Source organism: Pristiophorus japonicus, chromosome 11, assembly GCF_044704955.1.
Source record: "Pristiophorus japonicus isolate sPriJap1 chromosome 11, sPriJap1.hap1, whole genome shotgun sequence".
NCBI classification, from domain to species: Eukaryota; Metazoa; Chordata; class Chondrichthyes; family Pristiophoridae; genus Pristiophorus; species Pristiophorus japonicus.
In genome coordinates, this window is record NC_091987.1 from 17,758,923 (window position 1) to 17,831,011 (window position 72,089).

The following is a 72,089-nucleotide window of genomic DNA, read 5'->3' on the forward strand; positions in this document are numbered from 1 at the left end:
CAGTGCTACTCTGCTCTGTTGCCTCCTGCCTTTTGCATTCTTTCTTGGGTCCTGTTCATCTGAGCTCTCACCCACTCTAACTATCTTAGAGCCCTCTCCTGGGTTCCGAATACTCCTCACATTGAGGCACCGAGCTTTCAGGCTTGCCTTTTTATTACACTTTGACCCTTAGAATTTTGCTGTACAGTGGCCCTTTTTGTTTTTTGCCTTGGGTTTCTCTGCCCTCCACTTTTACTCATCTCCTTTCTGTCTTTTGCTTCAGTCTCCATTTTGTTTCCCTCTGTCTCCCTGCATTGGTTCCCATCCCCCTGCCATATTAGTTTAACTCCTCCCCAACAGCACTAGCAAACACTCCCCTGAGGTCATTGGTTCCGGTCCTGCCTAGGTGCAGACCGTCCTGTTTGTACTGGTCCCACCTCCCCCAGAACCGGTTCCAATGCCCCAGGAATTTGAATCCCTCCCTGCTGCACCACTGCTCAAGCCACGTATTCATCTGAGCTATCCTGCGATTCCTACTCTGACTAGCACGTGGCACTGATAGCAATCCCAAGATTACTACTTTTGAGGTCCTATTTTTTAATTTAGTTCCTATCTCCTTTAATTCGTCTCGTAGGACCTCATCCCTTTTTTTACCTATATCGTTGGTACCAATGTGCACAACGACAACTGGCTGTTCACCCTCCCTTTTCAGAATGTCCTGCACCCGCTCCGAGACATCCTTGACCCCTGTACCAGGGAAGCAACATACCATCCTGGAGTCTCGGTTGCGGCCGCAGAAACACCTATCTATTCCCCTTACAATTGAATCCCCTTTCACTATCGCTCTCCCAATCTTTTTCCTGCCCTCCTGTGCAGCAGAGCCAGCTACGGTGCCATGAACTTGGCTGCTGCTGCCCTCCCCTGATGAGTCATCCCCCTCAACAGTACTCAAAGCGGTGTATCTGTTTTGCAGGGGGATGACTGCAGGGGACCCCTACACTACCTTCCTTGCACTGCTCTTCTTGCTGGTCTTCCATTCCCTAGCTGGCTGTGGACCTTTCACCTGCGGTAAGGCCAGCTCGCTACATGTGCTACTCATGTCATTCTCATCATCCTCTTCTGGTCCATCCGCCTCATATATTAGTCTGGTTGCAGACTTCCTGCACATTCGAGCTAAGTGGCCACTGAGATTGCAGTTCCTGCAGAGAAACTGTTGAAATCTGCAAGATCTAGCTGATGCTTTCCCCCACACCTCCAGCATGAGATAAAGTTTCCATTGTTGGGAACAAAGGGACTATGGCCAGGCATTCTGCGCTGACTGTCCTTTTGACTGCTCTTAAGTACCCTATTAGTGGGTATCAATGGCCCCATCCCGGGCGCATTGTCCACTGTGATGGCTTGAATGTCCGTTCAGCCTGCCATTGTCTCTGTTGAAGTCCTACTCTGGGGTCTATTGCTGCCTGGGGAGTGTCGGACTGCCCCTGCCTGCCTGCGGGGCTTTGAGTCGCATTGATGATGTTGACTCCCTGATCCATCGCCGCATTAGAGGCAGAATTGCGCGCGTATATTATTTTCGTCTCTTCCTCCCCCGCCATGAAAGTTTGAGCTATCAACGCCGCCGCTTCCAAGGTCAAATCCTTGCTCTCAATTAATTTGCAGAAAATTCCCGCATGACCGATGCCCTCGATAAAGAAGTCCCTTAGCATCTCCCCCTGCAGGCGTCTGTGAACTTACTGAGGCTGGCCAAACACCGGAGGTCCGCTACGAAGTCCGGTATGCTCTGTCCTTCACGACGTCGGTGGCTGTAGAATCTGTGTCGGGCCATATGTATGCTACTCGCCGGTTTGAGGTGCTCCCCGATCAATTTGCTAAGTTCTTCAAAGATTTTGTCCGCCTGCTTTTCGGGTGCTAGTAAGTCCTTCATGAGCGCGTAAGTCTTTGGTCCGCAGCTGGTCAAAAGATGAGCCCTTCGCTTGTCGGCCGCTGCATCCCCCAGCCATTCTTTCATAACGAAGCTTTGCTGAAGCCTCTCAACAAAATCGTCCCAGTCTTCCCCAACACAGTACCGTTCCTCTGTGCTACCGGTGGCCATTCTCATGGGTCGTGAATTCACGTTTCTCGTCACCAATGTAAAGTCCTTACTCTACAGCATGAAACCACACGAGGCACATTCTGGGGACAAGGCCACTCTGTGACCTTAAATCTTTATTCACAGGACTCCCAAGGCTGTGACCCTGCGTGGGACCTCCCTTTTTATTTCTGCGTGATCAGGTAAGGAGTGTCTCCCACAAGTTCACCCCTTGTGGCCAAGGTGTGCATCCAGGTTGAGTGTATACAGTAATACAGTGGTGTTACATTGTGGTTACATACATGACACTCCCAAAATCCTTCCAAACTCCTCCCAAACTCCTCCCAAACTCAAACTCCTTCCAAACTCCTCCCAAACTCCTTCCAAACTCCTCCCAAACTCCTCCCAAGCTCCTCCAAAACTCAAACTCCTTCCAAACTCCTTCCCCCCTCAGGGCCTTGCTGCAAACCCCGGCCTTTAAAAAGGCCACGGAGCAGCTGGTTCATTAGAAACCCTACCCTCATGCTGAATTTCTCTGTGGTAATTACGCTCCAATCACACTGCTGAAAAATCCACTTTGGAAGGGTTGCTTAGCGCTCAAACACATTTGTTGACTTTTGGAGCTGAATATGGGTCAGGGCAGCCCTGAAAGAATTTGGGCGTGAATGGCCCCAAAAAGTTGGGGGGAGCACCAGCTTTCCAACGGTACTGAATCTCGGGCCCCAGAACTGCACATAATGTACGAAACAATGTTGCAGCTGTGTTGTACCTTTTCCAAGTTGGAAGGTACAACAGAAAGGGACTCACAGGAATAGGCTCCAGCCCTGGCTCGCCTGGTCCAGCCTGTTTATTACACATCAAAGAATAGACAGAAACTCTTGTCCAAGTTTTCAGCTTATACAAGCTCATAAGCTGAACAAATAAGGAAAGGATTGAGCCCATGATCTCATTGGTTTTTGAAAAAGCTTTAAAAATGCCCTTGTGTGAGGACGGACTCGTGGAAAAGATTTGCAGAACGCAGCTCTATAAAGACTTAGTCAAAAGAAAAATTGGTAACTGGAAGCAGGAAGTCTCATCTAAACAAAGCCAAGTACACACAGCGGGCAAAAGGGAACGGTTCACCCCCGCCTGGTACTGTACAGCCCGTGTGTGTCTGAGTGTTAGCTCCTGTACACGTACAGTGCACAGTGGGTCATCATCATCATCATAGGCGGTCCCTCGAAGCGAGGATGACTTGCTTCCACGCCGAAAAGGGATGAGTTCACAGGTGTTTCAATGAAGGACCTAATATTCCAGATCCTGAACTACATGTTGAAGGGTGGAAGACGCCTGTGTGTGGATTTTTTTAACGTGTGGTGACCGTTGCACACCAACCACCACACGGGCTTGACCGAGCTAGGTCTTGGTCCAGTGGCAAGGGTTACCCAAGATGACTGGAGACCAGCTCTGCTGCACAGACTGAGCGCGCACACAGATCGCAGTGTGGGCTGGCCCGTGCTGCCCATGGGCCCTCGCCTCTTCTGGGCCCCAAACTCACGCCTCTCCTGGGCCCCGGTCACTTCCCTCCACAGACGCTTGCCACTCCTTCGTCCCTCCTGCTGTGCCTGCCCGCACTGCAATCTGGCTTCGCAATCGTCGCCCTCCTGCAGCAACACGCTGCTGCTCCCTGCAGTGGTATACCGCCGCACGCTGCTCCCTCCAATGGCCCCGGCCTGCCGATGGTCTTGCAGGCCGGGAGCGCGCCGATTTCCGGGCTGGGCCGCCACATGCTGCTCCCTCTGGTTCACTCCGGTCTGGTACTGTATGGCCCCTGTGTGTCTCAGTGTCAGCTCCTGTACATGCACAGTACACAGCGGATAAAAGGGGAATACATCGGCACAAATGTTCACATAAATGCTACCAAGGGAGGCAGGTTTCCTTCCCTAAAGCACAGTCGTCCTGCAGTTGGGTTTTCGTGGTCATCCAACATCTTCACGGTCACACTCATGCCGATACCAGCTTTACATTTCTGGATTTTTTTAAAAACTGCATAACAAATGGTCAAACTGTCACGGTGGGATTTAGCACGCGCAGTTCCAGGCCTCTGGATTATTAGTCCAGTAACATAACCACTACCCCAGTGCACTCCCAGAAGGAGAGAGAGTACCTCGGGAGGGCCGGGGTGGGGGCGGGGGAGAAGGGAGCGGAAATCTTGAAATGCTTAAATCAGAATCAAAAGAATGTGCTCACAATGCAAGAAGTCTCTGAGTTATGTTATTTTAAAAAAAACATTCTGGATCAAGAACTGGACCTTTGGTAGATGGTTTTTGTGCTTTTAAAGATTGCCCAAGCTGTAACCTGAATTCCATTTCATTATTCCACTGATTTAATACAGCTCACCGTGTATTTGCGAAAGTGTGGTACTTGAGTGCTTGAGTACAATCAGGCGATTCATGGAAAGGGGAAAACCTCATCACTCACTTTGTAAAAACCAGCTACCTCTTACCATAAATATTTCAGTGTTTCCTCTCCTCTCGCTCTCTCTCTTCACCCTTGTCCATTTTCCCCAGAACATTCCTCTTTTTCCTGCCACCTCTCAGGGTTAGGAGTTGTACAAAGTATCGAGTGACGGTATGCAGCAGGGGTGGGGGGCGGGGGAGGGAAGGGGGAATCCTGGCTGACTGGAACAGACTGCTCCTTGTGTTATATTTTCTTTTAAATTGCGCCTGTAATGGGTTTAACCTCTGCCGCGGCACAGACCTGGCTGGCTATCCGCAGGACACCTGTTTGACCGAGCGACTGGCACTCATCCTGCCCGCCCCTCCTTACTTAGCCTGGTAGTGACGCATGCCACGGGTACGGAGCTGGACCAGGACTTCAGCCGCCTTGGACGAGTCATCCACAGAACGCCAGCCCAAACCCTCATCGTTTGGGAATGTGAATTCTGGAAATAAAAAGCTGGCAGCAGTTAAAAGTGACTGTGAAACTGTAGGTGTGTCGCAAAAACAGGGTGAAATGAAGAGAGGGGTGGGAGGAGGTTCGTGTGGAGCATAAACACCGGCACAGAGCAGTTGCGCTAAATGGCCTCTTTCTGTGCCGTAAATTCGACGTAAAAAATAACCCAACCAGTTCACTAACGTCCTTTAGGGAAGGAAATCTGCCGGCCTACATGTGACTCCAGTCCCGGACCAACGTGGTTGACTCTGAGCTGCCCCTCTGGAGTGGCCCAGCACGCTACTCAGTCGCATCAAACTCCACCACCTTCTCTGGGGAACTAGAGGACGGGCAATAAATGCAACCTTGCAAGTTCTGATGGGTTTAGACAGGTTAGATGCAGGAAGAATGTTCCCAATGTTGGGGAAGTCCAGAACCAGGGGACACAGTCTAAGGATAAGGGGTAAGCCATTTAGGACCGAGATGAGGAGGAATTTCTTCACCCAGAGAGTGGTGAACCTGTGGAATTCTCTGCCACAGAAAGTTGTTGAGGCCAATTCACTAAATATATTCAAAAAGGAGTTAGATGAAGTCCTTACTACTAGGGGGATCAAGGGGTATGGTGAGAAAGCAGGAATGGGGTACTGAGGTTGCATGTTCAGCCATGAACTCATTGAATGGCGGTGCAGGCTCGAAGGGCCGAATGGCCTACTCCTGCAACTATTTTCTATGTTTCTATGTTTCTATGTGACCCCCACATCTTGAGAAGATGTCAAGTTCAATCCCTGTGATGTACCGGCAGATCTCGAGCTGGGACAGTTTCTTTTTTATTTAGTCATTCTCGTGATGCGGGCGTCGCTGGCAAGGCCGGCATTTATTGCCCATCCCCTGATTGCCCCTTGAGAAGGTGGTGGTGAGCCGCCTTCTTGAACCGCTGCAGTCCGTGTGGTGAAGGTGCTCCCACAGTGCTGTTAGGGAGGGAGTTCCAGGATTGTGACCCAGCGACGATGAAGGAACGGCCGATATATTTCCAAGTCAGGATGGTGTGAGACTTGGAGGGGAACGTGGAGGTGGTGGTGTTCCCATGCGCCTGCTGCCCTTGTCCTTCTCGGTGGTAGAGGTCACGGGTTTGGGAGGTGCTGCTGAAGAAGCCTTGGCGAGTTGCTGCAGTGCATCTTGTAGATGGTGTACACTGCAGTCACGGTGCGCCGGTGGTGGAGGGAGTGAATGTTGAAGGTGGTGGATGGGGTGCCAATCAAGTGGGCTACTTTGTTCTGGATGGTGTCGAGCTTCTTGAGTGTTGTTGGAGCTGCACTCATCCAGGCAAGTGGAGAGTAATCCATCACACTCCTGACTTGTGCCTTGTAGATGGTGGAAAGGCTTTGGGGAGTCAGGAGGTGAGATACTCACTGCAGAATACCCAGCCTCTGACCTGCTCTTGTTGCCACAGTATTTATGTGGCTGGTCCAGTTAAGTTTCTGGTCAATGGTGACCCCCAGGATGTTGCTGGTGGGGGATTCGGTGATGGTAATGTTATTGAATATCAAGGGGCGGTGGTTAGACTCTCGCTTGTTGGAGATGGTCATTGCTTGGCACTTGTGTGGCACGAATGTTACTTGCCACTTATCAGCCTCAGCCTGAATGTTGTCCAGGTCTTGCTGCATGTGGGCATGGACTGCTCCATTATCTGAGGGGTTGCGAATGGAACTGAACACTGTGCAGTCATCAGTGAACATCCCCACTTCTGACCTTATGACAGAGAGAAGCTCATTGATGAAGCAGCTGAAGATGGTTGGGCCGAGGATACTGCCCTGAGGAACTCCTGCAGCGATATCCTGGGGCTGTGATGATTGACCTCCAACAACCACAACCATCTTCCTTTGTGCTGGGTATGACTTCAGCCAATGGAGAGTTTTCCCCCTGATTCCCACTGACTTCAGTTTTACTAGGGCTCCTTGATGCCACACTCGGTCAAGTGCTGCCTTGTAAAGGGCAGTCACTCTCATCTCACCGATCCTATATTGATGGACCTTAGTTTGGTCTCCCCTCAAGTGGAAATATCTTCGCTATGTCTACCCTATCAAAACCCTTTTATAATCTTAAAGGCCTCTCTCAGGTCACCCCTCAGCCTTCACTTTTCCAGAGAAAAGGGCCCCAGCCTGATCAATCTTTCCATATGGTTAGAACCTCTCACTTCTGGTATCATCCTTGTGAATATTTTTGCATCTTCTACAGTGCCTCTATATCCTTTGCCACGGTCTCGAAGAATGGTTTCCTGCCTGTGGGTTGCAGAAACCGCCCTGTTGTAATCAGCGGGATGCTAAGTCGGGTGGTTTCTGTCATGTATGTAACCTTCACATAACTGTAAACTTCATGCAACAACACTGTGTACACCTTGACCACAGGGGGTGAACTTGTGGGAGACACTCCTCACCTGGTCATCCAGGTATATAAAGGGAGGTCCCACGCAGGGTCAGCACTCCTTGGTCCTGTGAATAAAGGTTCGGGTCACAGAGTGACCTTGTCTGCAGTATGTGCCTCGTGTTGATTTACAGTAGAGAGTAAGGACATAACAGTTTCGACAACGGGAGGGCCATCCTCTCCATCATATTACAGCCCGGTCGGTGAAGTTGAAAATGACCCCCGCTACACCACAGTGTTCCCAGGAGGAGAGGGGAGCATGGGCAAGATCAGAGACACAGGAGGTATGTTTGTTGTTTAGTGTTGCTGAGGGGATGGCGGGTGAATGGCTTCGATCGTTGCTGTTTGTGGGAGCTTTCTGAGCGCCTATTGGCTGCCGTGTTTCATACCGACTGCACATCATTGGCCGGGAAGCGCTTTGGGAAGTCCTGAGCTGGTGCGAGGCGCTGCAGGGATATTAAGGTGCCAGCTTGCTGTGTGTTTTGGCGATAGCTGGCATCTCACCAGCCCTGTCACGCTCCATGCTGCCCGCTCTCAGCTGGCTGGGAGGTGAAGCGTGGAGGGCCTGGCAGATCTGGCGAGTGCAACTTGCATTCCTCATCGAGCCCCACGTACAATCGGGCAGGAGGGCCAAGCACTGCATCACCTTCAGCAACAGATTTCAGCAACCAAATGGCAGAATGCATGTTGAGAATTTATTTAAGGGTGGGCTGGGAGATGGATATGGTGCAGGGTTGTGGCCGAGTTTGGCAGCAGGGGAGGGTGGGAGGGTAGAGTAGGAGGGGAAGTGTGGGAGGAGGAAAGGAGGGGGAGGGTGGGAGGGGGGTAGAGTGGGGGGAGGGTGGGAGAGGAGGGTAAGGGGGGAGTGAAAGGGGGAGGGTAGAGTGGGTGAGGGTAGGAGGGGAGGGAAGGAGGGGGAGGGTAGAATGGGAGGGTGGGGGGAGAGGGGAGGGTGGGAGGTGGAGGGTAGGAGGGGTCATAGATTGGGGTCGGGTGGCGGGAGAGTGGGTAGGAAGGGGAGGGGAAAGGTCGGAGGTCGAGGGTAGAGGGAGGGAGAGGGCAGGTCAGCAAGGAGGGGAAGATATTGTGGACAGTGGGAGAGGGAGAATAGGTTAGGAGGGGAAGGGTAGAGTGGGGGTGGGTGGGAGGCGGAGGGAGAAAGGGAGTGGGATGGGTAGAATGGGGAACGGTGTGATGGGAAGGATAGGGTAGGAGGAGGTTACGAGGTGGAGGATGGAGGGTGGGAGGGGAAGAATAGGTTGGGGTAGCGAAGGGTGGGAGGGGGAGGGGGAGGGGCAGGGGAGAGTGGGTGGAGTGGAAGGTGGGAGGGAAGGACAGTTTGGGGGGGGTGGATTGTGGGGGAGAGGGAGTGGGGGGAGGGGCAAGAGGAGGGGGAGGAGAGGGGGAAGTGGTGAGTTGGAGAGGGAAGTGGGGGGGAGGGAGGAGAATGGGGGAAGGGGTGAGTGAGGAAGGGAGATGAGAGGAAGGAGTGAGGAGCGAAACGATGCACCATTTAGAATTTTGGGCGACCGACCTGTGTAGAAGGGACCTTGAACTCCCCATGGTTAAATTACGAGGGCAGACTGGGCTTGTGTTCCCTCAAGTGTAGAAGATTGAGGGGGGATCTAATCGAGGGGTTTACGATGATTGAAGGATTCGATAGGGTAGAGCGAGAGAAACTATTCCCTCCGGTGGGGGGAGTCCAGAACAAGGGGGGTGTCATCTTAAAATTAGAGCCAGGACGTTCAGGGGTGATGTTAATTCTTCACACAAAGGGCCGTGGGAATCTGGAACTCTCTCCCCCAAAAAAGCTGTTGAGATTGGGGGTCAATTGAAAATTTGAGATTGATAGATTTGTGTTCGGCAAAGGGTATTATTGGTTACGGAACCACGGCGGGTAGATGGAGTTAAGGTACAGAACATCCCTGATCTAATTGAATGTCGGGCCAGGCTCGAGGGGCTGAATGGCCTCCTCCCATTCCGATGCTCCTAACTATGATTAATTATCTCTTTCGCAGTGAAGGGCTGCAAGTTTTCCTTTACTCCTTTACACAAGTTTCAGATGTCATGGGGGGGGGGCGCGGGCGGGCGCGGAGGAATCGTGTTGACGATTAAAGGCAGCTTTCGAAGAACATTCGTTCTATCTTCACCTCTCAAAGCTTGAATAATGTCAGTCCTGTTATCACTTGAAGGCCAGGCTGCCCGCGACTGTAAAAAATTAATGGGCATTTTCATCGGAAAGCCTATAAGAAGCAGGAGATTTAAACCTCCGGCAGGTTTGCGTGGTAAATGGGAACACGACTGACTGACTGAAACACAACTCATGTGTATGTGTGTGTTGGAATTTCTAATGAGAGTTGCATTGTTGCCTTTTCTTGTCAATCCCATCTTCTTTCAAAAGAAGCTTTGAGGCTAATGGTTCCTCCGATACCTGATCACTCTGGCACCGATTAATCTTCATCATGAAGCTCCTTGGGTTATTTTGCTACCTTAACGACGCTATATAAGTTGTTGTTATTGTTGTTGTTATTGCCAAAGGTCATAAAAGGGGCTGTAGAATTGAAGGTTTTCTTTCTGTAGTATAGGTATAGGTGGTTCAGACACTTATTCAGTGCTGACTCGGAGCCTGAGTAAATGACTACTATCATACACGACTGCGGATCATTCAACCAAATGACTACTTAAGCTGTGATCTGCTGCCTGCTAATGCTACCCTTAGGCAAATTACAGCTCTACAATCCACTCCAACATCATTTTTGTCAATCGACAGAGCTGGGTAAAAAAACCACTTCATCAGGTGGGACCCATTATCCTGCGCTCAGAGCTAGTCATCCGTCACTTGGGGAAATTCAATTCACTCTACTTAGCTTTCCAGGGTCGGTCTGAAACCATACTGCTTTCTTCATGAGGGGTCTAGACAGAGTAGATAGAGAGAAACTGTTCCCATCGGAGGACAGGTCTGCAGATTCAAGGTAAGCAGATTAACCCATCTTTCTTTACTGGCTATCATATTAGCTGACATTGTTAACGGTTCTCTCTCTTCAGGTACTGTCCCCCTCTCCCTCAAATCTGCCGTCATCACCCCTCGCCTCAGAAAACCAACCCTTGACCCCACTGTGCTTGCAAGCTACCACAACATATCAAACCACCCTTTCCTCTCCAAAGTCCTTGAACGTGTTATCGCTCCCAAATCTGTGCCCACCTTTCTCAAAACTCTGTGTTTGAATCTCTTCAATCCAGTTTCCATACCTGCCACAGTACCGAAACGGCTCTCATCGAACTCACAAATGACATCCTTTGTGTCTGTGACTAAGGTAAACTATCCCTCCTCCTCCTTCTCGACCTGTCTGCAGCCTTTGACACAGTTGACCACTCCATCCTGCTCCAACACCTCTCCACCATCGTCCAGCTGGGTGGGACTGCACTCGCCTGGTTCCATTGTCTATCTAATCGTAGCCAGAGAATCTCCTGCAACGGTTTCTCTTCCCGCCCCCGCATCGTTACCTCTGGTGTACCCCAAGGATCTGTCCTTGGCCCCCTCCTGTTTCTCATCTACATGCTGCCCCTTGGTGACATCATCCGAAAACACAGCGTCAGTTTCCTCATGTACGCTGATGACACCCAGCTCTACCTCACCACCACTTCTCTCGACCCCTCCACGGTCTCTAAATTGTCACACTGCTTGTCCGACATCCAGTGCTGGATGAGCAGACATTTTCTCCAATTAAATATTGGGAAGACCGAAGCCATTGTCTTTGGTCCCCGCCACAAACTGCGTTCCCTAACCACTGACTCCATCCCTCTCCCCAACTTCTGTCTGAAGCTGAACCCCAGACTGTTCGCAACCTTGGTGTCATATTTGACCCTGAATGAGCTTCCGGCCACATATCCGCAGCATCACTAAAAGCGCCTACTTCCACCTCCGTAACATCGCCCGTTTCCGCCCTTACCTCAGCTCAAATCCCCATCCGTGCCTTTGTTACCTCTACACTTGACGGGGCCGAGAGTTAGCTCCTGATTAAGGCCCGTTACCACTGGATTGTGGCGGACATGCGGCGGAGTCAAGCGGCCGCCGGGTTCTGGTCGAATGACCGCCGCAAGCTAAATTCAGCGGGGGGGGGGGTGTTTCTGACGGTCCCCACCACTGCCCCACCACTGCCCCACCACTGCCCTGTGTCATCAGTGCACGCACTGCCGGGACCCCCCACCTCCCTCAAAATTCACCCCGAAAAATCTAATGCCCACCGAGCGGTGCACCCGACAGCTTTTTCTGTTGGTGCACCTTTCGTTTCCTCTGTGAGCCGAGGCTGCACGGCGGCCATTAAAGGCCATTAAATGGCGCACTGCCGTAGCCGCCATTTTTTTTTTTTTTTTTGCCGGCCGACTTCCATGTCAGCCGGAATATGGTGCCCCCCCGGGTTCGGCTGGGCCACCAACAGGCAGCCTGGTACCCACTCTTGGTGGCCCAGTGGCCGCTCCTAAGTAATCGCCGATTCTCTCCTTTTTAAAGGAGGGGCGAGATGTGGTGACGCAGGCGCGCTGTGACATCACCACCGCCCCGCCGCTGAGCGATAGCGGCAGAGAATCCGTCCCACCTCCACTTCCGCCCCCATTATGACCAACATTCTGCCCGCTTAAAAAAAACCCACAAAGAGCTGAATGTCGATCAAGAGTCGACCTCATCCTACGCGGCGGTGAAAACACTTAAAAAGTGGTACGTGCCAGGTTTCTGGCAGGCCTGCATTTCGGCCCCGAATACTCCAACGCACTCCTGGCTGGCTTCCCACATTCTACCCTACATAAACCTGAGGTCATCCAAAACTCGGCTGCCAGTGTCCTAACTCGCACCAATTCCCGCTCACCCATCACCCCCTGTGCTCACTGACCTACATTGGCGCCATTGGTTAAGCAACGCCGCGATTTCAAAATTCTCATCCTTGTTTACAAATCCCTCCATGGCCCTCGCCCCTCCCTATCTCTCTAATCTCCTCCAGCTCCTCTAATTCTGCCCTCTTCAGCATCCCTGATTATAATCGCTCAACCATTGGTGGCCGTGCCTCCAGCTGCCTCGGCCCCAAGCTCTGGAACTCCCTCCCTAAACCTCTCCACCTCTCTTTCCTTCTTTAAGACGCTCCTTAAAACCTACCTCTTTGACCAAGCTTTTGGTCACCTGCCCTAATTTCTACTTATGTGGCTCAGTGTCAAATTTTTGTCTTATAACACTCCTGTGAAGCGCCTTGGGACGTTTTACTATGTTAAAGGCGCTATATAAATACAAATGATTATTGTTGTGATTGGCAAGAGAACCAAAGGCAACATGAGGAAAATCTTTTTTACGCAGCGAGTGGTTAGGATCTGGAATGCACGGCCTGAGAGGGTGGTGGAGGCAGATTCAATCGTGGCTTTCAGAGGGGTAATTGGATGAGTACCTGAAAGAAAAATAAATTTGCAGGGCTACGGGGAAAGGGCGGGGGAGTGGGACTGGCTGAAATGCTCTTGCAGAGAGCCGGCATGGGCTCGACGGACCGAATGGCCTCCTTCTGTGCTGTAACCGTTCTATGATTCTATGACCAATTTCCTCCATTTCACCCCTCTAAACAAGCTGCCCCCTTTACTGGGGTGCAGTTCCAAGGTGTTGGGTACCATCCTGTACCCCAAACAAAGTGAGCACCCTTCCTATGCCGGGGGGCTAGTTGGCCTGTCCTTGCCCTCACCTGGTGCCTGCTCTGTCCAACATAAAATTACATTGAATGTACAGAAACAGGCCATTCGGCCCAACCACTCCCTGCTGGTATTTATGCTCCACTCGAGCCTCCTTGCATCCTTCCTCATCTCAGCCTATCAGCATATACTTCTATTCCTTTCGCCCTCATGTGTTTATCTCATCATCATAGGCAGTCCCTCGAAGTGAGGATGACTTGTTTCCACACTAAAAAGGGATGAGTTCACAGGTGTGTCAATGAAGGACCTAATATTCCAGGTCCAGAACTACATCCTGAAGGGTGGAAGATGCCTGTGTGTGGATTTTTTTAACGTGGGATGACCGCTGCACACCAGCCACCACTCGGGCTTGACAGAGCTAGGTCTTGGTCCAGTGGGAAAGATTACCCAAGACGACTGGAGGCCTGCTCTGCTGCACGGACCTAGTGCGCACACAGATCGCAGTGTGGGCTGGGCCCGTGCTGCCCCTGGGCCCTCGCCTCTTCTGGGCCCCGAACTCATGCCTCTTCTGAGCCCCAATCACATCCCTCTACAATCTCTCGCTGCTCCTTTGCCCCGACCTCGCCGCTCCTGCTGTACCTGCCCACGCTCCAATCACCGACCTGGACCTTGATGAGGTCCCCCTTCGCTGCCCTCGCCCTCCTGCACCAACTCGCGCTGCACCTTGCCGTGGTACGCCGCCACGCTGTCCAGAGGCCACTCGCCGCTCCTCGTCCAGAGGTCTCTCGCAGGCCCATGCAGCAGAGCTGCTCTCCAGTTAGTCTTGGGTAACCCTTGCCGCTGGACCAAGACCTAGCTCTGTCAAGCCCGTGTGGTGGCTGGTGTGCAACGGTCACCACACGTTAAAAAAATCCACGCACAGGCATCTTCCACCCTTCAGGATGTAGTTCGGGATCTGGAATATTAGGTCCTTCATTGAAACACCTGTGAACTTATCCCTTTTTGGTGTGGAAGCAAGTCATCCTCGATATGAGGGACAGCCTATGATGATGAGATAAACACATGGGGGTGAAGGGAATAGACGGATATGCTGATCGGGTGAGGCGGGGCCACCACACTGTGAAATAGGGCCACAATGTAAAATGGGTGATAGCCAATCGATGGCACATCTCACACATCATTGAAATCAACAGAGAGGAAATCTGGAGGAGGGCTAAAATGGATGATTTGTTACTGCCCGTTACTGCCTAAAGACCAAGCTCACCTATTAGATGTGTCGTACATGGAATTAGTGGGGAGGCTAATATTCGTTTCTGCTTTATGGGCATCGCTGGCAAGGCCGGCATTTATTGCCCATCCCCAATTGCCACTTGAGAAGGTGGTGGTGAGCCACCTTCTTGAACCGCTGCAGTCCGTGTGGTGAAGGTGCTCCCACAGTGCTGTTAGGGAGGGGGTTCCAGCCTTTTGACCCAGCGATAATGAAGGAACAGCCGATATATTTCCAAGTCAGGATGGTGTGTGACTTGGAAGGGAACTTAGAGATATGGTGTAAAATGTACAGAATATTTTAAAATGGCAGCTTGGCCAAAGTTGAACAAGTTTTTCTGACAGTTGAGGTTTGTGAAAGTACAAGATAAAGTTGAATGGGTTTTGTTGATGGTTGGAGGTTGTGAAACCACAAGACCAGTTGAACGAATTTGCTGAAGATTGAAGTTCGGACACGAGCTGTTTTCATAGCCTCAAGGATGTCGGACTATTGAAACTGAGCAAACAGACTGATTATGGAACAAGGGTGGGCGGCTATATGACAAGGGTGTATTAAGTTGTCTGTAATTGAGACATTGGGACTGCAGTCGTGAAATCGGGAAGACATTGGTCCGTCTAGCCCGTCGAGCCTACAGCCAGCATGAAGTGACCACTCGCGGGGTTGTACGCATTGGTAATGTATAAGTGTACCAGAGACTGATACGCTCATAATAAAGGATGAAACTGAGTACTGTGAACAATGAGCTCCTTTAATAAGACTCCCGAGTCCAGGTACCTCGTGAGTGGCCTGCTTATATACATGCTTGGGACTCCAACAGGTAGACCCTCTGGTGCTGGTGTGATACAGGTTGCAAGGGGTTAAATACATAACATCACTTCGCCGTGAAGTCGATAGTACACTTATTTACAAGGTGAGACGATTTGGGGCTTTTCTCTCCCTTTTCGATCGTCTCGGTACAAATGCGGGTGTGGGTGAGTTGGTTAGTTCTTCACTGGGCTGCTGGGCAGCCGACCTTGCTGGGCTGCTGGGGATGGTGAGTTCGACTTCGTGGTCAACCATGGTGTCGGTTGCCAATTGTGTGTGTTGGAGGGTCAAAGTTGATGGTGTCTTCTTCAGGTTGTTTGTAGCTGTTGGTGAACCGCAATTTGATTTGGTCCAAATGTTTTCTGCACGTTAGTCCATTGGCCAATTTGACCTGAAACACCCTACTCCTCTCTTTGGCTGTGACCGTGCCAGTGAGCCATTTGGGACCATGTCCATAATTGAATACAAACACAGGGTCATTGACCTCAATATTGTGTGACAAATTTGCGCGATCATGGTACACACTTTGTTGATGCCGCCTGCCCTCCACGTGATCATGTAGATCAGGGTGGACAAGAGAGAGCCTTGTTTTGAGCACCCCTTTCATGAGCAGCTCGGCTGGGGGAACCCCGGTGAGTGAGTGGGGTCTGGTGCGGTAGCTGAGCAGCACTCGGGACAGGCAGGTCTGCAGGGAGCCTTCCGACACACGTTTCAAGCTTTGCTTGATGGTCTGAAATGCCCGTTCTGCCTGGCCGTTGGATGCGGGCTTGAACGGGGCAGATGTGACGTGCTTGATCCCATTGCGGGTCATGAATTCCTTGAATTCAGCACTAGTGAAGCATGGCCCATTGTCGCTGACTAGGACATCAGGCAGGCCGTGCGTGGCAAACATGGCTCGTAGGCTTTCAATGGTGGCCGCGGACATGCTTACAGACATTATTGCACATTCAATCCATTTTGAGTAAACATCCACGACAACCAAGAACATTTTGCCTGGAAATGGGCCTGCATAGTCCACATGGATCCTCGGCCACGGTTTGGAGGGCCACAGCCACAAACTTAGCGGTGCCTCTCTGGGTGCATTGCTCAGCTGAGAGCAAGTGTTGCACTGGCGCACGCATGACTCGAAATCTGAGTCGATGCCGGACCACCACACATGGGATCTGGCTATGACTTTCATTATTACAATGCCTGGTTGGGTGTTGTGCAGTTCACAAATGAACGTATCTCTGCCTTTCTTGGGCAAGACCACGTGATTACCCCACAACAGACAGTCCGCCTGCAGGGACATTTCGTCTTTGCGCCTGTGGAACAGCTTAATCGCCTCCTGCATCTCCGCTGGGACTCTGGACCAGCTCCCATGGAGGGCACAGTTTTTTACCAAGGACAGTAAAGGATCCTGGCTGGTCCAGGTCCTGATCTGATGGGCCGTAACGGGTGACTTTTCGTTTTCGAATGCATCCATTACCATGAACAAGTCCGCAGGCTGTGCCATTTCCACCTCGGTGGTGGGCAATGGTAGCCGACTGACAGCATCAGCGCAGTTCTCTGTGCCCGGCCTGTGGCGGATTACATAGTTGTATGCCGACACCGTGAGTGTCCATCTTTGGATGCGGGCAGAGGCATTGGTGTTAATCCCTTTGCTCTCCAAGAACAGCGATATGAGCGGCTCGTGGTCAGTTTCAAGCTCAAACTTGAGACCAAATAAGTACTGGTGCATTGTTTTTACCCCGTAAACGCACGCCAGAGACTCTTTTTCAATCATGCTGTAGGCCCTTTCGGCCTTGGACAAACTCCTGGATGCATATACAGTGCTCCCAAGGGATGTTGGGATCCCTTGGGACTCCAACAGCTAGGCCCTCTGGTAGTAGTGTGATACAGATTGCAAGGGGTTAAATACATAACAGAGACTATTGGTGAATTCTATAAGCTTGAGCACTGAATGTATCGTTTTAGTTAGTTTGCCTCTGATTAAGTTGTGTTAAAGCGGATTTGAATCAGCCAGGTGATTCTTTTGTAACTCTCAGTGTGGACAGCGGCATGGGTAAAGTTCCTACAGAGGGTGTTCCTATTTAAAGGAATCACAAGTGGGCCACCGTATTTTTGTAAGTACGCATGAAATGTTGGTGTCGGGTTAGAATCCTGCTTCAGCTGTGGATTGTACACAATCGAAGCTCAATGCTGATCCAGGCATTTTTCAGTCAAGACGTTTTAATCTCAATCCACACAGTTGTATCCATCTCCTGACTGGCAGCAGTACAGGAGACGCAATGAAAGAGCCGAGAGATTCATTTGTTTCAGGAACCCTGCCACCAGCTCTCGCGTCCTCACTTTTCCCATTTGACTAGGTGTCCAGATTAGTGGGGAGCGAGCATCGTTAATTAGAGAAAACATCGCTCCGTCTCTCCCTCCGGTGCTGATCCTGTGCTTTTTTTTCTCCTGCAGCGTAGCTGAGTTTGTCTTACGTTTTCCACAGCCATTCATCACCAGTGTCAGAGAATAGTAGCCAGCCGTCAAGGCCCTGCCTCATTAGCATTGCCTCTCCTTTGTGTGAGAATCTTCAAACCCCTGAAAAATAAGCACAAGGAAAATGCATTTCAAGGGATTGTCTCCCAACATTAAGTGCCTTTCATAAGAATATAAGAACATAAGAAATAGGAGCAGGAGCAGGCCATACGGCCCCTTGAGCCTGCTCCGCCATTTAATACGATCATAGCTGATCTGATCATGGACTCAGGTCCATTTCCCCACCCACTCCCCATAACCACTTATTCCCTTATTGGTTAAGAAACTGTCTATCTCTGTCTTAAATCTGCTCAATGTCCCAGCTTCCACAGCTCTCTAAGGCAGTGCATTCCACAGATTTACAACCCTCTGAGAGAAGAAATTTCTCCCCATCTCAGTTTTAAATGGGCGGCCCCTTATTCTAAGATCGTGCCCCCTAGTTCTAATCTCCCCTATCAGTGGAAACATCCTCTCTGCATCCACCTTGTCAAGCCCCCTCATAATCTTTTACATTTCGATAAGATCACCTCTCATTCTTCTGAACTCCAATGAATAGAGGCCCAACCTACTCAGCCTTTCTAAGGGTTAAGTCATGGCAGGAGAGCTCGGTCGGGTGTTATGCTCCTCCTGTACCATGTGGGAACTCAGGGACGACACCAGTGTCCCTGACGACTATATTTGCAGGAAGTGTGTCCACCTCAAGCTCCTGACGGTCCGCGTTGCGGAGTTCGAGCTGAGGGTGGATTCACTCTGGAGCATCCACGATGCTGAGAATGACGTGAGTATCACGTGTAGCGAGTTGGTCGTACCGCAGGGAAAGGGTCCACAGCCAGATAGGGAATGGAAGACCAACAGGAAGAGCAGTGCAAGGAAGGTAGTGCAGGAGTCCCCTGTGGTCATCCCCCTGCTGTTGAGGGGGATGACTCATCAGGGGAGGGCAGCAGCAGCCAAGTTCATGGCACCATGGCTGGCTCTGCTGCACAGGAGGGCAGGAAAAAGAGTGGGAGAGCAATAGTGATTGGGGATTCAATGGTGAGGGGAATAGATAGGCGTTTCTGCGGCCGCAACCGAGACTCCAGAATGGTATGTTGCCTCCCTGGTGCAAGGGTCAAGGATGTCTCGGAGCGGGTGCAGGACATTCTAAAAAGGGAGGGAGAACAGCCAGTTGTCGTGGTGCACATTGGTACCAACGACATAGGTAAAAAAAAGGGATGAGGTCCTACGAAACGAATTTAAGGAGCTAGGAGCTAAATTAAAAAGTAGGACCTCAAAAGTAGTAATCTCGGGATTGCTACCAGTGCCACGTGCTAGTCAGAGTAGGAATCGCAGGATAGCGCAGATGAATACGTGGCTTGAGCAGTGGTGCAACAGGGAGGGATTCAAATTCCTGGGGCATTGGAACCGGTTCTGGGGGAGGTGGGACCAGTACAAACCGGATGGTTTGCACCTGGGCAGGACCGGAACCAATGTCCTAGGGGGAGTGTTTACTAGTGCTGTTGGGGAGGATTTAAACTGATATGGCAGGGGGATGGGAACCAATGCAGGGAGACAGAGGGAAACAAAAAGGAGGCAAAAGCAAAAGACAGAAAGGAGATGAGGAAAAGTGGAGGGCAGAGAAACCCAAGGCAAAGAACAAAAAGGGCCACTGTACAGCAAAATTCTAAAAGGACAAAGGGTGTTAAAAGAACAAGCCTGAAGGCTTTGTGTCTTAATGCAAGGAGTATCCGCAATAAAGTGGATGAATTAACTGTGCAAATAGATGTTAACAAATATGATGTGATTGGGATTACGGAGACGTGGCTCCAGGATGATCAGGGCTGGGAACTCAACATCCAGGGGTATTCAACATTCAGGAAAGATAGAATAAAAGGAAAAGAAGGTGGGGTAGCATTGCTGGTTAAGGAGCAAATTAAGGCAATAGTTCGGAAGGACATCAGCTTGGATGATGTGGAATCTATATGGGTAGAGCTGCAGAATACCAAAGGACAAAAAACGTTAGTGGGAGTTGTGTACAGACCTCCAAACAGTAGTAGTGATGTTGGGGAGGGCATCAAACATAAAATTAGGGGTGCGTGCAATAAAGGTGCAGCAGTTATAACAGGTGACTTTAATATGCACATAGATTGGGTTAACCAAACTGGAAGCAATACGGTAGAGGAGGATTTCCTGGAGTGCATAAGGGATGGTTTTTTAGACCAATATGTCGAGGAACCAACTAGGGGGGAGGCCATCTTAGACTGGGTGTTGTGTAATGAGAGAGGATTAATTAGCAATCTCGTTGTGCGAGGCCCCTTGGGGAAGAGTGACCATAATATGGTGGAATTCTGCATTAGGATGGAGAATGAAACAGTTAATTCAGAGACCATGGTCCAGAACTTAAAGAAGGGTAACTTTGAAGGTATGAGGCATGAATTGGCCAGGATAGATTGGCGAATGATACTGAAGGGGTTGACTGTGGATGGGCAATGGCAGACATTTAGAGACCGCATGGATGAACTACAACAATTGTACATTCCTGTCTGGGTAAAAATAAAAAAGGGAAGGTGGCTCAACCGTGGCTATCAAGGGAAATCAGGGATAGCATTAAAGCCAAGGAAGTGGCATACAAATTGGCCAGAAATAGCAGCGAACCCGGGGACTGGGAGAAATTTAGAACTCAGCAGAGGAGGACAAAGGGTTTGATTAGGGCAGGGAAAATGGAGTACGAGAAGAAGCTTGCAGGGAACATTAAGACGGATTGCAAAGGTTTCTATAGATATGTAAAGAGAAAAAGGTTCGTAAAGACAAATGTAGGTCCCCTGCAGTCAGAATCAGGGGAAGTCATAACGGGGAACAAAGAAATGGCGGACCAATTGAACAAGTACTTTGGTTCGGTATTCACTGAGGAGGACACAAACAACCTTCCGGATATAAAAGGGGTCGGAGGGTCTAGTAAGGAGGAGGAACTGAGGGAAATCATTATTAGTCGGGAAATTGTGTTGGGGAAATTGATGGGATTGAAGGCCGATAAATCCCCAGGGCCTGATGGACTGCATCCCAGAGTACTTAAGGAGGTGGCCTTGGAAATAGCGGATGCATTGACAGTCATTTTCCAACATTCCATTGACTCTGGATCAGTTCCTATGGAGTGGAGGGTAGCCAATGTAACCCCACTTTTTAAAAAAGGAGGGAGAGAGAAAACAGGGAATTACAGCCTGACATCGGAAGTGGGTAAAATGATGGAATCAATTATTAAGGATGTCACAGCAGTGCATTTGGAAAGAGGTAATATGATAGGTCCAAGTCAGCATGGATTTGTGAAAGGGAAATCATGCTTGACAAATCTTCTGGAATTTTTTGAGGATGTTTCCAGTAGAGTGGACAAGGGAGAACCAGTTGATGTGGTATATTTGGACTTTCAGAAGGCTTTCAACAAGGTCCCACACAAGAGATTAATGTGCAAAGTTAAAGCACATGGGATTGGGGGTAGTGTGCTGACATGGATTGAGAACTGGTTGTCAGACAGGAAGCAAAGAGTAGGAGTAAATGGGGACTTTTCAGAATGGCAGGCAGTGACTAGTGGGGTACCGCAAGGTTCTGTGCTGGGGCCCCAGCTGTTTACACTGTACATTAATGATTTAGACGAGGGGATTAAATGTAGTATCTCCAAATTTGCGGATGACACTAAGTTGGGTGGCAGTGTGAGCTGCAAGGAGGATTCTATGAGGCTGCAGAGCGACTTGGATAGGTTAGGTGAGTGGGCAAATGCATGGCAGATGAAGTATAATGAGGTTATCCACTGTGGTGGTAAAAACAGAGAGACAGACTATTATCTGAATGGTGACAGATTAGGAAAAGGGGAGGTGCAAAGAGACCTGGGTGTCATGGTACATCAGTCATTGAAGGTTGGCATGCAGGTACAGCAGGCGGTTAAGAAAGCAAATGACATGTTGGCCTTCATAGCGAGGGGATTTGAGTCCAAGGGCAGGGAGGTGTTGCTACAATTGTACAGGGCCTTGGTGAGGCCACACTTGGAGTATTGTGTACAGTTTTGCTCTCCTAACCTGAGGAAGGACATTCTTGCTATTGAGGGAGTGCAGCGAAGGTTCACCAGACTGATTCCCGGGATGGCGGGACTGACCTATCAAGAAAGACTGGATCAACTGGGCTTGTATTCACTGGAGTTCAGAAGAATGAGAGGGGACCTCATAGAAACGTTTAAAATTCTGACGGGGCTAGACAGGTTAGATGCAGGAAGAATGTTCCCAATGTTGGGGAAGTCCAGAACCAGGGGACAGTCTAAGGATAAGGGGGAAGCCATTTAGGACCGAGATGAGGAGGAATTTCTTCACCCAGAGAGTGGTGAACCTGTGGAATTCTCTACCACAGAAAGTTGTTGAGGCCAATTCACTAAATATATTCAAAAAGGAGTTAGATGAAGTCCTTACTACTAGGGGAATCAAGGGGTATGGTGAGAAAGCAGGAATGGGGTACTGAAGTTGCATGTTCAGCCATGAACTCATTGAATGGCGGTGCAGGCTAGAAGGGCCGAATGGCCTACTCCTGCACCTATTTTCTATGTTTCTATGTTTCTATGTTTTTCCTCATAAGTCAACCCCCTCATCTCCAGAATCGACCTAGTGAACCTTCTCTTAACTGCCTCCAAAGTAAGTATATCTTATTTCTTATACAGTTTCAGGTTTTTCCCTTTCATAGATTCTTACAGCTCTGAAGGAGGCCATTTGGCCCATCGTGCCTGTGCCGGCTTTTTGAAGGAGCTCTCCAATTCCTCCCACTCGTCCCGCTCTTTGCAAGTCTCATTGAAATCTCATTGAAACATATAAGAGTCTGAAAGGGCATGACAGGGTGGATGCCAAGAGGTTGTTTCCCTGGCTGCAGAGTCTAGAACCAGGGGGCACAGTCTCAGGTTAAGTGGTCGGCCATTTAAGACTGAGATGAGGAGAAATTTCTTCACTCAGAGGGTGGTGAATCTTTGGAATTCTCTGCCCCAGAGGGCTGTGGATGCTGAGTCGTTGAGTTGTTGGGCCCAGGAGCGGTGTGAGTTCAGGGCCCAGAAGAGGCGAGGGCCCAGGGGCAGCCTGGGCCAACCCACACTGCGATATATGTGCGCACTAGGCCGTGCAGCAGAGCTGGTCTCCAGTCATCTTGGTTAATCCTTGCCACTGGACCAAGCCACCACACGTTAAAAAAGTCCACGCACAGGCATCTTCCACCCTTCAACATGTAGTTCGGGATCTGGAATCTTAGGTCCTTCATTGAAACACCTGTGAACTCATCGCTTTTTGGCGTGGAAGCAAGTCATCCTCGGTTCAAGTGACCGCCTATGATGGATGATGATTCAAGACTGAGATAGATAGATTTCTTGGAGACTACAGGAATCAAGGGATTGGAGATCGGGCAGGAAAGTGGAGTTGAGGCCAAGATCAGATCAGCCATGATCTTATTGAATGGTGGAGCAGGCTCGAGGGGCCATATGGCCTACTCCCGTTCCTATTCCTTATCTTATGTTCTTAGGTTCTTTCCCCATAGCTCTGTAAAATTTTACCCCTTGAAATGTTTATCCAATTCCCTTTTGAAAGTTACTACTGAGTCTGCTTCCACCGCCTTTTCTGGCAGTGCGTTCCAGACCAGGTCTGTTGCTGGGGTTGCGATTTTATTTCCAACATCTCATCCAAGTCTGAGCCTATCTGTGTATCTCTGAATCCTCTTGCCATCCTACGACCCTCCGAGAACTCTGTGTTTCCCCCATCTCTGGCCTCTTGCCCACCCCGCCACTCCCTTCGCCCCACCATCGTCAGCTGTGCCTTCAGCTGCCCGGGTCCTAAGCTCTGGAATTCCCTCCCTAAACCTCTCCGCCTCTCCACCTCTCTCCTCCCTGAAGAGGCAGCTTAAAACCGACCTCTTTGACAAAGCTTTTGGTCGCCTGCCCTAATATCTCCGTATATGGCTTGGTGTCAAATTGTGTTTGATAATCGCTCCTGCGAAGCGCCTTGAGACGATTTACTACATTACAGGCGCTGTATGAATGCAAGATGTTGTTGTAGTGTTGTCCAGGGATTTGAGCTCGAGGGCCACCTACTCTGTACAGCTCAGTACCATTCGGGGAGATGCATTTACCCAGCGAGAGAATCAAAAACCCCAAGGTGTAGCTTTTTTATTTCCTTTGGGTGTATCAATTACGAGGGAGACATAATCTTAATATTCGAGCCAGGCCGTTCAGGGGTGATGTCAGGAAGCACTTCTTCACACGAAGGGCAGTGGGAATCTGGAACTCTCTCCCCCAAAAAGCTGTTGAGGCTGGGGGTCAATTAAAAATGTCAAGACAGATCAATCGATTTTTGTTCGGCTACCAAGGCGGGTAGATGGAGTTAAGATACAGATCAGCCACGATCTAATTGAATGCTGGAACAGGCTCGAGGGGCTGAATGGCCTCCATCTATCGAGCAGAATGATACATTCGGACTGACGATCTTGTCCCGGCTGAGGAACACTGACTCGGCTCAGTCACATGGCCTGGATGCAACCCCGGTACAACAACAACGAATTGCATTTATACAGCGCCTTTAACGTAGTAAACTGTCCCAAGGCGCTTCACAGGAGCGATTATCAAACAAACTTCTGACACCGAACCACACACGGAGATATTAGGAGAGGTGATCAAAAGTTTAGTAAAAGAGGTAAGTTTTAAGGAGTGTCTCAATGGAGGAGAGAGAGAGTTAGAGAGACCGAGGGGGACGAAATTCGGTCCTGCCGACTTGGAGGCGGTGACACCGGCTGAACGGTGATTTTAACGGCAGGCGGTAGGTGCCGCCTCAAAATATCAAATTCAGTTTTGCCGCCCAAAGATGAGAGAGCAGTGTTAAACGTGGCATTACACACTCATCCTCGGGCACCAATAGGGTGCTATCTCAGGAGGCCCACCGACTGTCCCCACGGTGGGCTGCCAACATGCGAGTTGGAAAAAGTAGGGGAAAAAGTTTCTGAAAACCTCTCTGCCCCACACCCACACCTCCCCACCGGCGCCAGGAATACATAAATGCTGAAAAAATGAAAGATAACCACGTACCTTGCTCCCTGGACGCCCCCGGCCCGAGACCCCCGATGTCCCACCACCTTTCCCAGGCTCTGCGCACGCCGACCGGTAAGGCCACCGCACTCACCGAATCTCGCAGCCGCGGCGGCAAGGGGGCGTTGCACGCTCGATGACGTCACCGCGTGGGTGGCGGCCGAGCGCGCAGCGGTACGTCTTGGCGGCCACCCCCACCGTCCAACCACATTTACCGTCAGCCCACAAACCCGCTCCCCGCCGACGGGTAAGCCCTTAGCCATCTGATCGTGACCCCAGAGAGGTTAAGGGAGGGAGTTCCAGAGCTTAGGGCCTCGGCAGCTGAAGGCACGGCCGCCGATGGTGGGGCCGTCATGTGTGTACATGCTGTTTGTAGCCACCAGATGGTGTCATTGTTGGAGGCCACTGAGCAGCAGGCACATGGTGCTGCTCTGGTATAAAAGGCCAGCCATTTTGTGAGCCAGGCACTTTGGGCTGCAATAAAGCAGAGCCAAGGTTGTACTTTGTTCAGCTAAACAATACTCAGTTTGTACCTTTATTGCATACATAACAGGGGCGATGAAAATCGGCGGATGCCCAAGATGCCAGAATAGGAGGAGCGCAGAGACCTCCGAGGATTGTGGAGCTGGAGGAGATTACAGAGATAGGGAAGGGGGTGAGGACATGGAGGGATTTGAAAACGCGGATGAGAATTTTTAAATGCAAATTGCGTCCTCGCTGGGAGCCCATGTAGGTCAGCGAGCACTGGGGGTGATGGGTGAATGGGACTTGGTGTGTGTTTGTGTGTGAGTAGGGCTGGGATTTTGTATGAACCAAGGCTTACACAGGATGGATAGTGGCAGCCCAGCCAGGAGAGCACAGACTAGACCCCTGGCAGGTCTCAGTGCCAGCACAAGGGACAGGAAGTGTTAATGCAGCTTTAGGCTGCTGATGCCCACAGATCAGGGCCTGCTGGCTACTGAGGGAGGTCACCAGAGCGAAGGCCCTGATTTACGTCGCGTAAGCAGCACAGAGAGAGGCCATTCAGCCCAACTGGTCCGTGCCAGGTGTTTATGTCGATGAAAGCTGCTGGGAGCGGTGGAACCGAAGTTTGGGTTACCGGGGCGATGCTCACGGCGATGACGTGACGATCTCCAGGTGAAGGAGATCGGGGGGGCGATGTGTTACAGCTGCCGCATACCTCCCGCACAATATGGCGGGTGCCGATCTCACCGCGCCCTGTCGGAAAGCTATTGGCACCCGGTTATTGCCCACAGACCCCCCCTCCCCCCCTCAGAGGCGATAACAGGAGGCGGTAAGGCGGCCAATTTCTAGGCCGAAGTGATGTTGCAAGGAAAAAAGAGATGGTGATGGGACAAGTAAAGAAACAATAGCTGGGCCTAGAGGTGGTGGATTAGGCCTCAGAATGACTAGTCCGGTAACATAACCGCGACACTACTGTACCCCATACTCCTGCATTCCCTTCTCTCCCTACTCTGCTTCACTATAGCTTGTGTGGAGGTTTTTTGGGTGTGGGGGGTGGGGACATAACCTTACAATCAGAGCCACGCCATTAAGGAGAGAAGTTAGGAGACACTTCTCCATAAACAAAGGGTGCTAGAATTGTGGAACTCTCTTCCCACAAAAAAAAACAATAGATGCCAGCTCAATAAATAATTTAAAATCTGAGAAGAATATATTTTTCTTAACCAAGGGTGTAAAGGTACAAGGAGCCAAGGCGGGTGGGTGGAGTTAACATACTGATCAGCCATGATATTTAATGGCGGTACAGACTCGAGGCGCTGAATGGCCTCCTCCTGTTGCTCTGAGTCTCGACTTCAGCAAAGCGAGGATGCAGGGGAGTGTGTCGGACAGAGGATCGGCAGTTTACGACGAGCAAGAGAGGAAAATTCTAAGGAGCATTGGGCACAAAAAGCATCGATCAAATTGAGGGACACAGAAGAAGAGTAAAATGGAGTGGGGGAAAAATGAGAGACTCAAATTATCTTACAATTGTAAGAAGAGAGGCTGAGCTCAGGTCCCAACGTAATGTGGCCAAATGTATTGGAAATCTGGGGCAGATGCAGGTACAAAGGTGCCATGATTGTCCCATTATTCATTTGTCAAGATACGGTCAAGTTCCTTTCATACAATTATGGAGCTACTGTGGAAAATTACCAGATAAATTGCTGGGCTAATTATCATCATCATAGGCAGTCCCTCGAAATCGAGGAAGACTTGCTTCCACTCTAAACGTGAGTTCTCAGGTGACTGAACAGTCCAATATGGGAATTACAGTCTCTGTCACAGGTGGGACAGACAGTGGTTGAAGGAAAGGGTGGGTGGGACTGGTTTGCCGCACGCTCCTTCCGCTGCCTGCGCTTGTTTTCTGCATGCTCTCAGCATTGAGACTCGAGGTGCTCAGCGCCCTCCCGGATGCACTTCCTCCACTTAGGGTGGTCTTTGGCCAGGGACTACCAGTGTCAGTGGGATGTTGCATTTTATCAAGGAGGCTTTGAGATTGTCCTTGAAACGTTTCCTCTGCCCACCTGGATCTCGCTTGCCGAGTAGGAGTTCCAAGTAGAGCGCTTGCTTAGGGAGTCTCGTGTCGGGAATGCGAACAATGTGGCCCGCCCAACGGAGCTGGTCGAGTGTGGTCATTGTTTCGATGTTGGCCTGATCGAGAACACTGACGTTGGTGCGTCTGTCCTCCCAGGGGATTTGCAGGATCTTGCGGAGACATCGTTGGTTATAGTTCTCCAACAATTTGAGATGTCTACTGTATATGGTTCACATTTCTGAGGCATACAGGAGGGCAGATATCACCACAGCCCTGTAGACCTTAGAGAAAAGTAATCCACCCTTCAATTAGATCGTGGCTGATCTGTATCTTAACTCTATCTACCCACCTGAGTTCCGTAACCCCCAATACCCTTTACCTAACAAATATCTATCAATCTCAGATTTGACATTTTCAATTGACCCCCAGCCTCAGCGGCTTTTTTGGGGGAGAGAGTTCCAGATTCCCACTGCCCTTTGTGTGAGGAAGTGGTTCCTGACATCACCCCTGAATGGCCTTGTCATGCTCATAATAAAGGATGAAACTGAGTACTGTGTACAATGATCAAGTGTGACCTTAACTCCTTTAATGCGACTCCAGAGTGCAGGTACAGCGTGGGTGGCCCGCTTATATACCATGCACCCAAGGGATGCTGGGATTCCTTGGGACTCCAACAGGTGGGCCCTCTGGTGGTGGTGTGATACAGGTTGCCAATGGTTAAATACATAACATCACTTCCTCGTAAAGACAATAGTACACTTCTCTACAGGGTGAGACAATCTGGGGCTTTTCACTCCCTTGTAGATCGTCTCGGTACAAGTGCGGGTGTGGGTGAGTTGGTTAGTTCTTCACTGGGCTGTTGGGCAGCCGGCCTTGCCCGGCTGCTGGGGATGTGAGTTCGGCTTCATGGTCAAACATGATGTCAGTTGCCAATTGTGTGTGTGTGTTGCAGGGTCAAAGTTGGTGGTGTCTTCTTCGGGTTGTTCGTAGCTGTTGGTGAATCGCAATCTGATTTAGTCCAAATGTTTTCTGTGTGTTTGTCCATTGGCCAATTTGACCTGAAACACCCTACTCTCCTCTTTGGCTGGGACCGTGTCAGTGAGCCATTTGGGACCATGTCCATAATTGAGCACAAACACGGGATCATTGATCTCAATATCGCGTGACAAATTTGCGCGGTCATGGTACACACTTTGTTGATGCCGCTTGCCCTCACGTGATCATGGAGATCAGGGTGGACAAGTGAGAGCCTTGTTTTTAGCGCCCTTTTCATGAGCAGCTCGGCTGGGGGAACCCCGGTGAGTGAGTGGGGTCTGGTACAGTAGCTGAACAGCACCCGGGACAGCCGGGTCTGATACGTCCTTACTATACAGTATAAATGCACACGAGGCCCATACTTAAGAGAAGGTCACTCTGTGACCAGTTACCTTTATTACCAAGACCTCAAGAGACTGAAGGTGGGTGGAGCTTCCCCTTTTATACCGGAAAGTCCAGGTTAGGAGTGTCTCCCACAAGTTCGCCCCCTGTGGTCAGTGTTCTCAAGGTGCACAACTTAGGTCAGTTTATACATGGGTTACAATGATAGTTAAATACATGACATCACCTCCCCCACAAAGTCTTATTGGGATCACAGGTGGTTTACGTCCCTTATAGAGCGCCTGAGTTGGGGCTCCGGTTGTTGGTCGCTGGCCTGAGTGTCTGCTGTTTGCAGTGCCTCAGGCCTGTCCGGACTGCCCACAGTGACTGGGCTCTTCTCCACTTGGTTCTGGTGTTTGGTCACCTGTGGAGGATTGAACTCTACATCGTGTTCTTCCTCTGCTTCTTCTATGGGGTTGCTGAACCTCCTTTTTGTTTGATCCACGTGTTTGTGGCAGATTTGTCCATTGGTAAGTTTAACTACCAAAACCCTATTCCCCTCTTTGGCAATCACAGTGCCTGCGAGCCATTTGGGCCCTGCAGCGTAATTAAGGACAAAAACAGGGTCATTGACATCAATACATCGCGCCCTCGCATTCCTGCCATGGTAGTTTCATTGTGACTGACACCTGCTCTCAACAATTTCTTTCATAGTAGGGTGAAAAAGGGATAACCTGGTTTTGAGCGTCCTTTTCATTAGCAGCTCTGCGGGTGGAACCCCTGAGAGCGAGTGTGGTCGGGATCTATTGGCCAACAGGAGACGTGATAAGCGTCTTTGTAGGGAACCCCCCTTGGATTCTGAGCATCCCGTTTGATTATCTGCACTGCTCGTTCCGCCTGGCCGTTTGAGGCCGAGTGAATACCAAACGGACATCTGTTGTACTCAAACAACCCCTCGTATGTCGTGATGGTGGTCAGCTTCTTCGACTCACTCGCCAGCTCCTGGGTCATGTAAGCTGAGGTCAGGTCCAATTTTGAAAAAAGTTTGCCACCGGATAGCATCGCAAAGAGGTCCTCCGCTCTCGGTAGCGGGTACTGGTCTTGGAGTGATACCCGATTGATGGTGGCCTTGTAATTGTCAGATATCCTGACCGACCCATCCGCCTTGAGCACCGGCACAATCGGGCTCGCCCAATCACTGAATTTGACTGGCGAGATGATGCCTTCCCTCAGCAGGTGGTCCAATTCACATTTTATCTTTTCCCGCATCACATACGGCACCGCTCTGGCCTTGTGGTCTACTTGCCTGGCGTCCGGGTTTAAGTGAATCACTACCTTGGTCCCGATGAAAGTGCTGATGCCGGGTTGAAATAGTGAGTCAAATTTGTCCAGGACCTGTGAGCATGATACTCGCTCCACAGAAGAAATTGCATTGACATCGCTCCATTTCCAGTTCATGACAGCAAGCCAACTCCTCCCCAATATTGCGGGACTGTCCCCCGGGACAATCCAGAGTGACAACCCATTCTCCGAATCTTTGGGGGTCACGACTACCGTGGCGCTGCCTAGCACCGGAATGATCTCCTTTGTATATGTCAGTAGCAGTGCGTCAATCGGCAATAATTTTGGCCTCCTGACCTTGGACACCCACAACCTTTCGAACTGTTTGATACTCATCAGGGACTGGCTGGTCCCTGTGTCTAGCTCCATTGATACTGGGATGCCATTGAGGAGCACTTTCATCATTATCGGTGGCGTCCTGGTATATGAACTGTATATGTGCTCCACATGAACTCGCTGAACTTCAGCTTCCAGCAATTTCCCCAAGTATTCATTTGGCCTCGTAGGGCTTACATCGGGCCCGTCCTCCTCGTACAGCAACCTGGCTGCAGGCTTCTTGCACATACGTGCCAAGTGACCGCTGACGTTGCAGTTTCTGCAGGTATATTGCTGATACCTGCAAGCTCTGGCTGGGTGTTTGCCTCCACACCTCCAGCATGAGCTGAAGGCCCCATTGTTGGAAACAAAAATCCATTACCAGTCGATCGTCTCTGACTGTCTCTGTAACTGTCCTTAAGCGCACCATTAACAGGTGTTGATGGCACCATTACTGGCCGCATTATCCATTGCGATGGCATGAATCACTGTTCAGCTAGCCATTGTCCCTGTTGAATTCCCCCTTGGGTTCGACTGCATGCTGGGGCATGTCCGATTGCCCTTGTCTGTCTAGAGAACTGTGTGCCGTGTTAACAATGTTGACTCCCTGGTCGTTTGCCACATTTGAGCCAAGATTTTTGCCATAAATCATTCTGGTCTCTTCCTCCCCTGAGATAATTGTCTGGGCTATCAGAGCCGCCGCTTCCAAGGTCAAGTCTTTGGTCTCAATCAGTTTCCTGAAAACCCCAGCGTGCCCAATGCCCTCAATAAAAAAGTCTCGCAGCATCACCGCTCTGCATGCATCTAGGAACTTACATAGGCTCGCCAGTCACCGGAGATCTGCCACGAAGTCTGGAACGCTTTGCCCTTCTCGCTGCCGGTGCGTGTAAAACCGGTGTCTCGCCATGTGCATGCTACTCGCCAATTTAAGGTGTTCCCCGATCAACTTACTGAACTCTTCTACTGGCGCTAGAAGGTCCTTCATCAGGGAGTACGTTCTGGATCCACAAACCGTCAGGAGATGAGCCTGTGTTTGTCGGCCGAATCCTGTCCCAACCATTCCTTAGTGACAAAACTTTGCTGTAGTCTCTCAATAAAGTCATCCCAATCATCACTAACACAGTACCTCTCTTCTGTGCTGCTAGTGGCCATGCCCGCGTGGTTTAAATCCCAGTTTCTCGTCGCCAATGATATGTCCTTACTATACAGTATAAATGCACACGAGGCCCAAACTTGAGAGAAGGTCACTCTGTGACCAGTAACCTTTATTACCAAGACCTCAAGAGACTGAAGGTGGGTGGAGCGTCCCCTTTTATACCGGAAAGTCCAGGTTAGGAATGTCTCCCACAAGTTCGCCCCCTGTGGTCAATGTCCTCAAGGTGTACAACTTAGGTCAGCTTATACATGGGTTACAATGACAGTTGAATACATGACAGGGTCTGAAGGGAGCCTTGCACACACATTTCAAGCTTTGCTTGATGGTCTGAACTGCCCATTCTGCCTGGCCGTTGGATGCGGTCTTGAACGGGGCAGATGTGACGTGTTTGATCCCATTGCGGGTCATGAATTCTTTGAATTCAGCACTGGTGAAGCACAGCCCATTGTCGCTGACTAGGGCATCAGGTAGGCCGTGCTTGGCGAACATGGCTCGCAGGCTTTCAATCGTGGCTGTGGACATTATCGCACATTCAATCCATTTTAGGTAAGCATCCACAACAACCAAAAACATTTTGCCTAGAAATGGGCCCGCATAGTCCACGTGGATCCTCGGCCACGGTTTGGAGGGCCACGACCACAAACTTAGCGGTGCCTCTCTGGGTGCATTGCTCAGCTGAGAGCAAGTGTTGCACTGGCACATGCATGACTCTAAATCTGAGTCGATACCGGGCCACCACACATGGGATCTGGCTATGGCTTTCAACATTACAATGCCTGAGTGGGTGTTGTGCAGTTCACAAATGAACGTATCTCTGCCTTTCTTGGGCAAGACCACGCGATTACCCCACAACAGACAGTCCGCCTGCAGGGACATTTCGTCTTTGCGCCTGTGGAACAGCTTAATCGCCTCCTGCATCTCCGCTGGGACACTGGACCAGTACCCATGGAGTGCAGTTTTTTTTTACCAAGGACAGTAAAGGATCCTGGCTGGTCCAGGTCCTGATCTGGCGGGCCATAATGGGGGACTTATAATTCTCGAATGCCTCCATGACCATGAGCAAGTCCGCTGGCTGTGCCATTTCCACCCCGGTGGTGGGCAATGGCAGCCTACTAAGAGCATCTGCGCAGTTCTCTGTGCCCGGTCTGTGGCGGATTACATAGTTGTATGCCGATAGCGTGAGCGCCCATCTTTGGATGCGGGCAGAGGCATTGGTGTTAATCCCTTTGCTCTCAGAGAACAGCGATATGAGCGGCTTGTGGTCAGTTTCAAGCTCAAACCTGAGGCCAAATAAGTACTGGTGCATTTTTTTTACCCCATAAACGCACGCCAGAACCTCTTTTTCAATCATGCTGGAGGCCCTTTCGGCCTTGGACAAACTCTTGGACGCATACGCGACCGGTTGCAAAATCCCCGATTCATTAGCCTGTTGTAACACACACCCGACCCCGTATGCTAACACTAATCTTTTACAAGGGTTATACAGGACAAGCAGTTTGTTTGAACACAACAGATTTCTGGCTTTTTTAAAGGCTGCCTCTTGTGAATTACCCCATACCCAGTCATCTCCCTTGTGCAGTAGCGCATGTAGGGGTTCTAGCAGGGTGTTTAACCCAGGTAGAAATTACCGAAATAGTTGAGGAGTCCCAGGAACGACCGCAGCTCCGTCATGTTCTGTGGTCTCGGCGCGTACTTGATGGCCTCCATCTTGGCGTCGGTGGGTCTGACGCTGGTCTGCTGCGATTCTTCTTCCCAAGAACTCGACCTACTGCACCAGGAAAACACACTTCGAGCGTTTCAACTTGAGCCCCACGCGATCCAACTGACTGCGAACCTCTTCCAGATTCTTCAAGTGCTCAATGGTGTCCCGACCTGTAACCAGTATGTCATCCTGGAAAACCATGGTGTGAGGAACCGACTTTAGCAGGCTCTCCATGTTCCGTTGAAAGTTTGCCGCAGCCGACCGAATCCCGAATGGGCACCGGTTGTAGATAAACAGACCTTTGTGTGTGTGTTGATGCAGGTGGGGCCTTTCGAAGACTCCTCCAGCTCCTACGTCATGTAGGCTGAGGTCAGGTCCAGCTTGGTGAACATCTTCCCTCCTGCCAGGGTCGCAAATAGGTCGTCTGCCTTGGGTAGCGGGTACTGGTCCTGTAGCGAAAAACGGTTAATCGTTACTTTATAGTCCCCGCAAATTCTAACCGTGCCGTCCTCTTTAAGTACCGGGACAATCGGACTGGCCCACTCGTTGAATTCCACCGGCTCGATGATGCCTTCTTGCTGCAGCCTGTCCAGCTCAATTTCTACTTCCTCACACATCATGTACGGCACTGCGGTGGATGGGTCGTGTACCAGGAACCAAATGGATCTGCACTTTCGCCCCCGAGAAGCTTCCAATGCCTAGCTTGAACAACAATGGGAACTTGCTCAGAACCTGGGCACATGAGGCGTCGTCGATGGATGAAAGCGCTCGGAAGTCGCCCCAGTTCCAGCGGATTTTTCCCAGCCAGCTTCTGCCAAACAATGTGGGGCCATCCCCTGGCACAATCCACAGTGGGAGTTCGTGTATTGCTCCGTCATAGGAGACTTTGACTTCTGCACTGCCAATTACAGGGATTAGTTCCTTGATGTGAATGTGGCTGAGCTTGGGCCTGTGTGCCTTTTTGCCCCAAAGCCTGTCGAAGACCTTTTTACTAATTATGGACTGACTCGCACTCGTGTCCAGTTCCATCGATACTGGAATTCTGTTCAGTTCAACTTTCAACATTATTGGTGGACATTTCGTGGTGAATGTGTGTACCCCGTATACTTCTGCCTCCTCAGTATGAGTCTCCGATTCAGCCTGATCCCCAGTGGATCGATCTTCCTCTGCAACGTGGGGGTTTGCAGGGTTTGCAGGGTTTGCAGCTCGCCTGCACATTCGCTGGAGATGTCTCATTGTTCTGCAAACATTGCAGGCATAGTGCCTTGAAGCGGCATTGATGGGGCCGATGATCACCTCCACAGCGCCAACAAGGTGTTAACTGCCTCGCGTTAACGATTGGTGGCGGACTCTGGATCATCTGAGGTCGGGCAGCAGCAGCCAGCGTGTACATTCTGCCATGTATATTTCTGCTCGAAACCGACATTACTTTATGCACTATACTGACCGAAACTTTTTTACTTTGTGAAATCTGCTTGGTGTTGTCGCTGGTGGACATAAATGCCTGGGCTATCGTTATGGCTTTACTTAGATTTGGAGTTTCTACAGTCAATAGTTTGCGAAGGATTGTCTCATGGCCAATGCCCAGTACAAAAAAGTCTCTCAGCATTTGTTCTAGGAATCCCTTAAATTCACAATGTCCTGCGAGGCGCCTTAGTTCAGTGACATAGCTTGCCATTTCCTGGCCCTCCGATCGTTGACACGTGTAGAACCGATAGCTCGCCATCAAAACACTTTCCTTAGGGTTTAGGTGCTCGCAGACCAGTGTACACAATTCTTCGTTGGATTTCTCTGTTGGTTTTGCCGGGGCCAGGAGATTCTTCATGAGGCCATAGGTTGTTGCCTCACAGAGAGTTAGGAGGATCGCCCTTCATTTGACTGCGTTCTCGCCCATTCCAGTTTATTGGCCACAAAGTACTGGTCGAGTCTCTCCACAAAGGCCTCCCAATCATCCCCTTCTGAGAACTTATCCAGGATACCAACTATTCTTTGCATTTTCGCGCGGTTGTTCATTACCTCGTCACCAGTTGTTATGCTCATCATAAAGGATGAAACTGAGTACTGTGTACAATGAGCAAGTGTGACCTTAGCTCCTTTAATGCGACTCCAGAGTGTAGGTACCTGTGGGTGGTCTGCTTATATACCACGCCCCCAAGGGATGCTGGGATCCCTTGGGACTCCAACAGGTAGGCCCTCTGGTGGTAGTGTAATACAGGCTACAAGGGGTTAAATACATAACTGGCCTAGCTCTAATTTTAAGGTAACGCTCCCTTGTTCTTGTCTCCCCCACTGGAGGGAATAGTTTCTCTCTATCTACTCGATCAAATCCTTTAATCATCATAAACCCCTCGATTAGATCATCCCTTAATCCTCTACACTCGAGGGACCACAAGCCCAGTCTGTGCAACCTGTCCTCATAATTAAATCATTTTAGCCCCGGACTCATCGCCTCATCTCCGACTCTGCAGCTGTAAGAAGTACGACCTACAAATTGGCTGTACGGTATCCCTTGTTTAGGCGCTAACCAGCCGACTAATCTGCCAATATGGCGGGCAGGACGTCCATGTGTATTTCCGACTGGAAGTGCGCCCCGCCCCTCTCCCCCTCCCCCTGCCATGTTGGTGAAGGGAAATAAAATAGGCGGCCATGGCCCATGCCTGAAACAAGCATGAGGCCTTCTGCCAATAAGAAGCCCGACGTCTGACTTAGGCCTTCAGTACAGGATCTGGTTTGCCCAGTGGCAGCTAATGCCATCGCACTCAGGAAAACCAAAGCTCGTGATCACCTGTCAGAAACAAGGTAAGTCTCTGAAATTTACTTCGCTGATTGTGGGATCGGGAGGAGTGGGAGTGCATTTAAAGGACGCAGGTCGCCGCTGATCTCAACCCAGCCTCGGGGGCACTAATGGAAGGTGCAAAGGCAGCCAATTTTGCCCCAGAGCGATGGAGAGAGCGAAAGAGAAAGAGAGAGAGAGCGAGAGAGAGGGGGAGACAGAGAGAGAGACACACAAAGAGCGATGGAAACGGAGAGATAAGGAACAGAGAAAAAGAAGAGATTGAACAGACTAGGCCTATATTCTCTAGAGTTGAGAAGAATGAGAGGTGATCTCATTGAAAGATACACAATTCTTACAGGGCTTGACAGGGTAGATGCAGGGAGGATGTTTCCTCTGGCTGGAGAGTCTAGAACCAGGGGTCACAGTCTCAGGATAAGGGGTCAGCCATTTAGGACTGAGATGTGGAGAAATTTCTTCACTCAGAGGCTGTTAAATCTCTACCCCAGAGGGCTGTGGAGGCTCAGTCTTTGAGTATATTCAAGACAGAGATCAATACATTTTTGGATATTAAAGGAATCAAGGGATTATGAGGATAGTGCAGGAAAGTGGAATTAAGGTCGAAGATCAGCCATGATCTCATCGAATGGCTGAGCAGGCTCGAGGGGCCGAATGGCTTAATCCTGCTCCTAATTCTTATGTTCTTAAAGAGAGAAGAGAGAAAGACAAGAGGGGGGAAGAAAAAAAGACAGAGAGTGAGGTGGAGATGGAGAGAGAAACAGAGAGATAGAGAGAGACAGACAGAGAGTCACAGAAGGAGAGACAGAGAGAGAGAGAGAGAGAGAGAAAGAAGAAGCACTGAGGGTAGCAAGGGCTCAGAATGTACTCTGGGTGGGGGACTTCAATGTCCATCACCAAGAGTGGCTCGGTAGCACCACTACTGACCGAGCTGGCTGGGTCCTGAAGGACATAGCTGCCAGACTGGGCCTGCGGCAGGTGGTGAGAGAACCAACACGAGGGAAAATCCCACTTGACCTCGTCCTCACTAATCTACCTGTCACAGATGCATCTGTCCATGACAGTGTTGGTAGCGGTGATCACTGCACAGGCATTGTGGAGATTAAGTCCCGATTTCACACTGAGGACACCCGCCATCGTGTTGTGTGGCACTACCACCGTGCTAAATGGAATACCTCGTTGTCGATGCCTGCCCTTGCTGATAATAGGCTCCCGAGGTATGGAAAGTGGTCCATATTGTCCAAGGCCGTGCCGTGGATCTTGATGACTGGGGGGCAGTGCTGTGTGGTGGGGTCAGGTTGGTGGAGGACCTTTGTCTTAGGATGTTTAGTGTAAGGCCCATGCTTTCGTATGCCTTGGTGAAGATGTTCACAATGGCTTGGAGTTCAGACTCTGAATGTGCGCAGACGCAAACGTCATCCGCGTACTGTAGTTCGACGACAGAGGATGGGACGGTCTTGGATCTAGCCTGGAAGCAACGAAGATTGAACAGGTTCCTACTGGTTCTATAGTTTAGTTCCCTCTAGCCCTTGGCCAAAGACCGCCCTAAGTGGAGGAAGAGCATCCGGGAGGGCGCTGAACACCTCGAGTCTCGTCGCCGAGAGCATGCAGAAATCAAGCGCAGGCAGCGGAAGGAGTGTGCGGCAAACCAGACTCCCCACCCACCCTTTCCTTCAACCACTGCTAAAGGACATAGACAGGCTAAGTGAGTGGGAAAAAATTTGGCAGATGGAGTATAATGTTGGAAAGTGTGAGCACTTTGGCAGAAAAAAATCAAAGAGCAAATTATTATTTAAATGGAGAAAGATTGCAAAGTGCCGCAGTACAGCGGGACCTGGGGGTACTTGTGCATGAAACACAAAAAGGATAGTATACAGGTACAGCAAGTGATCAGGAAGGTCAGTGGAATCTTGGTCTTTATTGCAAAGGTGATGGAGTATAAGAGCAGGGAAGTCTTGCTATAACAAGACAGGGTATTGGTGAGGCCACACCTGGAATACTGCGTGCAGTTTTTGTTTCCATATTTACGAAAGGATATACTTGCTTTGGAGGCAGCTCAGAGAAGGTTCACTAGGTTGATTCCAGGGATGAGGGGGTTGACCTATGAGGAAATGTTGAATAGGTTGGGCCTCCACTCATTGGAATTCAGAAGAATGAAAGGTGATCTTATCGAAACATATAAGATGATGAGGGGGCTTGACAAGGTGGATGCAGAGAGGTTGTGTCCACTGATGGGAGAGACTAGAACTAGAGGGCACGATCTTAGAATAACAGGCCACCCATTTAAAACAGAGATGAGGAGAAATTTCTTCTCTCAGAGGGTTGTAAATCTGTGGAATTTGCTGCCTCACAGAGCCGTGGAAGCTGGGACATTGAATAAATTTAAGACAGAAATAGACAGTTTCTTAAACGAAAAGGGAATAAGGGGTTATGGGGAGCAGGCAGGGAAGTGGACCTGAGTCCATGATCGGATCAGCCATGATCGTATTGAATGGTGGAGCAGGCTCGAGGGGCCATATGGCCTACTCCTGTTCCTATTTCTTATATTCTTATGTTCTTATGACTGTCTGCCCCACCTGTGACAGAGACTGTAATTCCCATATTGAACTATACAGTCACCTGAGAACTCACTTTTAGAGTGGAAGTAAGTCTTCCTTGATTTCAACAGACTGCCTATGATGATGTTGAAATGGGACAGATTCAGAACAGATCTAGCAGCTCAAAACTGGGCATCCATGAGGCGCTATGGGCCATCAGCAGCAGCAGAATTGTATTCCACCACTTTCTGTAACCTCATGGCCCGGCATATCCCTCACTCTACCATTACCATCAAGCCAGGGGACCAACCCTGGCTCAATGAGGAGTGCAGAAGAGTATGTCAGGAACAGCCTTAGTCCAAACATGGACAAAAGAGCTGAATTCCAGAGGTGAGGCGAGAGTGATTGCCCTCGACATCAAGGCAGCATTTGACTGAGTGTGGCATCAAGGAGCCCCAGTAAAACTGAAGTCACTGGAAATCAGGTGGAAAACTCAGGAGTCGTTCCTGGCACAAAGGAAGATGGTTGTGGTTGTTGGACGTCAATCATCTCAGCCCCAGGACATCGCTGCAGGAGTTTCTCAGGACAGTGTCCTAGGCCCAACCATCTTCAGCTGCTTCATCAATGACCTTCCCTTCATCATAAGGTCAGCAGTGGGGATGTTCACTGATGATTGCACAGTGTTCAGTGCCATTCACAACTCCTCAGATAATAGAGCAGTCCATGCCCGCATGCAGCAAGAGCTGGATGACATTCGGGCTTAGGCTGATAAGTGGCAAGTAACATTCGTCACACAAGTGCCAGGCAATGACCATCTCCAACAAGCGAGAGTCTAACCACCGCCCCTTGATATTCAACGGCATTACCATCACCGAATCCCCCACCATCAACATCCATGGGGTCACCATTGACTACAAACTTAATTAGACCAGCCACATAAATACTGTGCTAACTAGAGCAGGTCAGAGGCTGGGTATTCTGCAGCGAGTGTCTCACCTCCTGACTCCCCAAAGCCTTTCCACCACCTGCAAGGCACAAGTCAGGAGTGTGATGGAATACTCTCCACTTGCCTGGATGAGTGCAGCTCCAACAACACTCAAGAAGCTCGACACCATCCAGGACAAAGCAGCCACTTGATTGGCACCCCATCCACCATCTTCAACATTCACTCCCTCCACCACCGGCGCACTGTGGCTGCAGTGTGCACCATCTACAAGATGCACTGCAGCAACTCACCAAGGCTTCTTCGGCAGCACCTCCCAAACCCGCGACCTCTACCACCTAGAAGGTCAAGGGCAGCAGGCGCATGGGAACACCATCACTTCCACGTTCCCCTCCAAGTCACACACCATCCTGACTTGGAAATATATCGGCCATTCCTTCATCGTCGCTGGGTCACAATCCTGGAACTCCCTCCCTAACAGCACTGTGGGAGCACCTTCACCACACGGACTGCAGCGGTTCAAGAAGGCGGCTCACCACCACCTTCTCAAGGGGCAATTAGGGATGGGCGATAACTGCCGGCCTTGCCAGCGACGCCCACATCCAGGAACGAATTTTTAAAAAGATTGAGAGAGACACACACACACTGAGAGACAGAGAGCGTGGGAAGAGAGAAAGAGGGATAGACACAGAGAGCGACAGAAAGAGGGAGAGAGACAAGAGAGAAAGACACAGAAAGAGAGAGACAGAGAGACAGTGAGAGAGACACAGAGAGTGACAGAGAGAGAGGGAGAGAGACAGAAACAAAGAGACAGAGAGAGAGACAGAGAGAGAGACAGAGAGAAACAGACAGAGAGTGAGAGAGAGACAGAGAGAGAGAGATATAGAGAGAGAGAGCAACAGAGAGAGACAGAGAGAGAGACAGAGAGAGAGAGAGATAGAGAGAGAGCGACAGAGAGAGAGTGACAGAGAGACAGAGCTAGAGAGACAGAGAGAGCAACAGAGAAAAAGAGGGAGAGAGACAGAGAGAGACACACAGAGAGCAACAGAGAGGGAGAGAGACAGAGAGAGAAAGACAGATAGAGAGAGAGATGGAGAGCGAGAGACACAAAGAGCAACAGAGAGAGAGAGAGAGGGAGAGAGACAGAGAGAGACAGAGAGAGAGAGAGATGGAGAGAGTGATCAAGCAGTCACTTTACAGCTTCCAGCTGCACAACTGTGGCCCTGGGAATAAGTAGAGGGGTTTGTCCACGCAGGACCCAATCTGTTCATAGTCGTTTGGGGCTCCCATTATAGCAAAGTGAAAGATTACAGAAGCAATGTAGCATCAGTATTGAGTACACATGGTGAACGATGAACAGCAAGGCATTCCTTCCAGCTTACTCGATTAGGCTTCCTTCAGTATGGTTACCTGCGCCATTAGCTGCAGGATGGCCATTGGGTGGAGGGAGCGATGAGTCTCTCATCTATTCTTCTGGGGGGGCTGAGGGGGGGAGGGCGGGGCAAGTATGGCTGGGGTGGGAGGGCGGGGGTTGCTGGGGACAGGAGAGGGGGCTGGGGGAGGGCGGGGGTGCTGGGGACAGGAGAGGGGGCTGGGGGAGGGCGGGGGTGCTGGGGACAGGAGAGGGGGCTGGGGGAGGGCGGGGGTGCTGGGGACAGGAGAGGGGGCTGGGGGGTGGATTCAAAGCCGATTATAGAATCATGCAGCACAGGAGGAGGTTATTCGGCCCAAGATGCCTGTGCCAGCCCTTTGAAAGAGATATTGCAAGGGAACCTGGGCTAACGATGTAGATTGACACTCCAGGGCAGCTGTTGAATGAGTGTCGAGATGGTAAAATCTCTGTTGGCTCAACATTTAAAGCTGAGCTCGAACCAACATTCCTTCCTAATTCACCACCAACAAGGTCATCCAAGTCACTGTTGTTTGTGGGATCTTGCTATGTGCAAGATGGCTGCCGCCTTTGCCAACAAAACCAGAAAGAACTTGCTTTTAATATAATGCCCTTTCACACCCCAGGCTGTCCCAAAGTGCTTCACAGCCCAGGAAACATTTTGAAGTGGTGTCACTGTTGTAATGTAGGGAAGGCCAGTGTCCAATTCACTGAGCATCACCTGTCAGAAAATTCATTGTACGCTCACGGTCCGTGAACCATTTTGAGGTGTTTCTAACAGGAGCAATAAGTGATGCAGTTTACTTGTTCCATTCGATGGGACATTATGTGCCGAGACGTTTAACTGTAATTTCCTTTATTCCAAGATCTAACTAAACTGTCTGCACCTTCCCCGATAATGTACAAACAGATTCTCTAGAGATATTGAAGAGAAGAAATCTTAACAAATGCATTTACAGTGACCACAGCATTGCATACCTCTCTCGCTCCCAACTAAGAGCAAAATTCGATCGGTTTAATAATACCGTCCAAAACCCAAACCAATACCTGGCTCTAAAGGCCCTACTGATGTGTGCTCAAGGCAGACTCAATTAACAGAATGTCGAGAGAAAGAGAAAGAGAGAGTGAGAGAGAGATAGACAGAGAGACAGACAGAGAGAGAAAGTGAGAGGCAGAGATGGAGAGAGAGGAGGAGAGAGCGAGACAGCGTGTGAGAGAGAGACAGACAGACAGACAGAGAGAGAGAGAGTGGGAGAGACAGAGAAGAGACAGACAGACAGAGAGACACAGACAGAGAAGAGAGAGACAGACAGACAGACAGAGGGAGGCAGAGATAGAGACAGAGAAAGAAATAGAGTGATAGAAAGACACAGAGAGACACATACACACACATACACACAGCAATAGAGAGACAGAGAGAGAGAAAAAATGAGAGGGAGCCAGAGAGACAGAGAGAGAGAGGGAGAAAGTGAGAGAGACAGAGAATGTGTGTGAGAGAGAGAGGGAGAAAGTGAGAGAGAGGGAGAGAGAGAGAGAGAGAGACAGAGAGAGTGTGAGAGAGAGAGGGAGACAGTGAGAGAGAGACAGAGAGTGTGTGTGTGTGAGAGAGGGGGAAACTGAGAGAGACAGAGAGTGTGTGTGTGAGAGAGAGAGGGAGACAGTGAGAGAGACAGAGAGTGTGTGTGAGAGAGAGAGAGAGAGAGACAGAGAGTGTGTGAGAGAGAGAGGGAGACAGTGAGAGAGACAGAGAGTGTGTGTGTGAGAGAGGGGGAAACTGAGAGAGACAGAGTGTGTGTGTGAGAGAGAGAGGGAGACAGTGAGAGAGAAAGACAGAGAGAGTGTGTGTGAGAGAGAGAGGGAGACAGTGAGAGAGAGAGACAGAGAGTGTGTGTGTGAGAGGGGGAAACTGAGAGAGACAGAGAATGTGTGTGTGAGAGAGGGGGAAACTGAGAGACAGAGAGTGTGTGTGTGAGAGAGAGAGGGAGACAGTGAGAGAGACAGAGAGTGTGTGTGAGAGAGAGAGAGAGACAGAGAGTGTGTGAGAGAGAGAGGGAGACAGTGAGAGAGACCGAGAGTGTGTGTGTGAGAGAGGGGGAAACTGAGAGAGACAGAGAGTGTGTGTGTGAGAGAGAGAGGGAGACAGTGAGAGAGACAGAGAGTGTGTGAGAGAGAGAGGGAGACAGTGAAAGAGAGAGACAGAGAGTGTGTGTGTGAGAGAGGGGGAAACTGAGAGAGACAGAGAATGTGTGTGTGAGAGAGAGAGAGACAGTGAGAGAGAGAAAGACAGAGAGAGTGTGTGTGAGAGAGAGAGGGAGACAGTGAGAGAGACAGAGAGTGTGTGAGAGAGAGAGGGAGACAGTGAGAGAGAGAGAGACAGAGAGAGTGTGTGTGAGAGAGAGAGGGAGACAGTGAGAGAGACAGAGAGTGTGTGTGAGAGAGAGAGAGAGAAAGGGAGAAAGTGAGAGAGACAGAGAGAGTGAGAGAGAGGGAGTAACCATTCAACTCATTGCTGTGTGTAGGAGCCTGCTGTTTGTAAAATGGCTGCTGCAGAGCGCTCCGGGAGAAAGGAAGAACAATTCATTGTACATAAATGGCTGTGAGATGTTGGAGAGACAGGAAGAGGTTCTATCAATCACGTTCTGACGCTCTGCTGGGAGGAATGGGGGCAGTGTCCCAGCATTTCTTTTCACAGACCTAGTAGCAGGATTCCCAGATGCAGGAATATTTCTCGTCATATCCCAGTGAACAGGTGCCAAGCAGCTTGGTCATGGCCACAAGCTCGGATACTGTGATGAGAAATGGTTTTCATTGGGCTGACCAGAATTCCACAGAACAATTAATCACTTTGGAGGGGGATGAAAAGAAAAATCTCTCTCCAGCATTTTATCACTGCTGTTGAAAAGGGAAGATAAACGAGGCCTGAGTAAACGCTGACTTTTCTGTTGAAAAGTTGGATCAAAAAATAACAACAAGGCGATTTCCTTCAGTTCATCAAAGGGTCATAAAATATTATAATTCTTCCATCATCAGCAGTGTTTAACGATTATGCAACGCGCTTTGAGAATTGTTGGGCTTTGAGCAAACAGGTTTGATGTGGAGATAGATAAATCTCTTCTTTAGGCCGATAAGGGAAAGATAGGGAGTAAGGGGTTATGGGGAGCGGGCAGGGAAGTGGATCTGAGTCCATGATCAGATCAGCCATGATCTTATTAAATGGCGGAGCAGGCTCGAGGGGCCAAATGGCCTACTCCTGCTCCTATTTCTTATGTTCTTATGACCCATTGTTCCCAGTCCTCTCCTGCAGACACTAACTCTGCCTCGGGCGGATGTCCATTCCGGTCTCTCACCACAGGTGGACTTTCAACAACAACTTGAATTGATATAGCACCTTTAACGTCGCAAAACATTCCAAGGCGCTTCACAGGAGCGATTATCAAACAAAATTTGACAGCGAGCTACATAAGGAGATATTAGGACAGTTGTCAAAAGATTGGTCAAACTATTTTAAGGCGGGTTTTAAAGGAGGAGAGAGAGGTGGAGAGGCGGAGAGGTTTAGGGAGGGAGTTCCAGACCTTGGGGCCTCGGCAACAGAAGGCACGGCCACCAATGGTGGGGCGATTATAATCAGTGATGGACCAGAGGCATGAATTGGAGGAGGGCAGAGACCTCGGGGGGTTGTGGGGCTGGAGGAGGTTACAGAGATAGGGAGGGGCGAGGCAGTGGAGGGATTTGAAAACAAGAATGAGAATTTTGAAATCGAGGCGTTGCCAATGTAGGTCAGTGAGCACAGGGGGTGATGGGTGAATGGAAATTGCTGCGAGTTAGGACACAGGGCAGCCGAATTTTGGACGACCCTGGGTTTATGTAGGGTAGGGAGTAATCGGACATAACCTCATTGCACCCCGACCAGATGTCACTTGAGAGGTCTGCCAACTGTCGCATTCCATGGAGTATTTGAGAGATTCTCTCTGTTCACTCTCAGTGCATTCAATTCCTTCAGGTATGCATCCAACACTCTTTAAAGGGGATTATTCAGCATATTAGCGAGCTTTGAAAGGAGTTCGCTCCATGCTTACCAACTCCGTGGGGGACCATTATCCTTTGGATTCAGTTCGGGTTGTATTGAAAGGAAGGTTTATGAACAGGCAGTTTCAGCACTGAACATTCCCAGTCTCAAATCCTGCAGTAACTCTCTCGGTTACGCTGCTAGGCTGAGCATACTGAGGTCACACAGCCTGCTCTGCCAGTAAAGACAAAGAGCAAGAAATTCGGGAACGCCCCACTTCGGGCGTTAACTTTTGAAATTAGAAAAAAATTTGCGCCGGACGCTAATCTTTTTTCTACTTTTGAAATATTCGGGGGTGGGGGGGGGGGCAGTGCTAAATCAGGCACTCCGCTTCCTTCCTGGAGCGCAATGGGCAGCAGGCGGGCGGTGAGTGGATCAGTGCAGCACCCTGGGGGTGCAGCACTGCCGCGTTGAAAAGCTGCTTCCCTCCCTTAAAGGGAAAGACCATCCATCGCTGCGGGCTCTGCAAGGGAAAAGAACGTACCTTCTCCTCGACAGCAGCCGCGATCCGGCCCGGTCAGCCCCGATGCACTGCACACGGGCAAAATAACCTGCGAGACAGAAGGTAACTTTTCTTTGTACTTATCTCGGCCACCTCACCTTTAAGGGCCCCCACCGCCACACCCCCCACCCACCACCGCCCCGAAGCGCCCGGTCTCCCGACGGACGCTTCCTGCAGCTGCCAGTGTTGTCGCCCGGCGACGCTGCAGGAGGGCGGAACCCAAGTTTGGGTCCAGGGCTCTACCGGGGCAATGCACACGATGATGACGTCGCGCTCTCTGGGGGGTGGGGGGGGGGAGGGGGGAGGAGATCGGGGCGCGACGCCCTACCCCCGTCGCAAACCTCCCGCTGAATTTAGCGGGAGCCGCTGATCTCGCCGTGCCCCATCGGAACCCAATTATCGTCCCGTTATCGCCTCCCGGAGGTGATCAGGGGAGGCGCAAAAGAGGCCAATTTGCAGGCCAAAGGAATTTATTTTCTCGCTCATTGTGGAGTGAGTCTACAAACACGCATATTAGTTCGTCAGCTCTTTGGATCTAGATTTTAATTCCAAATTTATTTAATTAACTGGACTTAAATCCCTCACAGTCCCTGGTGGGATTTGAACTCATGTCTCTGGATTACTACTCCAGTAACAAAACCACCATGCTACCGTACCCCGATATTACAATGGTCAATGAAAACAGCTTAATAGCAGAATGTGGGCTGGAAATTGCCCGTCGCCCCGATTGCGGTCGGTAACCTTCCGGGGGTGGGACTTCCTGCACCCAGCCCGGAGGTCACGACCCCCACCCCCCGACCCAGAATTGGGTCTTACGCCCCTCAAGAGGAGCAGAGCATTTGTCTCCGGGACTCCACTTCCTTTGCGGGGCGCTCTCGGGGCGGGAGCGCATCGCTGAGTCCAATGGAGCAGGACCATGAATGTGCGCGCACATAAAAACCTAATATCGAGATAGAAATTAGGAGGTTTCCTTGCCCGTGACCTGAAGCCATTTGACATGTCATGTCCAGTGGCAGTGCCAAGATCAATACTGGGTGGTCTGTTTTTATTCTTATTTGTTGCAGTTTTTTTTTGCAACTGTGGCTAGCTAGACCATTTCAGAGGGCAGGGTCAACCACATTACTGTGGGTCTGGAGTCACATATAGGACAGCAGATTTCCTTCCCTAAAGGACTTTGGTGAACCAGATGGGTTTTTACAACAATCCTAACATGAGATTTTTATTCCAGATTTATTTATAATTAACTGAATTTAAATTCCCCAGTTGCTGTGGTGGGATTTGAACTCACATCTACTGGATCATTAATTCAGGCCTACAGGATTACTAGCCGAGTAACATAACCACTTTGCAACCATTCCCACTGGTCTGGTCAATGGTGATCCCCAGGATGTTGATGATCAGGACTCGGTGATTGTAATGGCATTTAATGTTATCTGGGGGTGGTTAGCCTCTCGCTTGTTGAAGACAGTCATTGCCTGGCACTTGTGTGGTGCGAATGTTACTTGCCACTTATCAGCCCAAGCCTGAATGTTGTCCAGGTCTTGCTGCATGTTGACATGGACTGCTCCATTATCTGAGGAGTTGGGAATGGTACTGAACACTGTGCAATCATCAGCGAACATCCCCACTTCTGACCTTGTGATGGAGGGCAGGTCATTGATGAAGCAGCTGAAGGTGGTTGGGCCGAGGATACTGCCCTGAGGAACTCCTGCAGCGATGTCCTGGGGCTGTGATGATTGACCTCTAACAACCACAACCATCTTCCTTTGTGCTGGGTATGACTCCAGCCAGTGGAGAGTTTTTCCCCTGATTCCTATTGACTTCAATTTTACTGGGCCTCCTTGCTGCCACACTCGGTCAAATGTTGCCTTGATGTCGAGGGCAGTCACTCTCACCTCACCTCAGGAGTCAGCTCCTGTGTCCATGTTTGGACCGAGGCTGTAATGAGGTCTGAAGCTGAGAGGTCCCGTGGGAACAGAAACTGAGCATCAGTGAGCAGGTTATTGATGAGTAAATGCCACTTGAGAGCACTGTCGACGGCACCTTCCATCACTTTGCTGATGATTGAGAGTAGACTGCTGGATTGTCCTGCCATTTGTAATGGTGGGGACCTCAGGGGGAGGCCGATATGGATCACCCACTCAGCACTTCTTGCTGAAGATAGTCGCAAATACTTCAGCCTTCGTTTTCGCACTCGCGTGCGAGGCTCCGTCACCATTGAGAATGGGGCTGTTCATGGAGCCTCCTCCTCCCATTCGTTGTCTAATTGTCCTCCACCATTCACAACTGGATGAGGTAGGACTGCAGAACTTTGATCCGTTGGTTGTGGGATTGCTTAGTTTTTCATGAAGCTGTCGCATTGTCATTAAAACCCAACTGGTTCACTAATGTTCTTTCAGGAAGGTAACCTGCCATCCTTACCCAGTCTGGGCCTATATGGAATTTAATCCAGAGAAGTGTGAGGTAATGCATTTTGGGAAAGGGAATACACATTAAATGGTAGGATACTGAGAAGTGTAGAGGAACAAAGGGACCTGGGAGTGCATGTCCACAGATCCCTGAAGGTAGCAGGCCAGGTAGATAAGGTGGTTAAGAAGGCATAAGGAATGCTTGTCTTTATTAGCCGAGGCATAGAATACAAGAGCAGGGGGGGGTTATGCTTGAACTGTATAAAACACTGGTTAGGCCACAGCTGGAGTACTGCGTGCAGTTCTGGTCACCGCATTACAGGAAGGATGTGATTGCACTGGAGAGGCTACAGAGGAGATTTACGAGGATGTTGCCAGGAATGGAGTATCTAAGCTGTGAGGACAGATTGGATAGGCTGGGTTTGTTTTCCTTGGAACAGAGGAGGTTGAGGGGAGACCTCATTGAGGTGTATAAAATTATGAGGGGGCTAGATATAGTGGATAGAAAGGGTCTATTTCCCTTAGCAGAGGGGTCAACAACCAGGGGGCATAAATTTAAAACAATTGGTAAAAGGTTTAGAGGGGATTTAAGGGAAAATGTCTTCACCCAGAGGGTTGTCGGGGTTTGGAACTCACTGCATTAAAAAGTGTGGTAGAGACAGAAACCCTCACCACATTTAAAAAGTACTTGGATGTGTACTTAAAGTACCATAACCTGCAGGGCTACGGACCTTGAGCTGGAAGGTGGGATTAGGCTGGATAGCCTCTTGTCCTTTTCAGAATGGCAGGCAGTGACTAGCGGAGTGCCGCAGGGCTCAGTGCTGGGACCCCAGCTATTTACAATATACATTAATGATTTAGATGAAAGAATTGAGTGTAAGATCTCCAAGTTTGCAGATGACACTAAATTGGGTGGCGGTGTGAGCTGTGAGGAGGATGCTAAGAGGCTGCAGGGTGACTTGGACAGGTTAGGTGAGTGGGCAAATGCATGGCAGATGCAGTATAATGTGGATAAATGTGAAGTTATCCACTTTGGGGGCAAAAACACGAAGACAGAATATTATCTGAATAGAGGCAGATTAGGAAAAGGGGAGGTGCAATGAGACCTGGGTGTCATGGTTCATCAGTCATTGAAAGTTGGCATACAGGTACAGCAGGCGGTGAACAAGACAAATGGTATGTTGGCCTTCATAGCTAGGGGATTTGAGTATAGGAGCAGGGAGATCTTACTGCAGTTGTACAGGGACTTGGTGAGGCCTCACCTGGAATATTGTGTTCAGTTTTGGTCTCCTAATCTGAGGAAGGACGTTCTTGCTTTTGAGGGAGTGCAGCGAAGGTTCACCAGACTGATTCCTGGGAAGGCAGGACTGACATATGAGGAGAGACTGGATCGACTGGGCCTGTATTCACTGGAGTTTAGAAGAATGAGAGGGGATCTCATAGAAACATATAAGATTCTGACGGGACGGGACAGGTTAGATGCGGGTAGAATGTTCCCGATGTTGGGGAAGTCCAGAACCAGGGGACACAGTATTAGGATAAGGGATAGGCCATTTAGGACTGAGATGAGGAGAAACTTCTTCACTCAGAGAGTTGTTAACCTGTGGAATTCCCTGCCGCAGAGAGTTGTTGATGCCAGTTCATTGGATATATTCAAGAGCGAGTTAGATATAGCCCTTAAGGCTAAGGGGATCAAGGGGTATGGAGAGAAAGCAGGAAAGGGGTACTGAGGGAATGATCAGCCATGATCTTATTGAATGGTGGTGCAGGCTCGAAGGGCCGAATGGCCTACTCCTGCACCTATTTTCTAAGTTTCTGTGTTTCTATGTTTGTTGGCCAGCATGGACATGATGGGCCGAAATGGCCTCCTTCCACGCTGTATACTTCTATGATTTCTATGATGTGACACCAGTCCATTACTGACATGGTTGAATCTTAATTGCCCTCTGAAATGGCCTCGCAAGACACTCAGTTATATCAAACCATCACACGGACTGCAGCGATTCAAGAATCTAGGGATGACAATGAATGTTGGCCTTGCCAGCAATGCCCACATTCTGAGCATTTATTGCCCATCCCTAATCGCCCTTGAGAAGGTGATGGTGAGCTGCCTTCTTGAACCACTGCAGTCCGTGTGGTGAAGGTGCTCCCACAGTGCTGTTAGGGAGGGAGTTCCAGGATTTTGACCTAGTGACGATGAAGGAACGACCGATATATTTCCAAGTCAGGATGGTGTATGACTTGGAGGGGAACGTGGAGGTGGTGGTGTTCCCATGCGCCTGCTGCCCTTGTCGTTCTAGGTGGTCGAGATCGCGGGTTTTGGAGGTGCTGCCGAAGATAATAATTCTGTTTGCAAAAACTGGGATCCTAGAAATATTGAACAAGAAACTGTTAGACATGAAAGCATGAGATTGTCTCACCTCTCTATACTATAGATTTGTGGCAGGCTATAGATTCCAAGCGAACATTGTATCCTATAGATTTTTGGCGGGCTCTGTACCCCACAGAGTACCAAAATAATATGTTCCCAATAGATTTCTGTCCGACTCTATCCTATAGGTTTCTGGTGGGCTTTGCATCATATATATTCTCGGTCGCTCTGTGTCCAATATATTTTGATGGGTTTTGTGTCCTATAGATGCTGAGCAGTCTCTGTATCCTGTAGATTCACTGTATCATATAGATTTCTGACAAGCCCTGCATCCTAGATATTCTTGGCCTGATGTTTATCACTTAGATGACTGGCCGGCTCTGCACCCTATAGATCCTTGTCTGACTCCTGTATCCTATAGGTTCTGTATTATTTATGTATTAATTCTAATACTGAATATAGTGAAAGTTTTCCAGAAATTTTCAAAAAGTTTCGGTAAGTTAGGCAACTGATATGACCAAACTTTGCTTTCACGCAATCCAGCTCTTCGTTTTAAACTGATGGGAAATATTTTTGGCACATGGTTATTATCTTGTTTACAGACACACCGGGATATCAGTAGCTGGAAAAACATAAAGAGGCAGCATTTTGTCACTGGCAAAAGTGAAAGAGCAAGAAAGTGAATAGGTCTGAATAATAAAAGGTCAAAAATAGAAGCCTGACAGAATGTGTGGGGTGAGAGAGTCAGAGAGAGGGAGAGACAGAGGGAGATACAGAGAGAGAGAGGGAGGGAGAGACAGAGGGAGAGACAGAGGGAGAGTCAGAGAGAGAGAGAGAGAGAGAGAGGGAGATACAGAGAGAGGGAGAGACAGAGGGAGAGACAGAGAGAGAGTCAGAGAGAGTCAGAGAGAGAGAGAGACAGAGGGAGATACATAAGAACATAAGAACATAAGAATTAGGAACAGGAGTAGGCCATCTAGCCCCTCGAGCCTGTTCCGCCATTCAACGAGATCATGGCTGATCTGGCCGTGGACTCAGCTCCACTTACCCGCCCGCTCCCCGTAACCCTTAATTCCCTTATTGGTTAAAAATCTATCTATCTGTGATTTGAATACATTCAATGAGCTAGCCTCAACTGCTTCCTTGGGCAGAGAATTCCACACATTCACAACCCTCTGGGAGAAGAAATTCCTTCTCAACTCAGTTTTAAATTGGCTCCCCCTTATTTTCAGGCTGTGCCCCCTAGTTCTAGTCTCCTCGACCAGTGGAAACAACCTCTCTGCCTCCATCTTGTCTATCCCTTTCATTATTTTAAATGTTTCTATAAGATCACCCCTCATCCTTCTGAACTCCAACGAGTAAAGACCCAGTCTACTCAATCTATCATCATAAGGTAACCCCCTCATTTCTGGAATCAGCCTAGTGAATCGTCTCTGTACCCCCCCCAAAGCTAGTATATCCTTCCTTAAGAAAGGTGACCAAAACTGCACGCAGTACTCCAGGTGCGGCCTCACCAATACCTTATACAGTTGCAGCAGGACCTCCCTGCTTTTGTACTCCATCCCTCTCGCAATGAAGGCCAACATTCCATTCACCTTCCTGATTACCTGCTGCACCTGAAAACTAACTTTTTGGGATTCATGCACAAGGACCCCCAGGTCCCTCTGCACCGCAGCATGTTGTAATTTCTCCCCATTCAAATAATATTCCCTTTTACTGTTTTTTTTTCCAAGGTGGATGACCTTACATTTTCTGACATTGTATTCCATCTGCCAAACCTTAGCCCAATCGCTTAACCTATCTAAATCGCTTTGCAGCCTCTCTGTGTCCTCTACACAACCCGCTTTCCCACTAATCTTTGTGTCATCTGCAAATTTTGTTACACTACACTCTGTCCCCTCTTCCAGGTCATCTATGTATATTGTAAACAGTTGTGGTCACAGCACCGATCCCTGTGGCACACCACTAACCACCGATTTCTAACCCGAAAAGGACCCATTTATCCCGACTCTCTGCTTTCTGTTAGATAGCCAATTCTCTATCCATGCTAATACATTTCCTCTGACTCCGCATAACTTTATCTTCTGCAGTAACCTTTTGTGTGGCACCTTATCGAATGCCTTTTGGAAATCTAAATACACCACATCCATCGGTACACCTCTATCCACCATGCTCGTTATATCCTCAAAGAATTCCAGTAAATTAGTTAAACATGATTTCCCCTTCATGAATCCATGTTGCGTCTGCTTGATTGCACTATTCCTATCTAGATGTCCCGCTATTTCTTCCTTAAAGATAGCTTCAAGCATTTTCCCCACTACAGATGTTAAACTAACCGGCCTATAGTTACCTGCCTTTTGTCTGCCCCCTTTTTTTAAACAGAGGCGATATATTAGCTGCTTTCCAATCCGCTGGTACCTCTCCAGAGTCCAGAGAATTTTGGTAGATTATAACAAATGCATCTGCTATAACTTCCACCATCTCTTTTAATACCCTGGGATGCATTTCATCAGGACCAGTGGACTTGTCTACCTTGAGTCCCATTAGCCTGTCCAGCACTACCCCCTTAGTGATAGTGATTGTCTCAAGGTCCTCCCTTCCCACATTCCCGTGACCAGCAATTTTTGGCATAGTTTTTGTGTCTTCCACTGTGAAGACCGAAGCAAAATAATTGTTTAAGGTCTCAGCCGTTTCCACATTTCCCATTATTAAATCCCCCTTCTCATCTTCTAAGGGACCAACATTTACTTTAGTCACTCTTTTCCGTTTTATATATCGGTAAAAGCTTTTACTATCTGTTTTTATGTTTTGCGCAAGTTTACTTTCGTAATCTATCTTTCCTTTCTTTATTGCTTTCTTAGTCATTCTTTGCTGTCGTTTAAAATTTTCCCAATCTGCTAGTTTCCCACTAACCTTGGCCACCTTATACACATTGGTTTTTAATTTGATATTCTCCTTTATTTCCTTGGTTATCCACGGCTGGTTATCCCTTCTCTTACCGCCCTTCTTTTTCACTGGAATATATTTTTGTTGAGCACTATGAAAGAGCTCCTTAAATATCCTCCACTGTTCCTCAATTGTGCACCGTTTAGTCTGTGTTTCCAGTCTACATTAGCCAACTCTGCCCTCATCCCACTGTAGTCTCCTTTGTTTAAGCATAGTATGCTCATTTGAGACACTACTTCCTCACCCTCAATCTGTATTACAAATTCAACCATACTGTGATCACTCATTCAGAGGATCTTTTACTAGGAGATCGTTTATTATTCCTGTCCCATTACACTGGACCAGATCTAAGATAGCTTGCTCCCTTGTAGGTTCTGTAGCATACTGTTCTAAGAAACAATCCCGTATTCATTCTATGAATTCCTACTCAAGGCTACCCCATGCGATTTGATCAATCGATATGTAGGTAAAAATCCCCCATGATTACTGTCGATCCTTTTTCACATGCCTCCATTATTCCCTTGATTATTGTCCGCCCCACCGTGACGTTATTATTTGGGGGCCTATAAACTACGCCCACCAGTGACTTTTTCCCCTTACTATCTCTAATCTCCACCCACAATGATTCAACATTTTGTTCATTAGAGCCAATATCGTCTCGCACAACGGCCCTGATATCATCCTTTATTAACAGAGCTACCCCACCTCCTTTCCCTTCTTGTCTATCTTTCCGAATTGTCAGATACCCCTGTATGTTTAATTCCCAGTCTTGGCCACCCTGCAACCACGTTTCTGTCATGGCCACCAAATCATACCCATTTGTAATGATTTGTGCCGTCAACTCATTTACTTTGTTTCGAAAGCTGCGTGCGTTTATGTAGAGTGTTTTAATACTAGTTTTTAAACCATGATTTTTAGTTTTGACCCCTCCTGCAGCCCCTTTATATTCATACATATTGTCCCTTCCTATCACCTTGTGGTTTATACTTACCCCAGTGCTACTCTGCTCTGTTGCCTCCTGCCTTTTGCATTCTTTCTTGGGGTCCTGTTCATCTGAGCTCTGACCTACTCTAACTAGCTCAGAGCCCTCTCCTGGGTTCCGAATACTCCTTGCATTGAGGCACCGAGCTTTCATGCTTGCCTTTTTATTACAGTTTGACCCTTTAGAATTTTGCTGTACAGTGGCCCTTTTTGTTTTTTGCCTTAGGTTTCTCTGCCCTCCACTTTGACTCATCTCCTCTCTGTCTTTTGCTTTTGTCTCCATTTTGTTTCCCTCTGTCTCCCTGCATTGGTTCCCATCCCCCTGCCATATTAGTTTAACTCTTCCCCAACAGCACTAGCAAACACTCCCCCTAGGACATTGGTTCCAGTCCTGCCCAGGTGCAGACCGTCCAGTTTGTACTGGTCCCACCTCCCCCAGAACTGGTTCCAATGCCCCAGGAATTTGAATCCCTCCCTGCTGCACCACTGCTCAAGCCACGTATTCATCTGCGCTATCCTGCGATTCCTACTCTGACTAGCATGTGGCACTGGTAGCAATCCCGAGATTACTACTTTTGAGGTCCTCCATTTTAATTTAGCTCCTAGCTCCTTAAATTCGTCTCGTAGGACCTCATCCCTTTTTTTACCTATTCAAAATGTCAAAGTGTAATAAAAAGGCAAGCCTGAAAGCTTGGTGCCTCAAGGCGAGGAGTATTTGGAACCCAGGAGGGGGCTCTGAGCTAGTTAGAGTGGGTCAGAGCGCAGATGAACAGGACCCCAAGAAAGAATGCAAAAGGCAGGAGGCAACAGAGCAGAGTAGCACTGGGGTAAGTGTAAACCAGAAGGTGATAGGAAGGGACAATATGTATGAATATAATGGGGCTGTAGGAGGGGTCAAAACTAAAAATCATAGTTTAAAAACTAGTATTAAAACACTTTACCTAAACGCATGCAGCTTTCAAAATCAAGTAAATGAGTTGACGGCACAAATCATTACAAATGGGTATGATTTGGTGGCCATTACAGAAACGTGGTTGCAGGTGGCCAAGACTGGGAATTAAACATACAGGAGTATCTGACAATTCGGAAGGATAGACAAGAAGAGAAAGGAGGTGGGGTAGCTCTGTTAATAAAGGATGATATCAGGGCAGTTGTGAGAGATGATATTGGCTCTAATGAACAAAATGTTGAATCATTGTGGGTGGAGATTAGAGATAGTAAGGGGAAAAAGTCACTGGTGGGCGTAGTTTATAGGCCCCCAAATAATAACTTCACGGGGCGGACAATAATCAAGGGAATAATAGAGGCACGTGAAAAAGGAACGGCAGGAATCATGGGGGATTATAACCTACATATCGATTGGTCAAATCAAATCGCACATGGTAGCCTGGAGGAGGAATTCATAGAATGTATACGGGATTGTTTCATAGAAACATAGAAACATAGAAAATAGGTGCAGGAGTAGGCCATTCGGCCCTTCTAGCCTGCACCGCCATTCAATGAGTTCATGGCTGAACATTCAACTTCAGTACCCCATTCCTGCTTTCTCGCCATACCCCTTGATCCCCCTAGTAGTAAGGACCTCATCTAACTCCTTTTTGAATATATTTAATGAATTGGCCTCAACAACTTTCTGTGGTAGAGAATTCCACAGGTTCACCACTCTCTGGGTGAAGAAGTTCCTCCGCATCTCGGTCCTAAATGGCTTACCCCTTATCCTTAGACTGTGACCTCTGGTTCTGGACTTCCCCAACATTGGGAACATTATTCCTGCATCTAACCTGTCTAACCCCGTCAGAATTTTAAATGTTTCTATGAGGTCCCCTCTCATTCTTCTGAACACCAGTGAATACAAGCCCAGTTGAGCCAGTCTTTCTTGATAGGTCAGTCCCGCCATCCCGGGAATCAGTCTGGTGAACCTTCGAATCAGTCTGGTGAACCTTCTTAGAACAGTATGTTACAGAACCTACAAGGGAGCAAGATATCTTAGATCTGGTCCTGTGTAATGAGACAGGAATAATAAACGATCTCCTAGTAAAAGATCCTCTCGGAATGAGTGATCACAGTATGGTTGAATTTGTAATACAGATTGAGGGTGAGGAAGTTGTGTCTCAAACAAGCGTACTATGCTTAAACAAAGGGGACTACAGTGGGATGAGGGCAGAGTTGGCTAAAGTAGACTGGGAACACAGACTAAACGGTGGCACAATTGAGGAACAGTGGAGGACTTTTAAGGAGCTCTGTCATAGTGCTCAACAAAAATATATTCCAGTGAAAAAGAAGGGCGGTAAGAGAAGGGATAACCAGCCGTGGATAACCAAGGAAATAAAGGAGAGTATCAAATTAAAAACCAATGCGTATAAGGTGGCCAAGGTTAGTGGGAAACTAGAAGATTGGGAAAATTTTAAACGACAGCAAAGAATGACTAAGAAAGCAATAAAGAAAGGAAAGATAGATTACGAAAGTAAACTTGTGCAAAAAATAAAAACAGATAGTAAAAGCTTTTACCGATAAATAAAACGGAAGAGAGTGACTAAAGTAAATGTTGGTCCCTTAGAAGATGAGAAGGGGGATTTAATAATGGGAAATGAGGAAATGGCTGAGACCTTAAACAATTATTTTGCTTCGGTCTTCACAGTGGAAGACACAAAAACTGTGCCAAAAATTGCTGGTCACAGGAATGTGGGAAGGGAGGACCTTGAGACAATCACTATCACTAGGTGGGTAGTGCTGGACAGGCTAATGGGACTCAAGGTAGACAAGTCCCCTGGTCCTGATGAAATGCATCCCAGGGTATTAAAAGAGATGGTGGAAGTTATAGCAGATGCATTTGTTATAATCTACCAAAATTCTCTGGACTCTGGGAAGGCACCAGCGGATTGGAAAGCAGCTAATGTAACGCCTCTGTTTAAAAAAAGGGGGCAGACAAAAGGCAGGTAACTATGGGCCGGTTAGTTTAACATCTGTAGTGGGGAAAATGCTTGAAGCTATCATTAAGGAAGAAATAGCGGGACATCTAGATAGGAATAGTGCAATCAAGCAGACGCAACATGGATTCATGAAGGGGAAATCATGTTTAACTAATTTACTGGAATTCTTTGAGGATATAACGAGCATGGTGGATAGAGGTGTACCGATGGATGTGGTGTATTTAGATTTCCAAAAGGCATTCGATAAGGTGCCACACAAAAGGTTACTGCAGAAGATAAAGTTATGCGGAGTCAGAGGAAATGTATTAGCATGGATCAAGAATTGGCTGGCTAACAGAAAGCAGAGAGTTAGGATAAATGGATCCTTTTCGGGTTAGAAATCGGTGGTTAGTGGTGTGCCACAGGGATCGGTGCTGGGAACACAACTGTTTACAATATACATAGATGACCTGGAAGAGGGGACAGAGTGTAGTGTAACAAAATTTGCAGATGACACAAAGATTAGTGGGAAAGCGGGTTGTGTAGAGGACACAGAGAGGCTACAAAGAGATTTAGATAGGTTAAGCGAATGGGCTAAGGTTTGGCAGATGGAATACAATGTCGGAAAATGTGAAGTCATCCACCTTGGAAGAAAAAACAGTAAAAGGGAATATTATTTGAATGGGGAGAAATTACAACATGCTGTGGTGCAGAGGGACCAGGGGGTCCTTGTGCATGAATCACAAAAAGTTAGTTTTCAGGTGCAGCAGGTGATCAGGAAGGTGAATGGAATGTTGGCCTTCATTGCGAGAGGGATGGAGTACAAAAGCAGGGAGGTCCTGCTGCAACTGTACATAGTATTGGTGAGGCCGCACCTGGAGTACTGCATGCAGTTTTGGTCACCTTACTTAAGGAAGGATATACTAGCCTTGGAGGGGGTACAGAGACGATTCACTTGGCTGATTCCGGAGATGAGGGGGTTATCTTATGATGATAGATTGAGTAGACTGGGTCTTTACTCGGTGGAGTTCAGAAGGATGAGGGGTGATCTTATAGAAACATTTAAAATAATGAAAGGGATAGACAAGATAGAGGCAGAGAGGTTGTTTCCACTTGGCGGGGAGACTAGAACTAGGGGCACAGCCTCAAAATACTGGGGAGCCAATTTACAACCGAGTTGAGAAGGATCTTGTTGAATGGCGGAGCAGGCTTGAGGGGCTAGATGGCCTACTCCTGTTCCTAATTCTTATGTTCTTATGTTCTTCTGTTCTTATAAAGGGAGAGAACAGGAGAGGGGGAATAGAGGGAGAGGAGGGGAGAAGGGGGAACAGAGGGAGAGAAGAGGGGGGATAGAGGGTGAGGAGGGGAGAGGGGGAACAGAGGGAGAGGAGAGGGGGGATAGAGGGAGAGGAGAAGAGAGGGGGAACAGAGGGAGAGGAGAGGGGGGATAGAGGGAGAGGAGAGGGGTAATAGAGGGAGAGGAGGGGAGAGGGGGAACAGAGGGAGAGGAGAGGGGGGATAGAGGGAGAGGAGAGGCGGAATAGAGGGAGAGGAGAGGAGAGGGGCAACAGAGGGAGAAAACCGCCAGTGGAAACTGAGTGAGAGGGTGGATTGTAAAAGACAAAATGAATTGGGGAAGAGAGAAAGGACAGCAGTTATGCTGCAAGAGAATGAAGAGCGATGATGGTACTTCCACATCATGAACTTTGGCACTCCTCCAAAATGGCAAGGAGATGTCGTGTGAATGCGGCTGGGAACATCAGTCAAGCTGAGGCAGGTTGGCTGAGCTGAGCCTGGGCCAACTGCTTCAGCCTCAATGTTTTGCTTGGCAAGGTCCAATATGGCATCACAGATGTAGTGGAAAATTATATCAAACCAGGCGGATAAAGTGTCACCTTAATGTGCCAGGATAAAAGTCTCTACTATCAGGGCTGAGGCTGCAGAGTGAGTCACTCCCCGCCCAACTCCAGAGCCCATAATCCAGGTTCACACTCTCAGTGCCAATACTGAGGGACACGTTGTCAGCTGTCAAACCCTCAGGGTGATAGCACGAAGGAAGGTGGAGCAACACATTTCAATGCCCTTGTCTCAGCCGTGGCTCAGTGGGTAGCACTCTCGCGCCTCTGAGTCAGAAGGTCGTGGGTTCAAGTGCCACTCCAGAGACTTGAGCACACACTCCCAGTGCCTGTTCGGAGGGAGTGCATCCCCGTCGGAGGTGCCGATTTTCGGATGAGACATTAAACCGAGGCCCCGTCTGCTCTCTTAGGCGGACGTAAAAGATCCCACGGTCGTTATTTCGAAGAAGAACAGGGGAGCTCTCCTCGCTGTCCTGGGGCCAATATTTATCCCTCAACCAACATAACTAAAACAGATTATCTAGTCATTATCACATTGCTGTTTGTGGGGGCCAGCCATTTTGTATATTAGTAACTTTGGGCCTTAATAAAGCAGAGCCAAGGTCATATCTCTTGGAGTTAAACAGTACTCAGTCCAACAGTTATTCCATATACAACATTTGGTGACGAGGCAACAAGAACGAGCATGCAAATTGGCTGCTGCATTTCCCACGTAGCAACAACTTGCATTTATATTGGACCTTTAACATAGTAAAACATCCCAAAGTGCTTCACGGGAGCGATTATCAAACAACATTTGACACCAAGCCATATAAGGAGATATTACAGCTGCTGACCAAAAGCTTGGTCAAAGAGGTAGGTTTTAAGGAGCACCTTAAAGGAGGAAAGAGAGTGTGATATCTTGAGAAACAACATTACTTACAGCTGCACCAGCTAATCCGTTCCATCATCAACATCAATATAGCCCCAAAGCAGCGACGGCAACAGAAAAAATGCCGCTGAAAAATCAACGCCAGGGCACCTAAAATCCCAGCTGAGAAAGCCCGATACAATCAGCGCCTCACTGCTAACCTGGCGACCTCGAGACGCAGAGTGCCCACAGTGCTTGGTCTGCCCTCAAGGCCACCGTAACCTGCGCCTGCGAAGAGACGCTCGCTCACTCAACCAGGAAACACCAGGACTGGTTTGCCGAGAACGACCAGGAGATCCGGGAGCTAATAAGCTGCAAGCGCAAGGCATTTCTGAACTTAAAGCAACAACCCAATTCGGAAGCAGCAAAGCAGCTCTGCAGACAGCTGGAGGCCGAGGTCCGGCAAAAAAACCCGCCACCTAAAGAATAGTTGGTGGACGGAGAAAGCACAGAAGATCCAGCAGCTGACCGACAGCCTTGACGTGCGAGGATTCTTCACTGCAGTTAAGTCCACCTACGGTCCAAGCATCCAAGACCCCACCCCACTGCTGCTCAAGAACGGGGAGGCACTCATTCAGGACACTGAGGAAGTCAAGACCCACTGGAAGGAGCACTTCGAAGATCTCTGTCATGTGTGTACTTTTGGGATCATTAGCTACTAGATGGCGTCACTGTTGGAGACCATTGGGCTGCACGCACGTGTGTGTAGCCCAAGTATACAAGGCCAGCCATTTGGTATATTAGTCACTTTGGGCCTTAATAAAGCAGAGCCAAGGTCATACCTCTTGGAGTTAAACGGTACTCAGTCCAACAGTTATTGCATACACAACATTTTGGCGACGAGGCAACAAGAACGAGCATGCAAAAATGAGCACAATTGGATTGTTGGAGCCATTTGTGGAAGGAGAAGATTGGGCAGACTTTGTGAGCCGTTTGCACATGTGCTTTGTAGCCATCAAAATGGAGGAGGTCGGTGACGCAGATCGTCGCCGGGCGGTGTTCCTCACGGTTTGCAGTCCAAAAATTTATGGTCTGATAAAGAATCTACTGCTGCCTGTGAATCCAACAGAGAAGACGTATGAAGAATTGTGTACACTGGGACAGGACCACCTTAAGCCAGACAAAGGCATCATCATCTTGAGATACAGATTTTACACGCACGTTCGCTCAGAGGGCCAGAATGCGGCAGAATTCGTTGCTGACCTGAGATGTCTAGCGGGACCGTGTAAGTTCGGGGCTGTGTTGGCAGACATGCTGCGGGACTTCTTTGTAATCGGCATCAACCACGAGGTGATCCTGCGTAAACTACTGGTGGTGGAGACGTTGGACTTGAACAGGGCCAGCACGATCGCTCAGTCATGCATGACGACGGATAGAAGTCTAAAGCAGATATCAGTGAAAAATCGAAACTCGGCAAGTACTGTAAGTATGATTGATTCGGTGTTCGGCAGAGCGGCACATGGCAGGGCCTACCCGACTGCGTACGCAAAACCTGTGGCTGTCCAAAGTCCGCCAGCGGGAATGCAGCCGATTTCTCCATGTTGGCATTGTGGGAGAAATCACCGGCACCAGCAGTGCTGATTTAAGCAATATAGTTGCAAAGGCTGTTTGAGAGTGGGGAATCTCCAGCACAAGTGTCTGCAAGTGAGCAAGCGTGCTGCGACACACCACGTGGTGGATGATGGTCAGACTAGCGCGGATACGGATACGCAATCCGAGATACCAGAGGAGGAAGTGTATGGACTGTACTCGTTCCTAACTAAGAGCAAACCGATAATGATCAACGTCAAATTTAATGGGGTGCCGGTATCGATGGAACTGGACACGGGGGCAAGTCAATCGATTATGAGTCAGAGGGCATTCGACAAGCTGTGGGATACTAAGGCAGTGAGGCCCAGGCTGAGTCCAGTCAATGCCAAGTTGCGCACGTACACCAAAGAACTCATAATGGTGATTGGCAGTGCCACAATTAAAGTGTCGTATGACGGTGCGGTTCACGAGTTACCGCTATGGATTGTCCCAGGCAATGGCCCAACGCTGTTCGGCAGGAACTGGCTTAAAAAGTCAGATGCTATTGGAATGACATCAAGGCGTTGTCGTCGGAGAAAGATACATGTGCCCAAGTACTGAACAAGTTCCCCTCGCTGTTGGAACTGGGCATCGGCAACTTCACGCTAGCCAAGGTGCAGATCCACGTGGACTCAGATGCAAAACCCGTCCATCATAAAGCTCGGGCAGTTCCGTATATGATGAGGGAGAAGGTCGAAATCGAACTGGACAGATTCCAGCGTGAAGGGATCATATCACCGGTTGAATTTAATGAATGGGCCAGCCCCATTGTTCCTGTGCTGAAAAGTGATGGCACAGTCAAAATCTGTGGAAACTACAAGGCTACACCAACAGGGTTCGAAACAGGATCAATACCTGTTACTGAAGGCTGATGACTTGTTTGCAATGCTAGCCGGGGGGGGGAAGTCGTTCACTAAACTGGACTTGACGTTGGCCTACATGACACAGGAGCTGGTCAAGATGTCGAAGAGACTTACGTGCATTAACACGCATAAAGGACTGTTTATTTATCACAGGTGCCCTTTTGGAATTCGCTCGTCTGCAGCAATATTTCAGAGGAACATGGAGCGTCTACTGAAGTCCATTCCCAGAACCGTCGTGTTCCAAGATGATATCCTGATCACAGGTCGTGACTCTGAGGAACATCTGAACAAGCTGGAAGAGGTTCTACATCGTCTGGACAAAGTGGGACTCAGACTGAAATGCTCAAAGTGCGTCTTCATGGCACCAGAGGTTGAATTCCTGGGGAGGAAATTTGCTGCTGACGGCATCAGGCCCACGGACGTGAAAACCAAGGCCATCAAGAATGCACCCAAGCCACAGAAAGTGATGGAGCTGCATTCGTTCCTGGGTCTACTCAACTACTTCAGTAACTTCCTACCTAAATTGAGCATGTTATTAGAACCACTGCACATGCTGCTAAGAAAAGGCGACAACTGGGTGTGGGGTGCGTCTCAAGACAGAACTTTTGAGAAAGCCACTAATCTGCTTTGCTCTAACAAGCTGCTGGTACATTATGACCCATGTAAACGTTTAGTATTGGCCTGTGATGCTTCGTAATATGGAATTGGTTGCGTACTCCAATAAGCTAATGAGTCAGGTAAACTTCAACCAGTCGCGTATGCTTCAAAAAGTTTGTCTAAAGCAGAAAGAGCCTACAGCATGGTAGAGAAAGAAGCACTAGCCTGTGTGTATGGGGTTAAAAAGATGCATCACTACCTGTTTGGTCTTCGGTTTGAACTGGAGACAGATCACAAGCCGCTCATTTCACTGTTCTCTGAAAACAAAGGTATCATTACAAATGCTTCATCCCTCATCCAGAGGTGGGCGCTGACATTATCCGCTTATGATTATGTCATTCGCCATAGACCTGGCACCGAGAATTGTGCTGATGCTTGAACTGTCTGCCGTTGCCCACACCGGAGGTGGAAACGCCACAGCCGGCGGACCTATTGTTAGTTATGGATGCTTTGAGAGTGAAGGAACCCCTGTCATGGCTCAACAAGTTAAGACCTGGACCAGCCAGGACCCGATATTATCGGTGGTGAAGAATTGCATCCTCAAAGGTGATTGGTCTGCCATACCCAAGCAAATGTGCGAGGAGACCAAACCTTACATTCGTTGCAAAGACGAACTGTCTATTCAGTCGGATTGCATGCTGTGGGGCAATCGTGTTGTTATGCCCAAGAAAGGGAGAGAGAAATTTGTACGTGAGCTACATAGCACACATCCCAGCATTGTAATGATGAAAGCCATCGCCAGGTCTCATGTATGGTGGCCGGGAATTGAATCTGAGCTGGAATCATGTGTGCATCAGTGCAACATTTGCATGCAGCTCAGCAAAAGCACCAGCGGAATCGCCACTGAGTCTGTGGTCGTGGCCATCCAAACCATGGTCCAGGATCCACATCGACTTTGCAGGTCCCTTCCTGGGGAAGATGTTTTTAGTTGTGGTGGATGCATATTCGAAGTGGATAGAGTGTATAATCATGTCATCCAGCACATCCACAGCTACCATTGAGAATCTCAGTGTCATGTTCGCGACACATGGTCTGCCTGACATCGTTGCTGGCGACAACAGATCGTGCTTCACCAATTAGGAGTTTCAAGAGTTCATAAAACTCAATGGTATCAAACATGTAAGGTCAGCACCATTCAAACCTGCATCCAATGGGCAAGCAGAACGTGCTGTCCAAATCATAAAGCAGAGTATGAAGCGAGTCACCCAAGGGTCACTGCAGACCCGCATACTGCTTAGTTACAGGACAAGACCACACATGCTTACCAGGGTCTCGCCTGCTGAACTAATGATGAAGAGAGATCTGCGCACATTCAGAGACTGCACTCCAAGCCATCGTCAACATCTTCTCCGAGGCATACGAAAGCTTGGGCCTTACACTAAACATCTGTAAGACAAAGGTCCTCCACAAACCTGATCCCGCCACACAGCACTGCCCCCTGGTCATCAAAATCCAAGGTGCGACCTTGGAAAACGTGGACTATTTTCCATTCCTCAGGAGCTTACTATCAGCAAGGGCAGACATCGATGATGAGGTCCAACATCAACTCCAGTGTGCCAGCGCAGCCTTTGGTCGTTTGAGGAAGAGAACATTTGAAGACCAGGACCTTAAATCTGGCACCAAGTTTATGGTCTACAGGGCAGTAGTGATACCTGCCCTCCTATATGGCTCAAGAGACATGGACTATATACAGTAGACACCTCAAAGCACTGGAGAAATGCCACCAACACTGCCTCCGCAAGATCCTGCAAACCAACTGGGAGGACAGATGCACCAACATCAATGTTCTCGCTCAGGTCAACATCCCCAGCATCGAAGCACTGACCACACTCGACCAGCTCCGTTGGGCTGGCCACATTGTCCGAATGCCCGACACGAGACTCCCAAAGCAAGAGCTCTACTCGGAGCTCCTACACGGCAAGCGATCCCCAGGTGGGCAGAGGAAACGCTTCAAGGACATCCTCAAAGCCTCCTTGATAAAGTGCAACATCCCCACTGGCACCTGGGAATCCCTGGCTCATGACTGCCCAAAGTGGAGGAAGAGCATCCGGGAGGGCGTTGAACACCTCGAGTCTCGTTGCCGAGATCACGCAGAAAACAAGCGCAGACATCGGAAGGAGCGTGCGGCAAACCAGGCCCCCCACCCACCCTTTCCTTCAACCACTGTTTGTCCCACCTGTGACAGAGACTGTAATTCCCGTATTGGACTGTACAGTCACCTGAGAGCTCACTTTTAGAGTGGAAGCAAGTCTTCCTCAATTTCAATTGCCTATGATGATGATGTGGCCTCACCAATACCTGTACAGTTGTAGCAGGACTTCTCTGCTTTTATACTCTATCCCCCTTGCAATAACGGCCAATATTCCAGTTGCCTTCCTGATTACTTGCTGTACCTGCATATTAACTTTGTGTATTTCATGCACAAGGCCCCCCAGGTCCCTCCCTACTGCAGCACTTTGCAATTTTCCCCATTTAAGTTATAATTTACTTCTCTATTTTTTCTGCCAAAGTGGATAATCTCACATTTTCCAACATTATATTCCATCTGCCAAATTCTTACCCACTTACTAAGCCCTGTTGATATCCCTTTGCAGATTTTTTGTGTCCTCCTCACAATGTGCTTTCCCTCCCATCTTTGTATCATTGGCAAACTTGGCTACATTACATTCGGTCCCTTCATCCAAGTCATTAATATAGATTGTAAATAGTTGAGGTCCCAGCACTGATCCCTGCGGCATCCCACTAGTTACTGTTTTCCAACCGGAAAATGAACCATTTATCCCTAGTCACTGTTTTCTGCTCGTTAGCCAATCCTCTATCCATGCTAATATATTACTCTCCCCCACCGCGCCCCTCCCCCCCCCCCCCCCGCCAAACCCCGTGAACTTTTATCTTGTGCAGTAACTTTTTAATTGGCACCTTATCGAATGACTTCTGGAAATCCAAATACACCACATCCACTGGTTCCCCCTTATTCACCCTGCTCGTTACATCCTCAAAGAACTCCAGCAAATTTGTCAATGATTTCCCTTTCATAAAACCATGTTGACTCTGCTTGATTGAATTATGCTTTTCCAAATGTCCTGCTACTGCTTCCTTAATAATGGGCTCCAGCATTTTTCCAACGACAGATGTTAGGATAACTGGTCTATAGTTTCCTGCTTTCTGTCTGTCTCCTTTTTTAAATAGGGGTGTTACATTTGCAGTTTTCCAATCCACTGGGACCTCCCCAGAATCCAGGGAATTTTGGTAGATTACAACCAATGCATCCATTATCTCTGCAGCCACTTCTTTTAGGACCCTAGGATGTAAGCCATCAGGTCCAGGGGACTTGTCCGCCTTTAGTTCCATTATTTTACTAAATACTACTTCATTAGAGATAGTGATTATATTACATTCCTCCCTCCCTATTGCCCCTTGATTATCCACCAATGGGATGTTTTTAGTGTCTTCTACCGTGAAGACCGATACAAAATATTTGTTTAAAGTCTTGCCATTTCCCTGGTCACCATTATTAATTTCCCAGTATCGTCCTCTTGGGGACCAACATTTACTTTAGCCACTATTTTCCTTTTTATGTACCTGTAGAAACTCTTACTATCTATTTTTATATTTTGTGCTAGTTTACTTTCATAATCTATCTTCCTTCTCTTTATTTTTTTTTAGTCATTCTTTGCTGGCTTTTAAAAACTTTCCAATCCTCTGGCCTCCTACGCGTCTTGGCCACATTGTATGCCTTTGTTTTCAATTTGATACCCTCCCTTATTTCATTAGTTAGCCATTGATGATTATCCCTTCTCTACTAAACTGGCTTCTACACTTTTTGAATACCATGTCGCATTCTTTTGACCACTTCCAATGGATCTATTGTCCCAACAGCTGATTCAATGGATGTAAAACTGTAGCCAAATTTGGGAGAAACTTTACACAATAATTCAAAAGACCCAAAAATGATCAAAGTTCAGAGACATTCTTGGAAATGGGTGCAGTTCTGATTGCATCCAGATTTCCCTTGGTTGGATGTAAACTATCTTTGTCTATTCTGTGTTCTAAGTACTCCACTGAGCTTTGAAACATCTTACACGTGAGCAGTCACTCGTACTCTGTGCTTCTCTAGCCGTTTGAGCACTTCATTCAACAGCTTATCATGGATTTGCCTGTTTGATGCTGAAATGGGTATCTCATCGAAATAAAACATTACCCCTACAATCCCTTGCAAAATCTGGTTCACATCCCCTGGAATATGTCAGGGGCGGAAGACACTCCAAATGGTAACCTATTGAATTGATATCGGCCTAGGCGAGTATTTATAGTCAAGCATGACTTGGACTCTTCATCTAACTCAAGTTGTAGTGAGGCGTTTGTTTGATCTAACTTTCAAAAAATCTGGCTACCTCTCAGTGTTGTGAACAAATCTTCCACATTAAGCAACATATTACATAGACTACAGTGATCCCAACCAATTTCTATCTTTCAAGGCAGGCTTGTCTCCTGCCACTACTATGAGAAGCAAGCTCTGATACTGATCCTTGTATTTCACTGGTATAGTGATACATCTTCCTGCAGGGATTTGGTCTCTAGTCTATAATCATGCAACTTTTCCCGATATAGCGATGCTGGTACTATGCTCACGGATTCACCAGTGCCAATTTCCCTGGGTATCCTGGTTCCTGCAACGTCTACTTGGATGACGATACATCGTGAATCGCTGTTAGATACCCTTGTGCTCCTGATGATGTGTATCTCCAGAACCTCATCGTCTTGCTGCTTCTCTTCTATACTATGTAGTCTCTGGTGATTTTGTCATCTAGCATTGAACATCGGTTTACTCTTCAGTTGGCACACCTTCGCAAGATGCCCAGTTTTCTTGCAGTAGAAACACTCTGCTTTCACATATGGACAACTTTGAGCAATGTGTTGTCCTAGGCACCGATAGCAGGACTTCAATGCTCTGTTACCGTGACCTGTTGCTGAGGTCTTGGAGCCCAACTGCCTTTTACTTTTAGCCTGCAGACGACTCACTTCAGTTGTGTGACGACTGGAAATGGTGTGAAATTCTCAGGAGTATGGTTGGCCATGTCCATCGACATAGCTGTCTGACAAGCTAAATCAAAAGTCAAGTTAGGAGTTGTCAACAACTTTCTTCTGATTAGTTCATTTTTCGACCCACAAACAAAGTGGTCACACAATGCTCGGTCCTGAAAGTTTTCGAAATGACAGTGAATGGATAGCTTTTTTAAAGCTACAATGTACTGACTGGTACCCTCATCAGTTAATTGATTGCGTGTTCCAAAACCATAACTTTCAGCAATTACCAGGGCTCAGACTGGAGTGCTGTTCTAATTTGGTTAGAATCTCCGTCAATGGTGGGTCCTTCAACTTGGCGGGAACAAGCAAATTTTTCAGGGTTTCATACAACTCGGGGCCTGCTTCAGTCAGGAATACAGCCCATTTCCTTTCTAAAACTGCCTGATTACGGTTTACATCATCGGGGACTTCGACTATACTATTCGCAGTGAAAAACATTTCTAGCCATTCCACATAAGCTCCAAAGGTCTTTCAGTCATGATGGAACTCACCCAAACGCACTACTAATCCCTTAGCATGGTCATCTGGACTCTGGCAATATCAACAGTTCAGATGTGCTCGAAATTTACCTCGGATTTTTAAGCTTTTCTGCAAAATGAAGAACCTTTAACAGTCCCTCCATCGGTTGGCAGGATTATCCTCCACAAAAATTTCAGCTAGGGAATCTGAAAATTGCATCCTCACTGCCATTTCTGTGCTATCGTGAGACATAACATCCACACAGCTGCACAATATAGCTCCCAGGTAGAACAGTGCAGAGCACATGGCTTTATTGTTATTACATCAGTAGTCCACTAGATGGCTCTACAATAGAGAGGTGGAGAGGTTTAGGGAGGGAATTCCAGATCTTAGGGCCCAGGCAGCTGAAGGCTCGGCCACCAATGGTGGAGCGATGAAAATCAGGGATGTGCAAGAGGCCAGAATTAGAGGAGCGCAGAGATCTCGGAGGGTTGTGGAGCTGGAGGAGATTACAGAGATAGGGAGGGGCGAGGCCATGGAGGGATTTGAAAACAAGGAATGAGAATTTTGAAATCGAGGCGTTGCTGGACCGGGAGCCAATGTCGGTCAGCGAGTGCAGAGGGTGATGGGTGAGCGGGACTTGATGCGAGTTAGGATACGGAGCTGCCAACTTCTGGTTCATCATTCTGGTGAATCTGCGCTGCAACCCATAATGCATTAATAAAGTCCGCAACACTTCCACCATCCACACTTGTCCCGCTCAGCAGCCTATATTGGACAAATAATGCTAACCATTCACCATCACCATAGGCGTTAGGTACAAAGACAGTTACACAAATGAAAGCTGAGATGAACGGGATTATGACCACTGTATATTTCAGCCCCATTCAGCTCCCCATAGCGGAGAAGCAGTTTCCTCTCTGTGCCGTGGCACAGTGGCTAGCACTCTCCTTCTCTCTCGCCTCGGAGTCAGAATGTCGTGGGTTCGGGTCCCACTCCAGAGACTTGAGCACAAAATCTAGGCTGTCACTCCAGTGCAGTGCTGAGGGAGTGCCGCACTGCCGGAGGTGCTGTCTTTAAGATGAGACGTTAAATCGACGAATATAAAATATCCCATGGCACCATTTTGAAGAAGAACAGGGGTGTTTCCCCAGTGTTCTGGGGCCAATACTTATTCCTCAATCAACATCATTAAAAAAGCAGACTGTCTGGTCATTATCACGTTGTTGTTTGTGGGAGCTTGCTGTGCGCAAATTGGCTGCTGCGTTTCCCACATTATAACAGTGACTACAGTGGGATGGCTCTTTGGAAATCTAACTCAGCATTTCAATGTGGATCACCCTAAAATACCTTCAACCATTATCCTTGATCTAAATCGCGACTGCTCTTCCAACGAGATACACCCACTTTTAAGCCTTTCAGAATCTGACACTTGCCTTGAACCCCAGCTGGGGATAAATAATGGCAAATAAAACTGGACAAAAAGCAATGAAAAGCGTGAACCAAAGAAACGTGACAGGTAGCAGTGAAACTCAAGTAATGAGAATATAAACAAAAGAGGGGGCAATTTACCAACAGCCTGCATACCCTATCCTAGCCTTTCAAAGTGCCACGTTTTTTTATTGCTACAGTCTAACAGCGGCCTACACATTAAAACTAATGGGAGATGAAGAAAGGAATAAAGGTCACACACTGGTTACCTAAAGGGTCTTAGGAGTCATAAGGCATTTTATTAAAGGAGCGGTAGTTCGAATATATTCACTAAATATATTCAAAAAGGAGTTAGATGTAGTCCTTACTACTAGGGGGGAATCAAGGGGTATGGCGAGAAAGCAGGAATGGGGTACTGAAGTTGCATGTTCAGCCATGAACTCATTGAATGGCGGTGCAGGCTCCAACGGCCGAATGGCCTGCTCCTGCACCTATTTTCTATGTTTCTATGTTTCTATGAATATAGCCAAACACAACACACAATCAGGATAGACATACGACCATGACAAGTGGCTGGTACCGATCCCAATCGGACAGGTGGCTGATGGCCCGAACAGCTCTTCTCTGCACGGTCTGCCCTGAAAAGCTCTTTAGATATCTCTTTGATTCTCTTTTTAGGAGTGAGCCTGGGGTAATTAATAGACAAGACCATTTAAACTATGATATGTCGAAGTTCATTGTCTCAACTCTTCGGTGAAAAACCCTCCCTTTCCCATGAGATCACACCTTCTCTTGGACAGTTTTTTTAATCTCACGGTTCCTTGCTAGATCTCTTATCAAGGCCTGTTTTTATATTATGCCCTTGTAACCCTTTGGTTTCCATATTTACGAAAGGATATACTTGCTTTGGAGGCAGTTCAGAGAAGGTTCACTCGGTTGATTCCGGAGATGAGGGGGTTGACTAATGAGGAAAGGTTGAGTAGGTTGGGCCTCTACTCATTGGAGTTCAGAAGAATGAGAAGTGATCTTATCGAAATGTATAAGATTATGAGGGGGCTTGACAAGGTAGATGCAGAGAGGATGTTTCCACTGATGGGGGAGACTAGAACTAGAGGGCATGATCTTACAATAAGGGGCCCCCCATTTGAAACTGAGATGAGGAGAAATTTATTTTCTTAGAGGGTTGTAAATCTGTGGAATTCACTGCCTCAGAGAGCTGTGGAAGCTGGGACATTGAATAAATTTAAGACAGAAATAGACAGTTTCTTAAACAATAAGGGGATAAGGGGTTATGGGGAGCGAGCGGGGAAGTGGAGCTGAGTCCATGATCAGATCAACCATGATTTTATTGAATGACGGAGCAGGCTCGAGGGGCGTTTGGCCTACTCCTGCTCTTATTTCTTATGTTCTTATGTAACTCAGCTGTTTGTACAATTCCTTATTTGATGTAATTGGAATCCTTCAGTGTCATCATCTTATGCAAACTGCTGAGCTAGGGAATCCATGTAAGACTATTTCTTACCATCTATGATTTCTTATACCAGCTTCTCTAAAACCCAGGCAAGTTCATGGTCAGTTGGATATATAGAGGAAAGCTTAGAAACATAAAAGGGATACATACGCTTGCTGGATGCCCTGGCTATCCGTAGGTACATTTGAAAAGTCCATGAACATAATCCCGTGTTATCTCCATAGTGTTTGAGGATTAAAAAGGGAGCTGTCACGATGAAGTTACATTGCCTTACAAGACAACATTGCAAAATGTGAGCGGTATTCACTTTCCCAAATATCCTGAGACCAACAGTTTTCTTCCTCGTGTGTCTGCATGTTCATTATAGAGCTGAGACATCCTTGGCTTCTTCAATCAAGAATTGTTCAGCAGATGACACGGAACTCGGAAATGTAGTGAACAGTGAGGAGGAGAGCAACAGAGCTCAGTGGGACACAGGCAGTCTGGTGGATTGGGCGGACACGTGGCAGATGAAATTTAACGTGGAAAAGTGTGAAGTGATGCATTTTGGAAGGATGATTGAGGAGAGGCAGTATAAATTAAAAGGTACAATTCTAAAGGGGGTGCAGGAACAGAGAGACCTGGTGGTATTTGTGTACAAGTCTTTGAAGGTGGCAGGACAGATTGAGAAGGTTGTTTTAAGCGTACGGAATCCTTGGCTTTATAAATAGAGTATAAAAGCAAATAAGTACTGTTAAAGCTTTATAAAACAACGGTTCAGCCTCAGCTGGAGTATTGTGTCTAATTCGGGGCACCACACTTTAGGAAGGATGTAAACCTAGGTTCAGAGAAGGTTCACTAGGTTGATT